The following is a 72,089-nucleotide window of genomic DNA, read 5'->3' on the forward strand; positions in this document are numbered from 1 at the left end:
TAAATTCAACACTTTTCACAATGTATCCGAGCATCTTGTTAGCCTTTTTTATAGCTTCCCCACATTGTCTAGATGAAGACATTTCTGAGTCAACAAAAACTCCTAGGTCTTTTTCATAGATTCCTTCTCCAATTTCAGTATCTCCCATATGATATTTATAATGTACATTTTTATTTCCTGCGTGCAGTACCTTACACTTTTCTCTATTAAATGTAATTTGCCATGTGTCTGCCCAGTTCTGAATATTGTCTAGATCATTTTGAATGACCTTTGCTGCTGCAACAGTGTTTGCCACTCCTCCTACTTTTGTGTCATCTGCAAATTTAACAAGTTTGCTTACTATACCAGAATCTAAATCATTAATGTAGATTAGGAATAGCAGAGGACCTAATACTGATCCCTGTGGTACACTGCTGGTTACCACACTCCATTCTGAGGTTTTTCCTCTAATCAGTACTTTCTGTTTTCTACATGTTAACCACTCCCTAATCCATGCACATGTGTTTCCTTGAATCCCAACTGTGTTCAGTTTGAGAATTAATCTTTTGTGCGGGACTTTGTCAAAAGCTTTCTGGAAATCTAAATAAACCATGTCATATGCTTTGCAATTATCCATTATCGATGCTGCATCCTCAAAAAAATCAAGCAAGTTAGTTAGACACGATCTCCCTTTCCTAAAACCATGTCCAGGTCTCCCAGGACCCTGTTACCATATAGGTAATTTTCCATTTTGGATCTTATTATAGTTTCCATACGTTTGCATATAATAGAAGTCAGGCTTACTGGTCTGTAGTTACCTGGTTCAGTTTTGTTTCCCTTTTTGTGGATCGGTATTACGTTTGCAACTTTCCAGTCTGTCGGTACCCCCCCTGTGTCAAGAGACTGCTGCATGATCTTGGTTAGCGGTTTGTAAACTTCTTTCATTTCTTTGAGTACTACTGGGAGGATCTCATCCGGCCCAGGGGATTTGTTTATTTTAAGAGCTCCTAGTCGCTTTAACACTTCTGCCTCAGTTATGCTAAAGTTATTTAAAACTGGATAGGAACTGGATGACATGTGGGGCATGTTGTCAGTATCTTCCTTTGTAAAAACTTGTGAAAAGTAATCATTTAATATATTTGCTATAAGTAATAGTCATTACTTTTGGGGTTTTAAAAAACACTTCAAATGAGACCATGTTGTGGTCTGAGTTTGCCAGTGGTTCTCTGACCTCTGTTTTAGTTATTCTATCTTCGTTATTTGAAAAGACTAAATCAAGGCATGCCTCCCCTCTAGTCGGTGCCTTGACAAATTGTGTTAGGAAGCAGTCATTTGTCATTACCACCATTTCTATTTCATCCTTAGTGCTACCCACCGGGTTTTCGCATTTTATTTGGGGGAAGTTGAAATCCCCCATTAGTATGGCTTCTCCTTTGCTACAGGCATTTCTAATGTCATTATATAACAGATTATTGTGCTCACCGTCTGAATCTGGCGGTCTATAGCATGCTCCTATTATTATGCCCTTTGAATTTTTGTCCGTTATTCTGACCCATATTGATTCAGTTTTATTTTCTTTGTCCAGGTTTAACACCTGGGCTTCAAGACTGTTTCTTATAGTTTCTATAGCGCTACCCCTCCTCCTCTTCTGTCCTGCCTGTCTTTCCTATACAGTGTATACCCACAAATATTATGTTCGTCCCCATCACTCTCAGACAACTACGTTTCTGTAACACCTATCACATCATAGTTACCTGTTAGTGCAGTAGCTTCAAGTTCTAGAATTTTGTTTCTGATACTTCTAGCATTTAGATAAATACATTTAATGGTTGTCTTACCTGAGTTGTTGTTCTTGTTTTGATGCGGTCTCCCTTCTGTTTTTTTTGTTGATTTCTCCCCCCTTCCTTTCTAGTTTAAATGCTTCAGAACCTGCTCGAGGATCTTTTCTCCAAGTAGACTGGTTCCCTTGTTATTTAAGTGCAGTCCATCCCGTCTATACAGATAGTCCTCGTTGTAGAATGTGGTCCATAGCTAGTTCAATCACGGCTCCTCCAATTCATGACTGAAACCGCTCACCGTACTAGGGCGCTGACTCTAGGTACCGTAACGCCGCCCTCTTCCTGAATGGCTGGCTCCCGACTGTCCCCGGAATGAACTGCCCAACCATTCAGTAGGAAGCCCGCAGCTCCTGTTGTGCAGTGCCCTCACCGGTCAAGAGGGAGATTGTTGATTCGGATTCATTCGCTCTCCGTCACATGGAGCTATATTAAGGGAGTTGCGCTTTGCTCCTCAGTGCTGTAATCTTCCACATTCAATACCTTGTAGGAGGGTCATTTTGGGCAAAGTTTTCCCTGCATGACTGAGGGAAAACTTTGAAGAAGGCCTTGTTAGACAAATGGCATTTCAAATTAGAACACAGTATGAGTTAATATGAAACTGTGGCCGTCTACTACTGGCTCTTCTGTAGTCTACAGTGCAATCCATCTTTTAATCCCTTACCTGCCTCCAGTATTTGCCAGGTAGTATCATTAATTTCCAGCCTTCTGTTGTGCATTTTAAGGTTTAAAATCTAGCCTAATGTGGGGGGGGGGGGCGGCGACAGCAACCATGGAATAAATCTTTCAACAGTAGCGTGCGGCTAGTCTTTTTATCAGTGTACAGTATCTCGGATTCCCAGCCTCTTGGGAGTAAACTGTCCTCTCCACCACCTCATAATGCAATCCAAGCGGCATAAAACACTGATAAATTACGATTAGAAATTACAGTAGGAGCCAGAGACCGGTATTCTCACATATCTCAGTTTGGTTTTCCAGACTTTATTGGGTGTAGCACATTTATCCTGACATAATCCTACCAGTTAAATGGTTAAGTGTTAAAGGCAATAGGACCCCATTGTTTCCAAAAGTTAATTCAGCCTATAGTTTAAAACACCTGCAACTGGGATAAAGTTGAAATCACTTTAAATTCAATACGTTTCCTCTGACAGCAGCGCAATATCAACTTATGAGTTTGATATTCTTGCTGAGACTGTGCTCCACTTGTTCTGATAGAGGATGTTACCCAACAGTGGATTGCAGAAAATAAATATTTAAGCAAAACCAGGGGTTGTGAATAAGCCTTATATACCATCAGGAAAATATTGGAGGTTGGTCATTTGCCAATGGCAGCTATATAAAATATGATACACAGAAGTTATCTTTGACCGTTGTGTAACTTATGGTTGCAGACTGTATTGTAGAATGCAGATACCAGTACCAGCTCCAAGAGATATGAATGAGATGTAGTTTTACTTGGCTCACGGACCTGATGCAGCAAAGAGTGCGCAAGAAAATGCACTCTCAATGTGATTAGAAGTAGCCATAGTCATTAACATATTTGATCATCTGTCTACATAGATTCTGTTGTGGCCTAAACATTTAAATTCTTTGTCATTAACATTGAGTGCAAGATCTACATTCAGTAAAATTGGTGTAGTGTAGTTGCCCCTAACAGGTTTGAATGGGGATGTGGCTTATAATGTTAATGAGAGGCAAAAAAAGTACTGTTTACATCTTTAAGCAGGCCAGGTCTAAATCAACTTTATTCACATGTAACAGGCAATATCAAAATGAGATCCATTTAGAGACTGCTGTCCCACTGTTTAAAAAATACTTCCTAAATGTTGTGGCCAACAAATTACCCAATCTCCCCTCAATTAAAGTAATTTAAACCTGCTTATCAGTAACAGCTGATTATTTCATATCACTGAAACTTCTGCTACTCTAAAGATGTTCTTAATCTGTATGCTACTTAGCCTCCCTCTCCCATGTATGCTTGTCAATAAGTGTCAGGGACATTGCCAAGGACTGCAATCTGATTCAAACAATTCACATGTGCAGGGCAGAATTAAAAACACTTATCTAAACTGTAAAGAAATCAAGTTTAGCGCAAGGTTAACTGGTTTGAGGTTTGTCAAGAATCTATTTATCTTTTAAATATTATTCCTACAAGGATCACCCACCCCACCACCTCCCCAGTGGCTTTTGCTGTACACAACTCATATTTCTAAATCATCTGCAAAGTACCACGTTAACCAATTAGATGATGGAGTGGCTTTGTGATGCAGACCAGTACCCACTGGAGGCTATGACCAGACCACCAACTTCTTTTCACTTGAGCTTAATTCAAACCCAGGCCTCCTTATGTCCTTTCATTTTACAGCAGCTATGAAAAAAATACCTAAAACGATCCAGATACCACCAAGAATTCAGTGTTCTAAATACTTTATATTTTTCTTTGCTTCCATGAGAAATATTAAATTTCCCCAATTAGTTTCTTTCGCATTTACACAGTCATTTTAGTAGATGTGCATGTAAGAAAAGTGAACTGTACAAAACATACAAGGTTAATATTATACAAGGTATATATTATTATATATATATAATATATATATATATATATATATATATATATATATATATATATATATATATATATATATATAAAGCAGAACATGAACTACTGACTATACAAAACAAGTTGGTAGGACATAAGCACTTTATTTAGTAAGCATGGCTCTATTATCAGCATGGAATGATATGAGTTCAAATTCAGCTTCGAGACTCTCTTGTGGGTTCATTCGCCCCTTCAAAGATGAATAGAAGGCAATGTCTAAAACAAAAAACAAAAATCAAGAAAAAGTCCTGAAACAAAAGGCTGCGTCCCTCGGCACGGTGGAATGACATAAAAAAAAGGACCCGTCTAAAGTACTACAACCCTTTATTTGGCCTCATCGTAATTGGTGGCATCGACATTCATACAGAAGAATTAAAAACAAACTAAAATAGATAAATCCATTGAAATCTGCAGACGTAAAAAAGGTGCAAAAGTCCCCCATCCTCCTTCCCCGCAGTTCCCATCTTGCAACACAAGGCTCAGCTCCAGTGGCCTGGCAGCAAGCCTTCTTGGTGCCACTAGAAGTCAGAGTCCAGGAGATGACACGTGTGTGTAGAGTTGTGTTCAGAGTGCCTGTGGGAGCCCTGGGTGAGCAAGAAGTGGGAATGCAGCTGGCAATACCGATGAAGTCCACTGCGGCAGCTATAGCTTCACGGTCCCAGGAGGCAAACTCCTATTACACAGTCTGTAGTACCGTAGGTCGCTGACCAGTTTGTGCACACACTGTGTGAAGGAGGGCAGGTCCTGAGAACAAGAACAGGCATAAGAAGAAAATGTAGTCAGTCAGGGGCAACAGAAGAGGATTTTGTTACTGTACCGATGAGTGCAGCTACATACAGTGCCATGAAAAAGTATTTGCCCCCTGTCTGATTTTCTGCTTTTTTGCATATTTTTGACACAATGTTATCAGATCTTCAACCAAAATCTAATAATAGATAAAAGGGACCCTGAATGAACAAATTACACAAAATTTTGATACTTATTTCATTTATTTATTAAAGAAAGTTATGCAACACCCACCCGTGTGAAAAAGTAATTGCCCCCTTAGACTCAATAACTGGTTACGCCACCTTTAGCAGCAATATCTGTAACCAAACGCTTCCTGTAGTTATTGATCAGTCTCTCACAGCGCCCTGGAGGAATTTTGGCTCACTCTTTCTTGCAGAACTGCTTCAACTCAGTGACATTTGTGGGTTTTCAAGCATAAACTGCTTTTTTCAAGTCCTGCCACAACATCTCAATGGGGTGTAGGTCTGGACTTTGACTAGGCCACTCCAAAACTTTAAATTTGTTCTTCAACCATTCTGATGTAGACTTGCTTGTGTGTTTCGGATCATTGTTTTGCTGCAAGACCCAACTGCGCTTCAGCTTCAGCTCAGTCCCAAACTTCCTCCATTTGGACAATATGGCTCTGACTGTGGTTTGGTGGCGCCCAGAGTCTTAGAAATGGCTTTGTAACCCTTTCCAGACTGATAGGCATCAATAACTTTTTTTCCCAGAGGTCTTCAGGAATTTCTTTTGATCAGGGCATGATGTGCCTCTACAACCTATGTGCTGACAACTTCACTCTGATGGTAAGGGCCAAATTTAGTCGATTTATATTGGGCAGGGCTGGCCCAAATCAGGCCTGATTGTTAACTAAAGTATTCAAACAGCTGACCCTAATTATCTCTTTAATTGGGTTGAGTTAACTAGGGGGGGGGCAATAACTTTTTCACACCTGAAGATTGCACGTTTGATTACCTTGCACACCAAACAAATGAAAGAAGCACCAAACTTTGGTGTCATATTTTTCTCTCAGACTCCCTCTATATACTACTACAACCCACAAAAAGATCTAACCAAATTCAATGTGAAAAATGTGCAAAAATGCAGAAAATCAGACAGGGGGAAAAAACTTTTTCACGGCACTGTAGCTGCAATTTACAAAAACAAGAAAGCTTAATGCCCTGAGGTTTGACAATTGTATTTCCAGTTCTGGTTCATAAAAAAAAATAAAATAAATTGGGGGTTGAGAATGCCAGATATATTAGCCAGACAGTAGCGTTATTCAGTTTTATTTAGCAATAAAAGCAACCTAATAAATTTATTGACAGACGTTTTGACAAAATATTTTTTAAATGTCTTCAAAATCGGAAATAAAAAACAGAACGACAAACATTCACTTGTTTAACAGTCCTGGATGAATGTGTTCAAGCACACATTTAAAAATGTCAATTCACTTTTTTCCCAGTATTTCTAAATATAGTAAAACCTGTACAATCCAGCGTTGCTTGGGAATCTATTGGTTCTGGATTGTACAGGCTATCACACCATTAATTTCAAAAGGGATTTTATCAGAACCAAAAATGCAGAATTCTGGTTTTAAGAAGGGCTGGATTTAATGTATGCTGACTAGCCCAAGCTGTTGAATTTGTAACACTTGATTTTAAAATTGTAGATTTACTGTCAGACATACAGAATAGATTCCAGTATTTCTAAATGTGTTCTACATGGTATGGAGAGCACAACGAAGGCCTTTTCCCAGGAGACTGGCTCCAGGCTGCAGTGGACCCATACCCGGTCCATCTTGAAGTTTCTTCCCAGCACAGTGCGCTGGTTGGAGTCCACCCCCTGGCAGCTGTTGAGGAACTCTGGCAGGAAGGCAGAGTAGAAGCCGTCGAAGTCCACAGAGACCATGTTGTAGACAGCAAGGGCGATGTCGTCCTGCACCAGGTTGTGGCTCTTGTGCACCAACACTTGCAGCAGCACATTGAGGAAGTGGAACAGCATGGTGGTGCAGAACAGCTTCTATGAGAGAGAGAGAGAGAGAGAGAGAGAGAGAGAGAGAGAGAGAGAGAGAGAGAGAGAGAGAGGACACACAGAATATAACTTTAAAAAACTTAGAATATAAGTGTAAACTGTCTTACACCATTTAAACAATCATTCATTTTCAATAACAGTAACAAGTAATTTTGATAGTATGTCACATTTACATGTTGCTTTGGAATGCTTATTAAAACGCAACTTATACGGTTAGTGGTGTATAATGTATCAATATACTAGAAACGATGAAACTGAAACTAAAATGAAATGCATGAAAGCAAGCTATTTTAGGTTAAACGCTTAGAAAATTTCTAATTTGTTTAGGATTAGTAAACAGTTGCTATTGTACAGTTACACCTGCAGTTTAGGTTTTGGGGCGGAGGTCCTAAACTTTCTGGAACTAAAGCATCCATTTAAAATACAAATAAATTGAGAAATGCCACATTTCCAACCTCACGCAGACAAAGCTCCGCTTGGAGAAGCCCCCTCCAACACTCACCTTGTGACAGAGCTTCTGTTTACTATTGAGAGACTCCAGGTAGGAGAGATTCTGTTTGAATATGTGAATGTCTGAATGCAGGAAAGACTGTCCAAAAGCCTGGCGGAGGGATAAAGGACACGAGTTACAATAGAAAACAGCAAAACACTACATGGCATAAAGTTAGTCTAGATATAAACCTTTACATATTAAATGTCCAAAATTATTAGCAGGGATTCCGGTTTTGTGCTGAGAAAATTAAATCTACTATTCAGCACAATTGTTAAAATGGTTTAATAAAACTGTGCAGGATCAAATTACATTACTATAAAACTCCTGTAATGCACATTGCCTGCATCAGATGGTTCTCTTCAGCTATCTGCATACTCCAGATACTACAAGGCCCATTCAAAAATAGATGAATAATCTTTATTAACCCTTTAAGGACTGGGATCGTAAACATGTAACGTGTAAACACGACAAAAAAAGCACTTTGTTTTGATGACTTATAGGGCCGCCGTACTTTGCAGCACATATCATTGGCTAGGGGAGGGACTGACATTCACTTCCTGATATATATTTTATCTTCGTGTGACGTCACTGAGAGGGGCATTTAGAGTCTAAACGGTGGAGAAAGTTTTGGCAGTGCAGAGAGAAAAGACATCACAGCCTGCGTCAGTGAAACTTGGAAAAAAGGTAACTCCAACGTATCTTTTTACAACATTTATAAAACAACAACAAGTGGATATAAGCAGATACTATTTCATAAACTAAATGTATCAAGTACGTTCCCCCCCCCCCCTTATTACTGATATTAATGGAATGAATAACAAATTTTGTCTTGTAATTTGCTCAACAAAATATTCAGTTAGTATTGTAAGGTCCCTCGGAACTTAGAATAACCTGTTTTTATACATGCACCTCCAAGCAGAATACATAATAAAAAACAGTGCATTAAAAAAAAAAAAAAAAAAAAAAAAAAGCAACTGTAATAGGAATGTTATAGAAAATAGGATTGGCTCAGCATGGAAAAGTACTGGCGTCTTGCAGGCCTATAATCTTGCTCGCATAACCTTGTATGCTTTGCTTAAGATAAAGTTTTGCCTACATTGCAGCTGCAGCTGTGAGACAATGGATAATAGGATGAGCCAGATGTGTCTTTTTGCACACACACAAAACAGCCATTCTGTTATTTGCTTGCTTAGCTATATGCCATGTATGCACAGTTATAAATGTTTTCCCTTATATGCTAATATCTGAATCATCATTGGCTAACCCTCTGCCTTGCTGACAGTTTTAAGGTATATAAGAAACTGATCTAACTCTGTATGTTGGAACATTACTTGATGATTATCTAGCACAATGTGTGTTGAGAGTGTTCTCAGTTTGCAAACTTAAGAAATAAAGGTCTGTGTGTTTGGAACTCACAGTCTCTCTTCCTTTATTAGAATTTCCACGAAACAACACGTTTGTATGGTTTCTGAAGTACTTTACAATGAAAAAAAGGACACCATTTCCAAGATGCTACTGTAAAAAATTAGATTTTTAGTGAATTTTTATAGCAAGTGTGTCAAATACAGTCAAAAAATGCCTGGTCTGGGGGAGCATCCCACTGAAAAGTGCTTGGTCCTAAAAAAGTGTTAAGGAGACCTTAAGATGTATGATCCATTTTACCAGAAGGTCCTTGAAAAAGGACAAACAAAACCTATCAAAAAAAACTATAAGTAAGAAATAATACAGCCTGCACACACACACACAAGTGAGAAAGCAAAATATTCCTATCATATTACTATTGAGATGGCACTTAGACAAAAGAAGAGGTCCTAAAAGTAGGGCTACTGATTTTCCGCGATGATGGAATTAGTTATTAGGGACGCAGTTTTGCTCAATTCTGAAGTGTTGTCTTTTTCTCCTTCAGGCAGTTTTTGTTTTTCACTCAACCCAGTTGAGTTAATTGATCATGTGACTTCACCCACGCTTCTCTGCTGAAACCCAACATGGTGGCTGCACCAAAAAAGAAAAAAAAATTTTTTTTTAGCAATAGACAGAGCTAAAACATGTTCTGATGATCTATATGAAGATGGTGGGACACTATTCTACAAGTTTTGCTGTCACTTTGTTGGGGCCTGTGCCTTTGATGACTGACATCCCATTTTACAGGGCTGAACCTTTTCTGCAAAGGTACTGCTCTGAAGCCGAGGCTCTCCCAAAGTAAGCTAAATTAACTATTTAATTGTTTTTTTTTTTTAATTGTATATTTTTGTAATAATGTCGATTGTTTGACGTCTATTTCTTTCCACTCTATCTGCCTTTAATAAAGCTATAACAAGCTCAAAAGATATTCTTCTAGCTATACATGCCTTAAAAAGGAAATTGATCGCTTTACTGTGTAAAGAGGAGGATGTAGTCACTACACTTCGCTTGTTTCATAAAGACATTCTGCCTGGAGACACACCTCTTTTAAACTTTGCAAATAACAAGGCAGAATTAGCAAAGAAACAATTGGGAGGATTAATTATGCATTTATATTAAAAGGGGCACTATTTAAATGACAAATTACATTACAATGTGAACATGTTTGAAGTGGCTTCAGATGCTGTCTTTTCGATTTTAGCAACAACAGTGATTGAAAATCTTGACCATTAACCATTTGCGGTCCAATGTCGGACCATGTCCGACATTACAATTTTCCCTTTCCAGTCCTATGACGGACCCAGTCTGACATAATCAAAAAGACAAAGCATAGGTCTCTAGTCGTTTTTTTCTCTGGAAAAAGGATGAGAAAACCTTTCAATGGCCGAATGAGACCGACAGGAGCCGAATTAAGCCGGGAAAAAAGGGGCGTATCGGATAGCTCCATGTATCACATAGATAACACGGACAACAAACCCAAAGGAGATTTGCAGAGCTTTTTGAGATGTTATAGTAATAAAATAATAATTTGGATCACATTATTGAGGAGTTTGGTGATGAAACGAGTGATCAGGAGAGGATTTATCAGTATGCACGACTATGAAGAGGTATGTGAAAAATTCAACGAACAAGGGGTGGAGCTTGGCTGGAGATATAGTACTGAGTGTGCTTTTGAGATTCAGTGCCTTTTAAACCTGTTTTAATCTGGAAAAAAAAATTAAACAGTGCGTGTAAAATAAACAGAGCGTGTGAAAATAAATTGGACCTGACAGGACTGACAAGCGCTGAATAAATGGACCGCGAAGGGTTAAAAAAAAAATGGTGTAATATTTATTAATTTACTTATATTAGTGATCAATTATTTGTACTGTCAAATCCCAGGTTTAATTATTAATAAGTTCAGAAAAAGCAGATAAAACAGAATTGATCATTTTTGAAAAAAATAATTTGCTATTCCCCAGAACGGAAAATCCGGTCTGTTTCTATGTAGAGTAGATCCCCAGCTGCTCACCTGCATGATGGCAATGAACTGAGCTTCATTCTCCATAGGCTCCTCTGAGACACCCCGCCGCACACTGGCCAACACAGATGACTTGAAGAAGTATCTCCAGTTGAGATGAAGGACCTGGTACAGCAGCTCAAACAGCTCAGCCTTCACATCTGGAGAGGGACGCTGCAGACACACAAACACACACAGCTACTTTAACACACTGTCTGCAGAGTCTGAACATGTGTGGACCCAGGAGAATAACTCAACCTGCTTCAGCCTGTGGCTTCTTAAATACCTAACAATTCTACATTGTTCCTTAACTCCATTTACTATGCCATACTGCCACCCTCCAAGTCCTTCAGCCCTATCCACTAGGCAACACTGCCACATTCCCAGTCCTTCAGCCCTATCCACTAGGCAACACTGCCACCCTCCCAGTCAAGTCCCAACAAATAAGCCACACTGTCACAATCCCTCAGCTACAACCCCTATGCAAAACAGGCTTCTTCCCTTCAGCAATAATCACTATGCCTCCATCCCAAACCCTCAGCTCTAACCACTATGCAAAACAGCCTCCCTCCCTGTCCCTCAGCTCTAACCACCGTGCCATACTGGCTCAGCTCAGACCTGGTGGTTGGGCCTGCTTACCTCAGCCACGATGGGGTAGACCTGCTCCATGCACAGTGAGATGATGCTAGGGAGGAAGGGTTTGAAGGCCTGGCCAGGTTCCTGTACCACCACCTGCAGGATCTTCAGGAACTTCTCCACAACACGACACCCAGCACTGCCCTCGTGGAGGATACTCTCCGACAGCTGTTCTCTGCAGGCAAGAGGGCATCAGACACTCTGCCTGACTCACACACAGACAGGAGCCACTCTGGCCAACTCATACATACAGATAGTCAGGAGCCACTCTGCTAAGGGAACCTAGAGAGTCTCAGAGGACACAACCACAAGGGCAGGTCAGCAACTCTGTCCTCAAACCAGCAGGTTAGGTAAACAATTTTATATTTGTATCAAAAGAGAGGCCCTCACCATTTCATCTGTTTTCACTACCAATCTTCACAATTAGAATGTAACAAAAACTGTACAGAACTCACACACACAAAAGGTACTGTTGTAAAATCTCAAGTCAGGTTTTTACATCACTGATACAAACAAATCTTACTCAGCACAGCTCAAGATTGAGTGTTTGGCTTTATAGAAAGGTACCTGGTAAACAGGTTTAAGAAGGTCTGGATGATTTGTTCTGTAAATGGAACTCCCATTTGAACCCTCAAGCCTTGGAGCAGAGTAAGAAAGAAACTCAGCATCTCATCTGTCACATCTGGAAGAGACAGTCAGTTAGAATATACAAAGGTATTTCAAACGAATATGCCTCTAGGAATTAATTGTCCTAAAAAACTGAACATGCACAGTTTCTTGCTTTTATGGGCTTTAAATAAATGGAACAGTCTCAAACAAAATTCAAGAAACTGCATTACATTTCATTATAGAAAAAGCTCTGCATTATTCCACCTTCCTCAAATTGAAATCCTGCCTACGCCCCTGATTGCAGGTGTGCTGTACCTGGCTGGTGAATGAAGACTAGGAACAGTGCCAGAGAGATCTGCACGGACTCCTGCAGAGACTGGTAGCAGATCTGCCGCGACTTTGTCGACTCTCCAGAGATGCTGTCCACAACATCCTTCAGAACTCGTAGGGTCTGGTGGACAATGGTTTTCACTGCAAGATACACAACAGACATTAGGGAAAAACAATGGCAATCGTCATACTCACTGACTCGGTATTACCTTATCACCACCAGTTGAAAAACTGTAACGGAAGAGAAGGGAAGCACTATTTGAACAAAGGTTGTTATATACACGTCCTCCCAAAAATGTGAGGTATCAGTAACAAGTAGGGATGCCTAGTTTAGTTTACTGCAACTAAATGTTTAGCTGTGCACCAACAGCTGGTTTCACAGACCCCGACTAGCGCTTATTTTGGACTAACTTACCTATGGTAGCATTAGGTTCTCCAAGATTAGTGCCAAATCAAGGTCTGTATAACCAGACAAATGTTTAAACTAAACCTGTTTTTGTTTTGATTTTACTTGTACAGTTTATTTTGGTACATCACTGTTGTATTAGTATGTCAAAGACTGCTCTGGATGTAAATTATGCTTTGTAGCCTGTTGGATGTGTTGCACTGGTCCTTAATCTTTTAAACTGAGGTCGAGTGTATGTCCTAGCACTTTATAGAAAAACAATCTTCGATGGGTAAAGTTAAACTCAGGGTACTGTTCAAATAGATTCCTGTTCTTGTACAGTACCGGCCTTGAATGGTAATTTTGTCAAACCCTGGAGGGTTGTGCTCATGTCTATAAAAATAGTCCCTGCATTGTTTGCTTTCTAGTTTCCATTAGTATATGAAGGGTTTAGGAGAGGGAAAGGCCTTATGAAAACAGAAAATGAAAAATGGAAACTGAACCTGGCAAGTGGTGAGTTTACAGCAAAACAAGCAAGCGGGACATTATTAAGATATACAATATTAAATTATTTACTTGCAATTTATCAATAGGGCTATTTTTTTGAGGATGCATAGTTCTTTAAAAGGTCTGGTCTCTGTGTTGAAGTTGCATCTAGCACTTCACATAGCAGTTTCTAAACAGGTCCGGAAGAGGGCAAAGCACAACAGGAAATAAAGTGCCGTAGGGACTGAGGGTAAAGACCAGAGTATTTTCAGAGTAATTACCTTCAGAAATTTGAAGTAGGCAGATTAAAACGTGTTAATTGCTCAAAACAAAACAATGTGGTTCCCAAGCTTCCCTTGTTTACACAATTGAGTGTAGCAATAACAATCTGGCAGCATTATTTAATCTAGAACCTGCTGAGATCAAACTAAAAAACTAATTTGTCTTGCCTGTCTTTTGTCCTTTTGATATGAATTTAGTACTCACTTTTCATAATTTTCTTAGAATTGGATCATCTCTGCTATGAATTATGGGGTTATGTCTGGTTAAACGTGACAAAGAAATGCATATCCCGGAGGTTTAAGGACAGGTCACGTTTACGTGACAAATCAGTTGCATTTGTTAGTTTTCCAACATATTTTCATTACCAATTTACGGCTTTGGTACAGCAGTAAAATCCATTAGTCCCAGATGAGAAATTCTCTTCCAATATTTTTATCCCCACCCCCCAGTTCTGTAGATAGTGGTTTTAAGTGGAAACTAAGGCAAATTTTAGAGGAATACAATGCATGGTATAAAAACTAGCAAGAAACAACTCAAAGCAATAACTTTACTGCTCCTGCCTGCAACACTATTGTTTGTTGCTGGTATTATAATGATATAACTGTTTCAGAAAATGTGCTTATATATTTGCACTTATTCAGCACTCGAATATCTGACCCTATAAAATGTTGACTTCAGTAACGGTTAGATGCATATGACGCATCTCTGATTATTTCATTTTGGCCTGTTACACTACCGTAGCAGGGGGCGTGACTGAAGGTACAACAGGGGACGTGATGATTATCAAAAGGACTGGGAAAGGAAACGGAGTGTTAAATGTATCGTGAGTGTTAAGTGTTTTGTTTGTTTGTCATTTGTTATACAGCTAAACACTAGCTGGGAATTGTCTCTACAAGCCAGCACCAAACCCGAATTACACTGTACCACTGTCTCACAAACTGTTGTCTTGCACTACCCCTGCACAAAGAGCACTCACTGGTCAGGAGATATGACAGTGTCTGTGTTGGGTGTAATTATAAAGTGTTGTATTATTTCGGGACGAAACCCTTGTTTTGCACAGAGCGATACACATTGCTGTGTAGAGCCTGTACTTATTATTTAAGTGTCGTTGGCACGCAACCCAGACAAATAAAGTAGCTATTGTATCGAGCTTTCACTGGTCTTGTGTGTGTTATTCCTGAGCACTACACTAACTACACCTGCACTCTGCAAACTACTTGTCACAATGACTTTTTGTTTTGAAGATAATTATATGCTGGGATAAATATCCAAAATTAAAAGGCAAAAATAAAATGTCTGTGTCTGCCAGAATTTACATCACTGACAGAAAACTGAAATCTGAATCACAACGTGTTTTGTCTTGCACCTACTCACCATGTTACCAGGAGTCACGTGACAGTTTCTATATTGGCAAGTGGAAAAAGATCTGTCAGGTTGTGGGATTTCTATTTAAAAAATAGCAGACCAACAAAATGCTGTAGTAGTAAAACCTGCAAAAAACTACTCGGTTATCATACTGGTACTACCAATTTGCAGGAACATGTGAAATGGCTGCATGCTGTACTTTACAAAGAACCAGATAATGGCTATAAGAACATCACTGACTTCGCAAAAAAAAAATTAAAAAATAAAAATAAAAACATAACAACATCGCTAACCCAATTTTGCAATGACAAAACAAGCAAGGTAATCCACTTCCTTGTCCAGGCAATATGTCCACTCTGTATTTTTGAAGACCAGCCTTTCATTGAGCTGCCTCGATACTACGAACCAGAGTACAGTGTTATCGCAAAACAATTACTGAAAGGATTAAAAACCCAGCACATCAATAGAAAAAAAAGCATTGACATCCGAAATAGAAAACATGGCTTTTCTTGCTCTAGCAACAGATACCTGGACAAGTGTAGCAAACGAATCATACATCACTGACTTGTGTGTGTGAGGGTGTGTTTGGTGGCCATCTTGGTGAAGTGGCAGCCTGGAACCAAGATGGCCATCATTTCACAGCGACAGGGTTTTGATTGTTTGAGTGATTGTATGAGGGGGTAAAGTCTGTAATGTGGCGAGGTGGTGATTGACTGGATGATTCATTGGTACCACATGGTATAAAAGGAAGAGACATGTTTGTTGTTTGAGAGTGTGTAGGAAAGAGCGAGAAAAGAGGAAGACGACACCGATGGCCATAGCTTGAATGCTATTTTGTTTATTTGAAGAGTTTCTGTTTGTAGTTTATGAAAGTGTTACACAGGCATGGTTTTAGGGATAAATGCGATGGTAGGTGATGAAAACTTACTGTCCTCGAGGCCCACTTGCGTGGCTGCAGGCTGGCGCTGCCCCGCAGCAGGCGGTATTGGCGGGTCAGGGCAGACAGGAGGTTGGCATGGTTGGTGGATCGCGTGTGCCACTGCTGTTCACTCTCTGGGAGGCTGGGCCAGGGTAACAGCAGAATGTTAGAGAGAGCCCTGCAGACCAACATCTGGGCCTGGCAACATAGAAGACACCACACTGAACAAGATTCCAGGTTAAAGGTCGTCACACATCAGATGTCATGCGATTTTTTTATTGGGTGACCAGACACTTTCGCAGCAACATGACCACACACGCAAGAAGCAACAGATCAAAAACTGTCAGTGCAATAAAACTATAAAAAAATTGCTATTGACAAAACTATGATCAAGACTGGTACATACTCGTCAATATGATGTAGTAATTAGGAGTGTCTTCTCTGACAGTATTTCAACACATGTCAATAAATCATACATACCAGTCTTATCCAGTGCCTTCAAAATGGACTCCCATACATTACCTTTCAAATCTGTATCTTTATAATTACGGTTAATGTTTGTCACGGCAAGTATTTATTCCTCTGTCATTTTGAATACAGCTTCACCCTGAATGGATCATGTGCATTGAAGCTGTTCTCTGATTGGTCAATTCCCTAGTTGTCACAAGACAAATCACAAAAAAATAAAAATTGTCGCTCTAGTGCCGCCTGTGGTGTGAAAGATACTTATTAAAAGTATATGTTCTATTCATTTGGTCACATTGCTGCACAGTTTTGCTTGTCACATCGGGTCTGGAGTGTAGCAGCCTTCGGTCCCATTCTTCCAAGCATACTGTGCATTTTACTTCACTGGATACCAAAACTTGTTGGCTTTCCAGATAGTTTACATTCCCTTAAGATATTTTTAAATGCTGGCCCACAAGCCTTTTGAAGCTTTATTGCCAACCTAGAATAAGCAGGCAGGTGGTTTTGAATTTTAAACAGCAAGTTCAACTGTAGCTTAGGAAAGCAGAACTAAAAATGGGAGATGATCTAGTCTTAGACGACTGCATAAGTCAGACAAGGACAAATTCAAATGAGGTAAATCCACTAGCTTTGTACATACGTTAGAAGATCCTCAGTGTAGGCTGCTTACCTCTGGGGGAGCGGTTGAGCAGAGCTGTCTGTGATGAGGTTGAACAAGTTTTGCACTGCGGGCACGGTCACTAGGAACACCGGCTGAACCGTTGTGGAAATGGACACCAGCAAATGGCACGCTGACAGCAACAGCTTCTCCGGCACCTGAAAACAGCACAAGGCACAATCACCTGTGAGTGTTACATCCATCCTTCAGATAAGACGTAAAACTGAGGTCCTATTGTAAGTGACTCTGTAGCAGCAGTTTGATGCATCATTCATCCCTGAGTTTCTTGGATAAAAGCTTTGGATAACAGCATCCGCTAAATTACCAATTTATTATTATTTTTATTATTATTATTGATAATAACAGCAAAATAGGGCATCTGCAAGAATGAGTTTAACCACTAGTTATAATAAGATTATACTGTACTTGTCAACTACTACTTGCGCCATCTTCCTGGAAAATATAAAATCATGTGTCTGTCGTTATGGTGCACACACTGTCCATACATAACATCCATCAGGTTTTTGCAAGTACAGTACTTGTAAATGTGAGTTAAATTCTACTCTGTGTAATTGAGATAGTTTTTCTAAAAAAAAAAAAAAAAAAAAACAAAACACACAAACACACAGTATATAGATAGACAGATTTTATATATAGTGCCTATAGAAAGTCTACACCCCCTTGAACTTTTTTCACATTTTGTTGTGTCAGTGCCTCAGTTTCATGCATTTAAATGATGATTTTTACCCCACTTATCTACACGCCATACTCCACACTGTTAAGGGGAAAAAAGTTTTTATATATTGAGAAAAAAATTATATATTAAATACAAAACTGAAAGATCATAATTGGATAAGTCTACATCCTCCTGAGTTAATACTTGGTGAAGCACCTTTGGCAGCAATTACAGCTGTGAGTCTGCTGGGATAGGTCTCTACCAACTTTGCACACCTAGATTTGGCAATATTTGACCATTCTTTACAAAACTGTTCAAGCTCTGTCAAGTTCCTTGGAGAGCATTGATGGGCAACAATCCTCAAATCATGCCACAAATTTGATTGGATTTAGGGGCTCTGACTGGGCCACGCAAGGACATTTACCTTTTTGTTCCTTAGCCACTCCAGTGTAGCTTTGGCTGTGCTTTGGCCGTTGTCATGCTGAAAGGTGAACTTCCATCCCAGTTTCAGCTTTCTTGAAGAGGGCAGCAGGTTGTTCCTCAAGGACTTCTCTGTACTTTGCTCCATTCATTTCCCCTTCTATCCTGACAAGTGCCCCAGTCCCTGCTGATGAGAAACATCCACATAACATGATGCTGTCACCACCATGCTTCACAGTAGGGATGGTGTTCTTTGGGTGATGCGCTGTGTTGGGTTTGCGCCAAACATAACGCTTTGCATTTAGGCCAAAAAGTTCCATTTTAGTTTCATCAGACCACAAAACTTTTTCCCACATGGCTACAGAATCTCCTGAGTGTATTTTTGTCTACTTCAAACGGAATTCAAGGTGGGCTTTCTTGAGTAATGGCTTCCTTCTTGCCATCGTAAAATACAGGCCAGATTTATGGAGTGCTTGGGATATTGTTGTCACATGCACACTTAGACCAGTCTTGGCCATAAAAGCCTGTAGCTCTTGCAAAGTTGCCATTGACCTCTAGGTAGCCTCAGTCTCCTTGTTTTGTCATCCAGTTTGGAGTGATGGCCTTATCTAGGCAGTCTTGGTGGTGCCATACACCTTTCACTTCTTAATAATTGTCATGACTGTGCTCCAAGGGATATTCAAGGCCTCTGATATTTTTTTATACCAATCCCCTGATCTTTATCCCAGAGTTCTTTTGAAAGCGCCTTGGTGCTCATGGTTGAGTCTTTGCTTTGAAATGCACTACACAGCAGAGGGAACCTACAGGAACCACTGAATTTATCCTGAAATCATGTGAATCACTACAATTTAACGACAGGTAGAGGCCACTTAACTTGGTGTGTGATTTTGAAAGTGATTGGTTACACCTGAGCTAATTAGGATTGCTATTATAAGGAAGGGGTGGGGGGGGTGAACACTAATCCAACAAAGCTATTTCAGTTTTTATATTAAAATTAATTTTCTACAAATTTCTAAAATAGTTTCTTGACTTAGAAGTTGTGGGGTAGGATGTGTAGATAAAGATTATAAAGATATATATATATATATATATATATATATATATATATATATATATATATATATATATATATATATATATATATATATAAATTCCAGGCTATAAGGCAACAAAAGGTGAAAATTTTGAAAGGGGGTGTAGACTTTCTATAGGCACTGCATATATAGGCACTGCATAATAATTAATATATATATATATATATATATATATAGATATAATATACACACCACACACACACACACACACACACACACACACACACACACACACATACACGCACAGTGCCTTGCAAAAGTATTCAGACCCCTGACCAATTCTCTCATATTACTGAAATACAAATGGTACATTGAAATTTCGTTCTGTTTGATATTTTATTTTTAAACACTGAAACTCTGGATCAATTATTGTAAGGTGACATTGGTTTTATGTTGGGAAATATTTTTAAGAAAAATAAAAAACTAAAATATCTTGCTTGCATAAGTATTCAACCCCTGTGCTGTGGAAGCTCCCAGTTTGCACCGATGAAAGAAATTGCCCTAACGAGGACACAATTACCTTACCATTGGCCTCCACCTGTGAACCATTAAAGTTGCTGTCACATTTTCTGGAAAAAACCCCACTGTTGAAGGATCATTGGTAAGGCTGTGAATCTGAAGGAAAATGAAGACAAAGAGCATTCTACAGAAGTCAGAGATAAAGTAATACAAATGCATAGATTAGGGAAAGGGTACAAAATAATATCCAAGTGTTTGGATATCCCAGTGAGCACAGTTGGATCAATAATCAGGAAGTGGAAGCTGCATCACACCACCCAGGCATTGCCAAGCAAAGGCCATCCCTCAAAACTGAGCACTCAAACAAAGTAATGGTGCACCAGTCAACTATATCAGTCTTGAAGCCCAGGTGTTAAACCTGGACAAAGAAAATAAAGCCGAATCAATATGGGTCAGAATAACGGACAAAAATTCAAAAGGCATAATAATAGGAGCATGCTATAGACTGCCAGATTCAGATGGTGAGCAAAATAATCTTGTTATACAATGACATTAGAAATGCGTGTAGCAAAGGAGAAGCCATACTAATGGGGGATTTCAACTTCCCCCATATAAAATGGGAAAACCCGATGGGTAGCACGAAGGATGAAATTGAAATGGTGGAAATGACAAATGACTGCATCCTAACACAATTTGTCACGGCACCGACTAGAGGGGAGGCATGCCTTGATTTAGTCTTTTCAAATAACGAAGACAGAATAACTAAAACAGAGGTCAGAGAACCACTGGCAAACTCAGACCACAACATGGTCTCATTTGAAGTGTTTTTTAAAACCCCAAAAGTAAAGACTAAAGCTAAGGTTTACAATTTTAGAAAAGCAAACTATGAAGGTATGAAACAGAGACTAACAGAAGTAGATTGGAGTAAAATAGAGAAAACACCCACAGAAGGATGGTTGTTCTTCAAAAATGTAGTACTAGAGGTGCAAAACAATTACATCCCTAAAGTAGACAAATCTAAATGTAAAACTAAATTGCCAAAATGGTTTAAGAGATCAATAAAAAAAAAAAAAATCAGCGAAAAAAGGCACTTCATAGAGCATTAAAAAAGGACCAAAAAGAAAGTACGCAGAAAGAGTACACGGAACTGCAAACGCAAGTCAAAAAGGAAGTTAGAAAGGCCAAGAGAGAAATAGAAATGAACATTGCTAAGGGAGCTAAAACCAATTCCAAAATGTTTTTCCAATATTACAACAGCAAGAGAACATTCAAAGAGGAGATTAAATGTTTAAGAGATACAAATGGCAAAATCGTAGATGAAGAAAAAAAATAGCAAATATATTAAATGATTACTTTTCACAAGTTTTTACAAAGGAAGATACTGACAACATGCTCCACATGTCATCCAGTTCCTATCCAGTTTTAAATAACTTTAGCATAACTGAGGCAGAAGTGTTAAAGGGACTAGGAGCTCTTAAAATAAACAAATCCCCTGGGCCGGATGAGATCCTCCCAGTAGTACTCAAAGAAATGAAAGAAGTAATTTACAAACCGCTAACCAAGATCATGCAACAGTCTCTTGACACAGGGGGGGTACCGACAGACTGGAAAATTGCAAACGTAATACTGATCCACAAAAAGGGAAACAAAACTGAACCAGGTAACTACAGACCAGTAAGCCTGACTTCTATTATATGCAAACTTATGGAAACTATAATAAGATCCAAAATGGAAAATTACCTTTATGGTAACAGCGTCCTGGGAGACAGTCAACATGGTTTTAGGAAAGGGAGATCTTGTCTAACTAACTTGCTTGATTTTTTTTGAGGATGCAACATCGATAATGGATAATTGCAAAGCATATGACATGGTTTATTTAGATTTCCAGAAAGCTTTTGACAAAGTCCCGCACAAAAGATTAATTCTCAAACTGAACGCAGTTGGGATTCAAGGAAACACATGTACATGGATTAGGGAGTGGTTAACATGTAGAAAACAGAAAGTACTGATTAGAGGAAAAACCTCAGAATGGAGTGTGGTAACCAGTGGTGTACCACAGGGATCAGTATTAGGTCCTCTGCTATTCCTAATCTACATTAATGATTTAGATTCTGGTATAGTAAGCAAACTTGTTAAATTTGCAGACGACACAAAAGTAGGAGGAGTGGCAAACACTGTTGCAGCAGCAAAGGTCATTCAAAATGATCTAGACAATATTCAGAACTGGGCAGACACATGGCAAATGACATTTAATAGAGAAAAGTGTAAGGTACTGCACGCAGGAAATAAAAATGTACATTATAAATATCATATGGGAGATACTGAAATTGGAGAAGGAATCTTTGAAAAAGACCTAGGAGTTTTTGTTGACTCAGAAATGTCTTCATCTAGACAATGTGGGGAAGCTATAAAAAAGGCTAACAAGATGCTTGGATACATTGTGAAAAGTGTTGAATTTAAATCAAGGGAAGTAATGTTAAAACTGTACAATGCACTAGTAAGACCTCATCTTGAATATTGTGTGCAGTTCTGGTCACCTCGCTATAAAAAAGATATTGCTGCTCTAGAAAGAGTGCAAAGAAGAGCGACCAGAATTATTCCGGGCTTAAAAGGCATGTCATATGCAGACAGGCTAAAAGAATTGAATCTGTTCAGTCTTGAACAAACAAGACTACGTGGCGACCTAATTCAAGCATTCAAAATTCTAAAAGGTATTGACAGTGTCGACCCAAGGGACTTTTTCAGCCTGAAAAAAGAAACAAGGACCAGGGGTCACAAATGGGGATTAGACAACGGGGCATTCAGAACAGAAAATAGGAGAAACTTTTTTACACAGAGAATCGTGAGGGTCTGGAATCAACTCCCCAGTAATGTTGTTGAAGCTGATACCCTGGGATCCTTCAAGAAGCTGCTTGATGAGATTCTGGGATCAATAAGCTACTAACAACCAAACGAGCAAGATGGGCCGAATGGCCTCCTCTCATTTGTAAACTTTCTTATGTTCTTATGTTCTTATATCAAGAGCTCTGCATAACACTGGCCTGTATGGGAGGGTGGCAAGAAAGAAGCCGTTACTCAAAAAGTACTATCTGAAAGCACTTCTGGAATTTGCCAGAAAGCATGAGAGTGACCCAGCTGCGATGTAGGAAAAGGTTTTGTGGTCAGATGAGACCAAGATAGAGCTTTTTGGCCAAAACTCAAAGTGCTATGTGTGGCGCAAACCTAACACTGCCCATGCCTCAAGACACACCATCCTTACAGTATGTAAGGTAAGTATGGTGGTGGCAGAATCATGCTGTGGGGATGCTTCTCATCAGCAGGGACTGGGCATCTTGTTACAATTGAAGGAAGAATGGATGGAGCAAAATACAGGAAAATACTGGAAGAGAATCTGCTTCAGTCCGCTAAAAAACTGAAGCTTGGGAGGAATTTCACCTTTCAGCAGGACAATGATCCCAAGCACAAGGACAAAGCAACACTGGAGTGACTCAAGAACAAAAAGGTGAATGTCCTACAGTGGCCCAGTCCTGATCTCAATCCTATTGAGAATCTGTGGCACTATTTGAAAATTGCGGTCCACAAGCGTTGTCCAACCAACCTGAACAACCTGTAGCAAATCTGCCAAGAATGGGCTCTACCAAATATTAATGTGTGGGGGTTGAATACTTATGCAAGCAAGATATTTCAGAACGAAATTTTAATGTACCATTTGTAATCCAGTAATATGAGAGAATTGGTCAGAGGTCTGAATACTTTTGCAAGGCACTGTAGAGATGCACGCACGCACGCAACCATGAAAGTGTATTTGCCCCTGTCTGATTTTAGGCATTTTTGCATGTTTTTGAAACTGAATGTTATCAGATCTTCAACCAAAATCTAATATTAGATAAAAGGGACCCTGAGTGAACAAAACACAAAATGTTGATACTTATTTCATTTATTTAAGAAAGTTAAGCAACACCCAATGCCCCCCTTTAGACTCAATAACTGTTTAGCCACCTTTAGCAGCGATAACTGCAACCAAACGCTTCCTGCAGTTATTGATTAGTCTCTCACAGCGCCGTGGAGGAATTTTGGCCACTCCTTCATGCAGAACTGCTTCAACTCTGTGACATTTGTGGGTTTTCGAGCACAAACTGCTCGATTTAGGTCCTGCGACAACATCCCAATGGGGTTTCAGTCTGTACTTTGACTAGGCCATTCCAAAACTTTAAATTTGTTGAACCATTCTGACGTAGACTTGCTTGTTTGTTTCGGATCATTGTCTTGCTGCATGGACAGATGGCCTGACATTCTCCTGTAGAATTCTCTGCTACAGAGCAGAATTCATGGTTCCTTCAATGATGGCAAGTCTTCTAGGTCCTGATGCAGCAAAGCATCCCCAAATCATGCGACTACCACCACCATGCTTGACCGCTGGTATGAGGTTCTTACTGTGGAATGCAGTGTTTGGTTTTCGCCAGACATAACGGGGCCCATGTTGGCAAAAAAATTCCACTTTTGACTTATCTGTCCATAGAACATTGTTCCTGAACTCTTGAGGATCATCCAGGTGCTTTTTGGCAAACTTGAGACGAGCATTCATGTTCTTCTTAGTGAGCACTGGTTTCCGCCTTGCTACTCTGCCATGAATCCCATTTTTGCCCAGCGTCTTTCCAATGGTGGAGTCATGAACACTGACCTTAGTCAAGGTGAAAGAGACCTGCCGATCCCTGGATGTTGTTCTAGGGTTCTTTGTGACTTCCTGGACGATTTTATGCCTTGCTCTTGGAAAGATTTTAGCAGGATGGCCACTCCACTACTGTCCCAAACTTCCTCCATTTGGACAATATGGCTCTGACTGTGGTTTGGTGGAGCCCAGAGCCTTAGAAATGGCTTTGTAACCCTTTCCAGACTGATAGGCATCAACACCTTTTTTCCAGAGGTCTTCAGGAATTTCTTTTAATCGTGGCATGATGTGCCTCTACAACCTGTGTGCTGACAACTTCACTCTGATGGTAAGGGCCAAAGTTAGTCAGATTTATATTGGGCAGGGCTGGCCCAAATCAGGCCTGATTGTTAACCAAAGTATTCAAACAGCTGATCCTAATTATCCCTTTAATTGGGTTGAGTTAACTAGGGGGGCAATAACTTTCACACATGAAGATTGCATATTTGATTACCTTGCACACCAAACAAATGAAAGAAGCACCAAACTTTGGTGTCATTTTTACTCTCAGACTCCCGCTATATACTACTACAACCCACAAAAAGATCTGACCAAATTCAATGTGAAAAATGTGCAAAAATGCAGAAAATCAGACAGGGGGCAAAAACTTTTTCACGGCACTGTGCGTATATATATGCGCACAGTGTATATATATATATATATTTTTTTGTCACCGTATTGTCATAACTATAAACACGGAAATGGTGCCCTGTGCCAGGCACAGTAAGCAACTTAGAAAAGTAGCTGCACCTTAGAACCGACGAGGGTTGTGGTGGCATCCATGGTGGAGGTGATTAAAGACACGAATCGCTCCTGGTTCAGTTCTTGCACCTCACTGTAGAACTGGGCCAGCCAGTGAGAGTAGGCTTGCAGGGCTGCCAGGGATTGGGCATGGCTTTAACACAGAGGGGCAGTCACTCTTCACTTCCTACAAACTAGTGCAGTATCCCAAACATATTTCCAAAAATGACACGGTTATGTTAATACCTACATGGAGGGCTAAACTATTTTAAAGTACTTGTTCTCCTGTTCAGTCAGAATATCCTTTATTACCATAAAGAACACTGTAGAAGTTGACTTTTAAGGCCGCCACAAAAATGCCTAAAAAGGGGGGGAGTGACTAATACACGGGTGTGACATATGCGGCAGTGTGTAATATTAAATTACTGTACCAGCGTCACAATGAGATTACTACAGCCACAATGATTATGGCTCACACAAACTTAACTGTTAACAATGTGATTATTTGTTCAAGATCTGCAGCATTTAGGTCATGCTGTAGGTAGAAACACTAAACCACTGTTCTAATTAAAAGTTTTAATTGGCTACTCTCAATACCCTTAGTCATACTGAATGTTAAACATAAGCTTTCAGACTCTTGACCAGCGTTCCCTCTAAAGCTAAAATGGGTGCATTTTTCGCAATAACTGGCAACAACCTACGCACTGAGTTTACTAACTTTCAGTTAATAAAGGGCAACCTTACTGCTCAGCGATATATTGACTGAGTCCTTGAAGCAACAAGAGTCGATTTTCCATCAGGACAACATAAGATCGCACAGTGCTAGGATTACAATTGCACAACTTCAAGAAAACAAAGTCAAGGTTTCCTGATCTGACTCCTGACCTGAGTCCAATTGAATATCTGTGGGACCAAATTGCCAGTGCCATCCACAGGAGACAACCGTGACCAGCCAATCTTCACCAGCTGACTGCAGCTACACAGGTAGAGTGGCCGAACATCCCACAGCAGTCTATCCAGAGGCTGGTCACGTCTACGTGTAAACGCTGCCAGGATTGTGTTAATGCTCAGGGAGGTCATACCTGATACTAACTTTGTAATGTTTTCATTTTGACGGTGTGATGAAACGATTTTTCAATAGTACAATATATCGTGATAAATTGTAACGTTAACATTTTTTAATTATTCGATAATCGTAGAAAACGAATATCGAATAACTAGCATCTGATTACTGGTCCCATCCTACCAGTTTTGAAAATTCTTTGTTAGTTCAGCCCTCTGTGTATTCACTGTGCAAAAAAAAAAAACAAAAAAAAACACGTGCAGCCTTGTATCCAGAGCAGGATGACAGGCTTATATTCCTGGCAAACAGCCTGTAAATAAATTGTGCACATTGAAAAAACAAAAATGACTGCATACAGTTTGTGCTGCTTAGGAGTTTCAAAATGAACTCTTATATAATGAATATTTAACAATATTCAATAACGTTAAAAATAAATAAATAAATGATCAGTGATGTTAAATGTAATTTTGGAGTAAGGATCAGCGGGTATGCAATTTGTGGTAAGTAAATCAATTTTTTTATTATTATTATTATTATTATTATTATTATTATTATTATTATTATTATTATTTTAGGCCAGGATTTCTGCATTGTGCGCTTCACAGATAGTGAAGGTTAGGTGGTACAGTATTAACAAGATGCAATGCATGATGCTGCAGCTGAATTAAAAAAAACATTTTTCGTAAACTCGTATCTAGTTTATATAGTGGTAATCTGTTTGGAATAAATATTTTAGTAACACTCCTGTAGTATGTAAACTTGCTAGGCTTGTTGCGAATGCTGTGTGTTTTTGTTTTTTTTATTATTTATTTTTTTCTTTTGACACTACCAAGGCGTAATTACCCCTCGCATCCAATTGTTGTGCACAAGCTCAAACTTAACTGCAATGATAGTGAAATTATAACGTCACGGGGAGAGGAATGCACCGAAAGTCTATGGTGCAAATCATCAATATTTACTAGAACGATTATATTTGTGCGCCCAATTAATCGCTTGCTATTTTGACACTTAACAGCACTAGTGGGTACTTTGATTACAAAAAAAATATGTAGCGGGGAAATACAGTCCCATAGGATGTACATCCAATCAGCAGAATGTGGCAAAAGCACAACAATGAAAGCAGGAACAACTTCAAAACATGCCCTTCTGTACTTAGCACCTGGTGGAGTTAAAACAACATCACCAGAAAACAAGCAAGGTCACTTTAATAACTTTTTTTTTTTTTTCCCAGTGCGGCACCCTCCCTATACTGTCCTCTGTTCCACCCTCAATTATCAGTATATAATTAAAATACGTCCATTAAATTGTACACATTATAAGCTATTATGTCACCAAAAAAACAGGCTACCTTGGGTAAAGTTGATAACAGTATTGAAATGTGTTTTCTTAAATTATAAATGAAATAATGACAAAAAAGGAATATGCATAAAGAACACCATGTCCATACTGCTCTATTCCATACTCTATACAGGTTGTATGGTACAAAATTCATTCATTTTGCAGACTATTTGAAAAAAAAAAATTGAGAATTGCTAGCAGTATGTGTGTAAAGCAAGTACTTTAAATGTACTGAAAGAAATACAGATGCTTCATATTTTGTAATTATGTACTGTTTCTAAGTACATTTAAATAAATAGCATGTGTAAATAAAGCAGAAAAGTCCCATTTTGACAGACTTAAAGGTATTATTTTTTTGCAACTATTAACGATGTTAATATGAGGACAATTTCATTAAGATTATTTTCCCCCATTCTTGCTAGAATCTTGCTCTTTTTTTAAAGTCTGTAGCTTCCTTGTGTTGCAGAGCATATCCCACAGAGAAAAAAAGACAACTTGTTATTTTTTTTCTGTTTATTCAGTTAAAAAAGTAATTGAAAAACAACCGCTAGACTTTAAAAAAGAGCAAGATTCTAGCAAGAATGAAAAAAAAAAAAAAATGTATGCAGTGCCTATACAAAGTCTACACCCCCTTGAACTTTTTTCACATTTTGTTGCATCAGTGTCTCAGAGTTTCATGCATTTAAATGAGGATTTTCTTCCCCCACTTATCTACACACCATACTCCACACTGTTAAGGGGGGAAAAAAGTTTTTATTGAGAAAATAATTATATATTAAATACAAAATTGAAGGATCATAACTGGATAAGTCTCCACCCCCTCCTGAGTTAATACTTAGTGAAAGCACTTTTGGCAGCAATTACAGCTATGAGTCTGCTGGGATAGGTCTCTACCAACTTTGCACATCTAAATTTGGCAATATTGGACCATTCTTCTTCAAAAAACTGTTCAAGCTCTGTCAAGTTCCCTGGGGAGCGTTGATGGACAGGAATCTTCAAGTCATGCCACAAATTTTCGATTGGATTTAGGGTCGGGGCTCTGACTGGGCCACTCAAGGACATTTACCTTTTTGTTCTTAGCCATGCCAGTGTAGCTTTGGCTGTGTGCTTTGGGTCGTTTGTCATGCTGAAAGGTGAACTTCCGTCCCAGTTTCAGCTTTCTTGCAGAGGGCAGCAGGTTTTCCCTCAAGGACTTCTTGCCACCCTACCATACAGGCCAGATTTGTGGATTGGTTGGGATATTGTTGTCACATGCACACTTAGACCAGTCTTGGCCATAAAAACCTGTAGCTCTTGCAATGTTGCCATTGGCCTCTTGGTAGCCTCTCTGATCAGTCTCCTTCTTGCTCAGTCATCCAGTTTGGAGGGACGGCCTGATCTAGACAGGGTCTTGGTGGTGCCATACACCTTCCACTTCTTAAGCATCTTGACCGTGCTCCAAGGGATATTCAATATTTTTTTATTCCCAACCCCTGATCCGTGCCTTTCAACAACTTTGTCCATGAGTTCATTTGAAAGCGCCTTGGTACTTATGGTTGAGTCTTTGCTTTGAAATGCACTACCCAACAGAGGGAACCTACAGGAACTGATAAATGTATCCTGAGATCATGTGAATCACTACAATTTAACACAGGTGGAGGACACTTAAGTTGGTGTGTGATTTTGAAGGAGATTGGTTACAACTGAGCTAATTTAGAATTGATATTACAACGGGGTGGACACTTATCCAACCAAGGCATTTAAATTTTTATTTTTAATTAATTTTCTATAAATTTCTAGAATTTTTTTTTCACTTGGAAGTTGTGGGGTAGGATGTGTAAATAAAAAAAAAAAACTATTTTAATGAATTTTAATTGCAGGCTAAGACAACAAAAGGTGAAAATTTTGAGAGGGGGCGTAGACTTTCTATAGGCACTGTATATTCAGCCACTGACTCATTGTGTAACTCTGAGCAAGTCACCTCCTTGTGCTCCGTCTTTTGGGTGAGATGTTGTTGTAAGTGACTCTGCAGCTGATGCATAGTTCACACACCCTAGTCTCGTATCTTGTAAGCGCTTTGTGATGATGATCTTGATAAAAATATATTACATATTTCCATACTTTTTCCAGCCCTTTAAGGAAAATGTATATTTTCCATACTTTTTCCAGACCTGGAAAAGGAGTTCTCAAAATCCCACACTTTCTAAACTGCATACAAACCCTGTGTATACATTTAAAATAAGCTCCAGCATGATTTGTTCATGGCTTGAATCACAATCTATTTGGTTAACCACTGCCAGATCGTTCTTGGAATATGTACCAGCGTCAGATCAAGTTCTGCTCATAAACAGAAGGAAGATGGTGTGACTGCAGCTCAGTTGGGTACTCACACATCAACGAGGTCTGGCTTAAGCACAGTTGGCACAGCAGTTTCTAAATTGTACAGACTAATCCGAGAGGCGTAGCACGTCACCTCCACCAGCCTAGTGGAGAAAATTTTTTTAAAAAGAGAACACATTCAGACACCTACAAGAAACAGCATGTACTGTATCACTCATTATTAGGCATCTGCCAAAGAGAATTCTATCAGTTTTTATTTATTTATTTATTTATTTATTTATTTAAAAGCCTTCTTCCAAATTGTTATTTTGTTATACCAAATCATTTTTTTTTTTTAGAAAGAACAACTTGCCTAAATGTATAATTCTGCTATCTGGTGACTACTAGTGGCACTTAAGGGAATGATTCTGACAGCAACTGGCTGAGAGAGAACAATACCAGCTTCTCAGACCTCACTGAGATTAGTCTTTTTCATAAAGAAAGGCCTTCAAGCTGGTCTTGGCAGTTAAAGCATGAAAATGGGAGATAACTTTTTCTGACACTCTTATACCAGGGCCTGGAACCACCTTACTAGGTGGCTTAAAATCCAGGGTAAATAAAACAAAACATGACATATGAGGCTATAATTCTATCTCCGAGTTCCTGCACGGAAATTATATTATTAGTATACACAATTGGGTGTAGCTAATTAAGAGAGAAACAAAATCACCTTTCCACCACACTGAGTGCGTCATTGAAGCGGGCAGCGAACACGTCTGCGATGAAGTATTCTGCCAGCCTCCCCACAGCCTGCAGCAAGGAGCTCAGATCTCGCAGAGAGCAGTGCAGCCGCCGGCAGTCATTCTCTGCAGCGATGTTCAGCCTCCGTGCTGCAGGGAGAGACAAAAACATTTTACTGCTGGGCCCCAACACTGTATTTATAAAGGGATTGGCAATCAATCACTATTGAGGTTTAAAACCAAGTGCAAAACCAGCACCTTTTACATTAGGTTAGGTCATAGCAACAAGGTAGTAAAATGATCAATACTGTATCGATTCCTAGTCAAAGCTTTACTGTATGATGATTCAGATCCATGTCTGTCTGCATATATAGACATGTACTATTTTAGATTAAATTCCCTTTTTATATAGCAAAAAAAAACACCTGGCATTGGGGATTATAAAACTTCCTTAAGATTTATGCCGCACCTGTGCCGGATGTGACAATGAACTGCTGTAGCTCCAGGTACACATCCAGGTTTTCTTGCAGCACAGGGAACTGAAAGAGGAAAGACAGGGATGAGAACCAGGACACAAACATGCTGTAGACTTTGTGATAACAAAGAACTGTCAGATAAATCAATCCTAAAATTGTGTGTTTAAGAATCTCCACCCAGGCTGGTTTGCATGTGAACATCCTTCATCTTGTTTAGCAGCTAGGTATAGGTATACTTCACTTTCATACCTGATTTTCATTAAGTTTATTCTGCTAGTATTCCACCCTTAGGACTTCCAGGAGAATTAGAAAAATAGACAGCAGTGACTTTCAGTAACTTCACACCCACAATTTCCATGTGACAAACACACCTCTCAAGGTTCACTGATATGTACATTTCTTTGCAAATTGTAGTCCTGATTTACTTTTCCATTTAAAAGTTATGTCTACATCCTTGTTTGAATGAAGAAATATATGATTTATATATTTATATGAAATATATTTACCAGTGTGGAGAAGGCATGCGAGGGAAGCAGCTCCATGACCTTGGCCACGACCTCCAGACTCTGCCTCAGATAGTGCTGCCACTCTGTCTGTTGCTGTATAGGCGAAGGGAAATTAAATGAAAAGGAGCCATGAGAAAAACCTGCACAGCGTTGCGGATTTATACTATAAAATGACAGTTTGAGCACAGCACAAACTAAACAAACGCAAATCCTCATCTTGATTGTAGATACTTGGGTTACTCAATTATTAGACTAAACGTACTTTACAAAATGAATGATTCATTTTAGAACTACTAACGAGACATATCGGCACTTATTTTGAGTTTCTCTCTTATTCGCTCCAATAGCTTCTTTACACTCAGAAGCTTGACAGCAGATATTGGCACATATCAGGATTATGCCTTTACCAGGTGAGCCATTGTGGGAACAGTTTAGTGTTTTACTTCATTTAATACTGAAGGCAACTCATGTCTGTTTGAACATCTACCAGTTTGACCACTTAATAACCATTAAGATTCATTGCTAAACTATGCATATTGTCTCTACACATTGGATCGGGGGTCTCATGCTTACATCATCATCCAGTGTCTCGTCATCCAGCTCCTCCAGCTGGGCCTGGTTGTAGCGGAACTGGATCCGGTTCAGCACCTCCCTGAGCAACAGCACCAGTGCATCCTTGTACCTGGGGGGCAGACACGGCACAGTAAAGGCTCTCCTTCGAATGGAGTAGCCTCTCCAATATCACCCCAAAAATATCATCAGTAGCAAGAATGCTCATAAGGGATGGTTATAGTGAACAAGCAGGATCAAGTGTCATCACAAACAATTCTCTAGATAAGAGAAACTATTCAATAACATTGTCCACTTTGGCAGCATTACTGAACAGGAATTTTTATTTTTCATATGGGGCAGTAGTTGGCGCAAATACGTTATTTGCAACCAGATCCTCGTTATTTAAGGACAATGTACAGCATGAACAAAGGTCCAGCTACAAGAAATTACTAGGAATGCTCCACCCAAATAGAGAATGCAGAACATTGCATTACATATCAAGCTTTTAAATGAAAAATACCGTGGTTAACTCGGTGTCTTGCTGCAAGACTACAGAGGACCTGTATAAGGAAGTGGCTGGGCACTTAGCTTGTAAAGACTCAGAATGCAGGAAGTGATAAGCGCAGTCACCAAAGAGAAGGGTGAGCTGCAGTGTTTATGGAGTCTCTGCCACCCCCCCCCCCCCCCCCCCCCCCGTTCTGCCCACAGTGTATCTAATTCTTACACAGCAGACTGAGGCCATGTGGCAGTGGTTAGAGCTTGTCATAGAAAGGAAACCCAAAATGCAAAGCAAAAATAAAGAATAATTATTACTTTGAAATGGACCAATACATTTTGTTGTATTTGTATATCATCTTGAATATTGTGTGCAGTTCTGGTCACCTCGCTATAAAAAAAAGATATTGCTGCTCTAGAAAGAGTGCAAAGAAGAGCAACCAGAATTATTCCGGGCTTAAAAGGCATGTCATATGCAGACAGGCTAAAAGAATTGAATCTGTTCAGTCTTGAACAAAGAAGACTACGTGGCGACCTAATTCAAGCATTCAAAATTCTAAAAGGTATTGACAGTGTCGACCCAAGGGACTTTTTCAGCCTGAAAAAAGAAACAAGGACCAGGGGTCACAAATGGAGTTTAGAAAAAGGGGCATTCAGAACAGAAAATAGGAGACACTTTTTTACACAGAGAATTGTGAGGGTCTGGAATCAATCCCCAGTAATGTTGTTGAAGCTGACAACCCTGGGATCCTTCAAGAAGCTGCTTGATGAGATTTTGGGATCATAAGCTACTAACAACCAAACGAGCAAATGGGCCGAATGGCCTCCTCTCGTTTGCTTTCTTATGTTCTTATGTTCTTATGTCTCTTTTGGTATTGGAAAACTGGCATTCTGGGACGCACCAGGCTTCAAGAAAGTGATGTGTATATTAAAACAGGTCATATATTTTCCTCATTTGAGAATCTTACCTATTTAAGACTGTGTCTCTGTCTGCCAACCGGCTCTTGATTTTAGTGGTCAGGTAGTCCAGGAAAATGGTCCAGATATCCAGGCAGGAGAAATAGCCTTCATGAGTGGGCTGCAAATACACAGCACAGCTGTATAGAAAAGGGCACTAAAATATCCCCTACCAATTTGTGATCACAAAGTCAATTCAGAATTGTGGAATTTTTTTCAAAGGTCAGGAATTTTGAAAGCCAATGTTGGTGACCCAGTTTAACAAAGGGCCACCCAGTAGCCATACCTGGTGAAAAGTGTATTTTAACAGAAGTGCCAAAAACTCCACGACTGGGAATTGTGAGTTCAACTCAATCCGTCTCAAATGGACACTCACAAAGAGAAGCAGGAAGTCTGTGAACTTCTCCATGTAGCTGCAGAGCAAAACATAGCAAGAGAAAAAAAGGAACAGATCAGAAACATACAAAAAAAAAGACACTTAGAATATTAATGAAAAAACAAGCTTAAATGCTTTTCTTTTTCAAACAAAGCTCTGTAATTGTGTACTTTAAAAACAATATGAACCAAGTTTACTCATTTCTGCTTAGCGGAACCAACTACGCTATGTAGGATAATTTGTGCCAAAATTAATAAATAAATAAATAAATAAATAAATAAATAAATAAAACAAAATAAATAAGTATTTCTCATTAGCGTCAACCACACTGAAAGGACGGGACAATACCGTTGGTGCGTTTGATTATCTACTAGCAGGTCTGCCAGATTTGAGTTGGCGTAGAATCGAGAAGCAGTAGTATTAATTTATCCACAATGGTGTTGATTGTGCAGCTTATACGTCTATGAAAGCACAATCTAATAAAAACAACCACTGTAGGTCTATACATGTGATTGACAGAATATGTGTAACTTAAGTCCAATTAAAAACAGTTAAGGAGAGCCTGGATTGTTTTTTCCACTGCAGAGACGAACTGTGCTACTGACGCACACGCAATGAAAGGCAGTTGTTATTAACTACTGTAATTAATTAATCAACTAAGTTTGCCAAAAGATGCACTAACAAATTGTGTTAAAAAATGAATAGACTAACGGTACAGCTGTATCTGGTATCGCTACATTTTGTAGATATATTTAGGCATTTCTTTATAAACCACAAATTTTACTGATTATATTTCAATTACTTCTGTCGAAGGGGAAAATTAGGGTTTGAAAAATATGATTTGCCAAGGAATCCCATTTAAGGATAGTTTGTTTTTTCTAGGAGTTTGTTTGGGTGCTAAAAAAAATAAATAAAAAGCTGTGCGAGTGTAACGAGAGTCGTAGTTATATGTATGGTGCAGCTGTACAGTATTTTGCTTGACTATTTTTGTAAATAAGTTCAGAATGGTTTTATTTTTGCTTTTTTTTTCTTTATTATTAATATAATAAAGGTCAAGGATGAGACAATTCTGTGTTTTTGTGTGTGCGAGTTAAGTGTACTGTACCTGTGGTTTATGTCCATTTACTTCAAATTGTCAGAAATTCAGGCATAAACTTTCTCATTTCTGACACGCGACTGCAGATCTTCCTGAACACTTCTATCTGTCCACAGAGAAACTAGAACCTACACTTCCTCAGCATCCCAAGGCTGACCTTGAACTGCAGCCCAGGCAGCCAAGCCAGCCCCACTTTCATTTAAATTTCACCTCAATGAGTTACAGATGACAGACTATTGCTGGAAACAGGAGCAGGACTTGGAAGACGTACTTCCACTTGGTTCCCGTTCCAGAAAGTCCTCAGCTTCTCTTAGCAGTTGTGGAATTGGTTTAGATATTTTTGAGAATATTATTACTGCTGCTGCTTCTTGATTCTATGCTAACTCAAGCTTGGTAGACCAGCTAGTAGGTAATCGAGTGCACCAATGGTATTGTCCTGCCCTTCCAGTGTGATTGATGCTAATGAAAAATACTAGAGTGAAATGATTGTGCCAAAATGAAAAATGAAATAAAATATTTATTTCTATTTCTATTTATTTATTTATTCACAAATTATCCTCCATACTACCCTGCACGTTCTGGGAAAATTAAAACTATGGCAGCAGTAATGGCGATTCCCGGAAGAATTAAATTTGGTATGGAACTGTTTTGGATTTTAGCCAGATGACAATGGCAACCTGGTTGAAGGCGGACAGCCAAAATGTATAAAGTGTTTTAAAGAAGTAAAAAACAAGGGATTGAAACATCTTTCAGAGACCCCACCTCTTTGCCACAGTTTTCTTTATTTTACTGTAGTTTCTTCAGTTTTTAGTTAAAGTGAATCCCCAGTGCGTATTACTTATAAAATAAAAAAGGCACAGCAAAGAGAACACATAAAACAGGAGTTCACCGATGCTTGTTTATTTCGTCATTAGTGCACTTGATACAAGCTCAAAAAAATACTTTGCAGACATGTGTCATTAAAACTACCGCATATCAAATGTTAGCAATGTTTTTATATTCTTTGGATTTTGTGTTAGTCCATATTTTATGTGCATGTAATGTGACAGCTGTGAAAATCTTGTTTTGAATTGCATGCATGAGCGGTGGAAAGACCAGAATGAATAGACTTCATTGCCAGCATATCAGTTTCCCTACAGATAACAGGATCAATGTGACGCTTCACCTGCAGAGGAAAGCACGGGACCTTTAGAAGCTTCCGAGTCACACTGCAAAAGTCCACCAATGCAGATGGCTGCAGGTTCAGCATGAATGCAATAAAAAGCACCTTACAGTTTACTATAGTAGCCAGAGTGGTTGTCTTTTGTTTAATTTACTTTCTTTGCAAGATTGTTAACAAACAAACAAATAAGCATGACAGAATTTTGTTCTAATAGTGTAAACGGAAGGCATCTACACAAGTTTTAGAAATGTAGCATTAAATATAATGGTTTACTTTGAATTTTTCACTACTGAATTGCGTATGTTGGCAGCGTTTTTAGTACTGTCAGAAGCAATTCTTCGTATAAACAATTTTATCTAAACTTTTAATTAAATTATTTGGAAGTGGCGATTTTCAAAATATCTAACACTATACAATTGTAAAATGACCGCAAAATGTTTAAAATGAAGGAATACTACTGTGTAGATGAATCAGGCTCTTCTAGTTTAGCATTTATACTTTGTGTTTACTTTCTAAAAGATGTATACAGTAATTTATGGATGTGTTATGCTGAACTAAGAAATGTTATAAACAAGGAGGTTGCCCATTTGACCCATCTTGCTCATTTGGTTGTTTATTGATCCAAGCAAGAACCTCAAGACATTTCTTGGAAGTAACTGTGTAAATCAGCTTCCACAACAGTGTTCTTCATTCCTTGCTCACACTTTTGGAGCACTTCTAAAAGATACCCCTGTACGTAAAACATCTGGCCTAGTTCTAAAAAGTCTGCTTCAAGGACAGTTTTTCTGTGTCATTTTGTTACAGTACCTTGCAAAAGTATTCAGACCCTTCCTATGATGTCCCATTTTGTGAAATGCACATTTTTCTTTAAACTTAATATTTTATTCAAAACTTGAATGCTCAAACTGAAGACTTCTAAGAGTAAGATCATTTACAGTAAATATCAGCAAAAACTAAAGAGAAAAAAATGGAATATGTTGATTGCATAAGTTTTCAGACCTGTCAACTCAATATTTGGTGGAAGCACCTTTGGTAGCAATTACAGCAGCAAGTGTTTTAGCCTAAGTCTCTACCAACTTTGCACACCGGCTTGGTGCAATTTGTGCCTTCTTCTTGGCAGACTTGCTCAAGCTCTCTCAAGTTGCTTGGGGATCGCTTATGGACAGCAGTTTTCAAGTCTTTCCATAGATTCTCAATAGGATTCAAGTCAGGACTGAATGGGCCACTCAAGAACATTCACTTTCTTATTCTTAAGCCACTCCAGTGTAGCTTTGGGCTTGTACTTTGGATCATTGTCCTGCTGAAAGGTGAATTTTCACCCCAGTTAAGTCTTTAACAGACTGAAACAGGTTTTGCTCTAGTATTTGCCTGAACTTTGCTCCATCTATTTTCCTTCAATCCTAACAAGCTTTCCAGTCCCTGCTGAGGAGAAGCATCCCCATAGCATGATGCTGCCACCACCATGCTTGACTGTAGGGATGGTGTTGACTGGGAGATGTGCTGTGTTGGGTCTGAACCAAACGTAATGCTTGGCATTTAAACCAAAAAGTTCAAATTTTGTCTGGTCTGACCACAACACCTTTTGCCACATTTTTGCAGGATCACTCAGGTGCTTTGTTGCAAACTTCATGCAAGCTTTGAGATGGCTTATTTTTAGTAACAGATTCCTTTTTGCCACCCTGCCATACAGGCTACTTTTGTGAAGTGTTCTGGATATTGTTGACTGATCTCTCCCATCTAAGCCACTGAACTCTGTAGCTCTTTCAAAGTTGTCAGTAGCTTCACAGTGGCATGCCTCACCAGTTAGCTCCTTGCCCGGCTGCTCAGTTTGTAGGGACGGGCTGATCTAGGCAGTGTCTGGGTGGAATAATGCACCTTCCATTTCTTGATGATTGAGTAGACTGTGCTTACAAGGATATTCAGAGACAGATATTTTTTTGTACCCTTCTCCTGATCTATGCTTTTCAATGACTTTATCCCTGACTTGCTTTGAAAGGTCCTTGGTCTTCATGGTTGAACCTTTGCTTGAAATTCACTATCTGACCAAGGAACCTCCCAGAGATGGGTGTTTTTATTCTTAAATCATGAGAACACTAATATTGCACACAAACAAAGGCCATTCAACTAATTGTGTGGCTCGTTAAGGTCATTTTGTGCACCTGAATTAAATTTAGGTTTGCCACAGCAAACGGTTTGAATACTTATGCAATCATGACTTTTCTATTTATTTCATATTAATTATACATTTATTTCTTTCTTTTTGTTTTTGCTTTGAATGTGTTGAGTAGGTTGTGTATATAACACATATTAATTCCTACTTCAAAGTGTCATGACTGCAAGCTTTAAAGCAACAAAATGTGAAAACTGAGGGTCTAAATGCTTTTGCAAGGCACTGTATATATAAGAATTAAAGAGATTCCTTGTAATTGAAGTATTTTAAGCTGTCAAATGCCACAGTTCTTGTTTTATATGTAAGAAATAAAGAAATTGGTGTATTTTACATTAAGTGTTGCTCTTTCTTACCAGTTTTATTAGAATTTTATAGTCAGTGTCAATGACTTTTGAATGCACTGGAACTTGTTTTCAGCTGGAAAAAAAATAAAATTGTATTCTATTATAAGTGCTGGGACGAACACAGGATTTTCATTTTGGGATATCACTCAATTTAAATATTTGTTTGTTTTCATAAAGTAATAAAAGCCATTAGATTGCTCAGAACGCAGGCAGAGACAGCATCGGGGGCCTGGCCTGTGTGTGTGTGCCTGTATTTTTACAGCAATACATTACAATATGTAACGTTAAAAGCAGAAAAATATCTGTGCATTAACTACAAAACAAAAGGATGCCAAATAGCAGTTCAAGTTAAACGCTTTGTTTATTCCAAAAATAAATAGTACATAATGTTTATTTTATATATGTGTGTGTGTGTATATATCTATATATCTATATAATATATATATATGTATATATATATATATATATATATATATATATATATATATATATATATATATATATATATATATATATATATATATACACACACATACATACATACACACACATACACACACACGCGCACAAATCACTACACAGCATTTCCAGCAAGTTGGGCACTGTTTAAGTAAGGCATTTCAGAATGATGCGTTTGCCTTTTTTTGTCCTATGAGATTCTGACTAGCTCTAATTTTTGATCCAGGTGGCTTTCCAGAGATCACTAAGGGTGCGAACATATCTATTTTGTTTACTTTTTGCTGTCAAACTTTTAAAGGGAGGCTCAAGAGCTTCTGTTTTACAGTGCCGTGAAAAAGAATTTGCGCCCTGTGATTTTCGCATTTTTCCACATTTTTCACATTGAATTTGGTCAGATCTTTTTGTGGGTTGTAGTAGTATATAGCAGGAGTCTGAGAGTAAAAATGACACCAAAGTTTGGTGCTTCTTTCATTTGTTTAGTGTGCAAGGTAATCAAGTATGCAATCTTCAGGTATGAAAAAGTTATTGCCCCCCCCCCAGTTAACTCAACCCAATTAAAGGGATAATTAGGGTCAGCTGTTTGAATACTTTGGTTAATAAATCAAGCCTGATTTGTGCCAGCTGGGTCATGCACCAAGACAATGATAAACAAAAAAAAACCAAGCAAGTCTACATCAGAATGGTTGAAGAACAAGAAATTTAAAGTTTTGAAATGTATCCGAATGCACGTCAAAAAATATTCGTTTCAATATGTGGATATTTGTTCTCTCACTAATATATATTCATAATGAGCGATTATCACTTTTACAAGTCGATTCAATTATTAATTCGATATTTGAAAATAATCACGATTAGCGATTATTCTAATAACATCATTCTTGTGGGTAAAAAGCCACAAAAAGGTTCCTGATTAAATGATTTTTTTTTTTTTTTTTTAATTTCTGAATAAAAAAAATTCAACAGCGCTTTCAAACCTACAAAACATACAGTATGCATTGTATTGAAGTCACTACTAAAGCAGCATAATCAATACATAAACAATACCACTACAGAAACCATTTTTAAATAAAGAAAAGCACATAATCGTACAACTGCCTTAAATCTTCTCTTAAGCTCTTTTGAATACGCAGACAGGCTAAAAGAATTCAATCTATTCAGGTCTTGAACAAAGAGGACTACACAGCGACCTGATTCAAACATTCCACATTCTAAAAGGTATTTATACTGAACAAAAATATAAACGCAACATGTAAAACTTTGCTCCCATGTTTTATGAGCTGAAATAAAAGATCCCAGAAATTTTCCATATGCACAAAAAGCTTATTTCTCTCAAATAGTGTGCACAAATTTGTTTACATCCCTGTTAGTGAGCATTTTTCCTTTGCCAAGATAATCCATCCACCTGACAGGTGTGGCATATCAAGCTGCTGATAAACAGCATGATCATTACACAGGTGCACCTTGTACTGGGGACAATAAAAGCCCACTCTAAAATGTGCAGTTTTGTCACACAACACAATGTCACAAATGTCTCAAGTTTTGAGGGAGTGTGCAATGGGCCTGCTGTCTGCAGGAATGTCCACCAGAGCTGTTGCCAGAGAATTGAACGTTCATTTCTCTACCATAAGCCGCCGCCAACGTCGTTTTAGAGAATTTGGCAGTGCGGCCAACCAGCCTCACAACCGCAGACCACGTGTAACCACGCCAGCCCAGGACCTCCACATCCGGCTGCTTCACCTGCGTGATCGTCTGAGACCAGCCACTCGGACAGCTGATGAAACTGTGGGTTTGCACAACCGAAGAATTTCTGCACAAACTGTCAGAAACTGACTCAGGGAAGCTCATCTGAGTACTCGTCGTCCTCACCAGGGTCTTGACCTGACTGCAGTTTGGCGTCGTAACTGACTTTAGCGGGCAAATGCTCACCTTCGATGGCCACTGGCATGCTGGAGAAGTTTGCTTTTTACAGATGAATCCCGGTTTCAACTGTACCGGGCAGATGGCAGACAGCGTGTATGGCGTCATGTAGGCGAGTGGTTTGCTGATGTCAACGCTGTGAACAAAGTGCCCCATGGTGGCGGTGGGGTTATGGTATGGGCAGGCATAAGCTACGGACAACGAGCACAATTGCATTTTATCGATGGCTGTTTGAATGCACAGAGATACGTGACAAGATACTGAGGCCCACTGTCATGCCATTCATCCGCCACGATTACCTCATGTTTCAGCATGATAATGCACGGCCCCATGTCGCAAGGATCTGTACACAATTCCTGGAAGCTGAAAATGTCCCAGTTCTTCCATGGCCTGCATACTCCCCCCAGACATATCACCCACTGAGCATGTTTGGGATGCTCTGGATCGACATGTACGACAGCATGTTCCAGTTCCCGCCAATATCCAGCAACTTCGCACAGCCATTGAAGAGGAGTGAGACAACATTCCACAGGCCACAATCAACAGCCTGATCAACTCTATATGAAGATGTGTCGCGCTGCATGAGACAAACGGTGGTCACACCAGATACTGACTGGTTTTCTGATCCACGCCCCTACTTTTTTTTTTTTTTTTTTTTTTTTAAGGTATCTGTGACCAACAGATGCATATCTGTATTCCCAGTCATGTGAAATCCATAGATTAGGGCCTAATGAATTTATTTCAATTGACTGATTTCCTTATATGAACTGTAACTCAGTAAAATCTTTGAAATTGTTGCATGTTGCGTTTATATTTTTGTTCAGTGTACAATGTCAACCCAAGGGACTTTTTCGACCTGAAAAAAGAAACTTGGACCAGGGGTCACAAACAGAGATTAGACAAAAGGGGCATTCAGAACAGAAAATAAGAGGGAATTTTTTACACAGAGAATCGTGAGGGTCTGGAACCAACTCCCCAGTAATGTTACTGAAGCTGACACCCTTGGATCCTTCAAGAAGCTGCTTGATGAGATTCTGAGATCAATAAGCTACTAACAACCAAACGAGCAAGATGGGCCAAATAGCCTCCTCTCGTTTGTAAACTTTCTTATGTGAACAACTGCTGGACTCGGTCCTTTTACACAGAGGAAACAAAGTACACAAGGTAACCGGACTCGGAAATAAGCATTTCTTACAAAAACTGTCTTTGGGAACTATGTTAGGGTTACCAGACATCCCATGAAAACTGGGATTGTCACGGTTTCAGCCAAAGTCGGAATTAAACAAACAGGGCCAGCTATTTTTCGATTTAAAATATATATATATCTAATATATATATATATATATATATATATATATATATAACATTATACATACATATGATACATATATACATACATACACACACACACACATATATATATATATATATATATATATATTTTTTTTTTTTTTAAATTGCAAAAGTGCATCAGTGTGCTACAAGTTAAAATCAGAGTAGTGTATTAGATTGTGTTGGTGCCATTCAAAAATAAAATAAACAATTATATGGAGTATTTGTTTCATTATTCTGATTGTGTATACCCCATGCCATATTTTTAAATGGTAATAGCTGATCTATTTAAATCCAGATTTTTGTACATGTTTTGACTAGATGACAATATAAAAAAAATAAAAATAAAAAAAAAAGTTATGATCTGCAATAAATCTCCCTGATGTTTGATTTTTAAACTATTACTGTGTTGTTATATACGCTACTGTTATTTTAGTTAACGGCTTCAGAATTGCTACGAGTCAGTGGTCAGACCCCAAAATGCAAGCCAAACGGGACAAAACTCAAAACAGTAAAATATATTAATCAATCCCCTGATTTATTTTTTCTAATTACTTTGTTTAATGCCGACATTAGGAGAACCATGCAGAATTGCATAAGCTGCATTTTGCATTCATCTGGTTCACACACCATATAAAAACGAGCCGAGTGCACCTGTAACTACATTGTGAACACAAACGAACTCGGTCCTGAAAAAAATGGAAAATTGAGCTTGCATCCAAACAAACTCGGTCCCTTTGCTCACAGATAAGTATCAACAGCAAGCACATTGATACATTGCTCGAACATGCGCAGGAGATACTCTTCAAAATCCAGAGGCACACAGTTCTTGGATGCAGGTCATGGCGAGCATGCCCAGCCTCGCCCCGCCGGATAGCTGGGTGCCGCCCAGCTTGCCCTTCTCCCCTCGCACATCGCAACCAAAGCGGGCAAAGTGGAAGATGGTGTCCAGCAAGGAGGGTGTGATGCTGTTGGACAGGGGGATCCAGCTGAAGAGGTGAGCCAAGCTCTCCAGGACCAGGGAGCAGAGGTGCTCGCTCTCAGAGTTCAGAATTGGGATGGGCCGGGACAGCAGCTTGGAGAGGTACGGGTTTTGCAGTAGGCTGCTCAACAGATCTCCTACAGGGCAAAAAGAGAGAAACACCTTATCGCATGTGGATTTATCATTTGATCACCAGCATTCTTTAAAGTCATGCCCATAAAGCACCACTGAATTTAATTGAACTGAATATACAAAAGTTGTTGCGTTAAAAGATCAATGTATGCAAGACATATTAGTATTAGAATTAATTAAACTGATAAACTGCAGCACCAATATTTTAAATTACTAGGTAACAAATATCTACGGCATACTGCAGTGATCCCAATGTGTTAATGTATGCAGAGAATCACGCAACTGCTGGTGGGTATGAGTATCCAGTTCAGACAAACAGAACTGAAACTAAAAACAAAAAAACAGAGAGGTCCTAGTATGTTTCACTGTGTTGTAACAATATTATTTTTTCTTAGTATGGATAAAAGAATTATGCTATTAGTGTATGTAACTATGAACTGTAAATGAGCTGTAAAATTTGACGATAATCTTTACACTCAAGGACCATACCACTTTCTCCAGAGGTGGGGGAGGGAGGGGGCGTGGCTGCCGTTACACTGTGTTTATCCCAGATCGACTCCAGAATTCCTGCAGAATAACACAATTTTGTAAAAAATGGAAAAAAAATAAGTTAGTTTTAATTTATTTTATTGCAAACTAAAACACTCCACCATAAAATTTGCAAAAAAAAAAAAAAACTAACATACAAAGTGTGAACAGAGCCAGAAATGGAATTAAGAGAAGTGATCCACTGGCTTACAATTAAAATATTTTGGTTGTTTTATCCTCTCGTTTTCAAAAATAAAATACACGTAATAGAACATGTATAGATTTTTTTGTGCCGTAGGTTACATCACTGGGGCACAGGCAGTTATTTGGCATCAGGCAATAGTGGTATCTCCCAATACAGAATGTGGTATTTGAAATATCTACATATCACAAAGTCATAGTTTCACTCACCTGTAAGCAGGCCCAGGACAGTGGGCACCTGCTCCAGCAGCAGTTTGCGCAGCTCCTGTTTGCGCGCCACGCTCAGGTCCTCCCGCGGGCAAGCCAGTTCCTCCGAAGTGGTCTTGAGCATGATCAGACCAAGCGGGGCCATGGCAGGTGACTGGATCAGCTGGGGAGCACAAACAAGCAGATGTCACAAAGCTATCCTCAAAACCTTTCCATGGAAAGTCGGGACAGGGAAGGGTAATGTCAACGTGGCACTGAGAAATATTTAATTTTTATTGTAAAAGCCACAGCTTAAAATCAGACCAGCAGTTTACAGGTTAAGGGTCCCAGTTCTAAGATTTGACTACATACTAACATTCAGATCTTTGGACCCATTTGAGTTCAGAACCATAGATCAGATGGCAGTTTGTCAGATGGCTTCAGAGCTGCTGCATCTATTATTATTATTTTAGTAATTTAGCAGATACTTTTATCCAAAGCGACTTAGAGACTAGGGGGTGAACTATGCATTAAACTGCTGCAGAGTCACTTACAATAGGACCTCAGACCTCCAAAGGACTGAGCACAAGGAGGTTAAGTGACTTGCTCAGGTTCACACACAGTGAATCAATGGCTGAGCTGGGACTGAACCCAGAACCCCTCCTGGTAACAAGCCCCTTTCTTTAACCACTGGATCACCAAGCCTCCCATATACAAGCGTATGTTTTCGAAGACGTGAAACAGAGGCCCCATTATAGTGCTGAAGTACAGATTTGAAGTGCAATGCATTTAGCTGTTGCCACCTCTATGTTACCTAGATATCTACTGTTCAAAAGCAGAGCAATGACAAGTAAGGATTCCTGAAAAAACAGGTTGCAAGCATTCAGACAAACTTTAAGGCCCTTTCAAGACTTGTAGTGCTTTACGGACAACAGACATGCTCTGACCTTGGTGCTTAGATACTACAGCTATCTTTCAGGTGTAGTTTGTGCACAGTGCTACAGATAGACACAAGGTGGGGTACTGCGTCAGTGAGCTGTTACCCAATGCATGACCTTCAGTGACAATCTATTCTTTACTATCCTTTTTACCAGTTGAGAGAAGCTGTTAACCCATTTTCGTATTTAAAAGATTTGTTTCCAAACAGAGAATATCTACCAGTCTTCAGTATAGCTGTAGACAACATTTCTTAGCAAAACACTCTGGTACAACTCTAAACACTAAGGCCACGTCTAAACAACTAGGAGTCAAAAAAAGCACCAGATCTTAATAGGACAGGGTGGCCATGGGTCAGCTCAACACTGAAATATTACTTCACACTTCCTTTTTAAAATGGGGAACAACAAGGGGTTACTGCTGAGCTTCTGCCTGCTGCAGTAACAAGATGCACCCATTAAACAGAGGTGAAAGAATTAACTGCAAATCCTATTCTAACCACAGTGATTCAATCAGGGGTGGCCAAAATGGGCTCTTCCACTTCACGTCTTTGTTCTAAATTGATTAATTGAACAAATAAAACCTCCAACCAAACCTTTAAGTCGCTAATTATATCATTTGACCTGTTAAACTTAGAATGGAATTGGAATGACCCTCCAGGACTGTGATTGGACACCCCTGGACTGATGCTAAGTTTTGTATGAACAGCTGCAGCACAATTTTCTTTAAGTTTTTCCAGTCTCGTTGTTATTGTCTTATGGGTCGGCACAGTATTGCGATAACCTTCCATTGATTTCAAAACTGCTGCATTCACGATTCACACACACTGTCCTCATAAGGGATAACACCCTGTTCTGCCAAATCTATTGCAAATGTTGTTAGGGATGTTTGCTTTTTATTGCCATGAGTAGCTCCATCCACAATAATTCAGAATGTTTTCATTTCAAACTGTGAAGCATTGAACTTGTGTTTTTGTGGTACGGCAATTTTGTTTGGCATAATTATTTACATACCACGGTTCGCTCGTCCGGTTCCTCAAAATACTTCCAAAACGTGGCTTCCTTTGTTTAGAGATGCCATTTTAAAAATAGAACAAACTCAGAAAAAACGCTTAACGTTATTACCCCGCCGTGGAATTCATACCAAACCACACCTACTACAGGCATAAACACACACAGTGCACCAATGAAGCGACAGATTGACCGAGAATAAAACCCGCCCCAGTGTCAATCTTTTTGTTGCACCAATTAGAAAAACTAATTGGAGGCAATTGCCAAACCCCTTCTTTTTTATAAAATCCTTCTTTACTGTCTCATATGCAACGGACTACTAATGATAAATTACTAAAATTAATGCATAAAAACATGTGTTTGTGACATTTGTCACGTGACCCGTTACATGTCTAGCATATTAAACGTATTAAACATATTATTATTTAACAACTTTACTTTATACGTTTAAAATGTGACATTAACTTTTATACCACTTGCTGCCAAACACTGTGTATAACTTCTACCTATACTGTACAGTAGAAAATGTAGCCTACCCAATGTCAACTACAACTATTGTTAAATTCTTATTTTAAGCTTCAGTCAAAACGTGAATTTGTTACTTCACAGCTAAATAATCAATTTCTGCTTACAATGCTGCCAAATACACCCACAACCAATGCAGATTAACCAATTCTATGCTGCCTAACGTACGTATTCTACAATTATTCTACAATTTCTAAAATATTTTTTCACTTGGAAGTTGTGGGGTAGGATGTGTATAGATAAATGGGGGGGGGGGGGGGGGGGGGGGGGGGGGGGGGGAATTGTAATGCATTTTAATTCCAGGCTATAAGGCAACAAAAGATGAACATTTTGCAAGGGGGTGTACACTATAGGCACTGTACATGGGAGGCGTGGATAGGTCAGTCCAGATGCTGGGGCTGTACAATGCTGCAAGGAAAACCATGGCATGGTATAAGAAGCTTGGCATGTACATAAGAAACATAACGACATAAGAAAGTTTACAAACGAGAGGAGGCCATTCGGCCCATCTTGCTCGTTTGGTTGTTAGTAGCTTATTGATCCCAAAATCTCATCAAGCAGCTTCTTGAAGGATCCCAGGGTGTCCAGCTTCAACAACATTACTGGGGAGTTGATTCCAGACCCTCACAATTCTCTGTGTAAAAAAGTGTCTCCTATTTTCTGTTCTGAATGCCCCTTTTTCTAAACTCCATTTGTGACCCCTGGTCCTTGCTTTTTTCAGGCAAAAAGTCCCTTGCGTCGACACTGTCAATACCTTTTAGAATTTTTTGAATGCTTGAATTAGGTCGCCACGTAGTCTTCTTTGTTCAAGACTGAATAGATTCAATTCTTTTAGCCTGTCTGCATATGACATGTCTTTTAAACCTGGAATAATTCTGGTCGCTCTTCTTTGCACTCTTTCTAGAGCAGCAATATCTTTTTTTTAGCGAGGTGACCAGAAATGAATATTCAAGATGAGGTCTTACAATGGCATTGTACAGTTTTAACATTACTTCCCTTGATTTAAATTCAACACTTTTCACAATGTATCCGAGTATCTTGTTAGCCTTTTTTTATAGCTTCCCCACATTGCCTAGATTGAAGACATTTCTGAGTCAACAAAAACTCCTAGGTCTTTTTCATAGATTCCTTCTCCAATTTCAATATCTCCCATATGATATTTATAATGTACATTTTTATTTCCTGCGTGCAGTACCTTACACTTTTCTCTATTAAATGTCATTTGCCATGTGTCTGCCAAGATTTGAATCTTGTCTAGATCATTTTGAATGACCTTTGCTGCTGCAACAGTGTTTGCCACTCCTCCTACTTTTGTGTCGTCTGCAAATTTAACAAGTTTGCTTACTATACCAGAATCTAAATCATTAATGTAGATTAGGAATAGCAGAGGACCTAATACTGATCCCTGTGGTACACCGCTGGTTACCACACTCCATTCTGAGGTTTTTCCTTCTAATCAGTACTTTCTGTTTTCTACAAGTTAACCACTCCCTACCATGTACATGTGTTTCCTTGAATCCCAACTGCGTTCAGTTTGAGAATTAATCTTTTGTGCGGGACTTTGTCAAAAGCTTTCTGGAAATCTAAATAAACCATTCATATGCTTTGCAATTATCCATTATCGATGTTGCATCCTCAAAAAAAAAAATCAAGCAAGTTAGTTAGGCACGATCTCCCTTTCCTAAAACCATATTGACTGTCTCCCAGGACCCTGTTACCATATAGGTAATTTTCCATTTTGGATCTTATTATAGTTTCCATAAGTTTGCATACAATAGAAGTCAGGCTTACTGGTCTGTAGTTACCTGGTTCAGTTTTGTTTCCCTTTTTTGCATCGGTATTACGTTTGCAATTTTCCCATCTGTCGGTACCACCCCTGTGAAAGAGACTTATGATCTTGGTTAGCGGTTTGTAAATTTCCTTTCTTTTCTTTGAACTACTGGGAGGATCTAATCCGGCCCAGGGGATTTGTTTATTTTGCAGAGCTCCTAGTCCCTTTAACACCTCTGCCTCGGTTATGCTAAAGTTATTTAAAACTGGATAGGAACTGGATGACATGTGGGGGGGGCCATGTTGTCAGTATCTTCCTTTGTAAAAAAAAATTGTGAAAAGTAATCATTTAATATATTTGCTATTTTTTTTTCTTCCTCTATGATTTTGCCATTTGTATCTCTTAAACATTTAATCTCCTCTTTGAATGTTCTCTTGCTGTTGTAATATTGGAAAAACATTTTGGAATTGGTTTTAGCTCCCTTAGCAATGTTCATTTCTATTTCTCTCTTGGCCTTTCTAACTTCTTTTTTGACTTGCATTTGCAGTTCTGTGTACTCTTTCTGCATACTTTCTTTTTGGTCCTTTTTAAACGCTCTGTAAAGTGCCTTTTTTCGCTGAATATTTTTTTTAATTGATCTATTAAACCATTTTGGCAATTTAGTTTTACATTTAGATTTGTCTAATTTAGGGATGTAATTGTTTTGCGCCTCTAGTACACGTTTTTGAAGAACAACCATGTGGGTGTTTTCTCTATTTTACTCCAATCTACTTCTGGATGCCTTCATAGTTTGCTTTTCTAAAATTGTAAACCTTAGATTTAGTCATTACTTTTGGTGTTTTAAAAAAAACATTTCAAATGAGACGATGTTGTGGTTTGAGTTTGCCAGTGGTTCTCTGACCTCTGTTTTAGTTATTCTATCTTCGTTTATTTGAAAAGACTAAATCAAGGCATGCATCCCCTCTAGTGGGTGCCTTCACAAATTGTGTTAGGCAGCAGTCATTTGTCATTTCCACCATTTCTATTTCATCCTTCGTGCTACCCACCGGGTTTTCCCATTTTATTTGGGGGAAGTTGAAATCCCCCATTAGTACTTCTCCTTTGCTAGAGATGCATTTCTAATGTCATTGTATAACAGATTATTGTGCTCACCGTCTGAATCTGGCGGTCTATAGCATGCTCCTATTATTATGCCTTTTGAATTTTTGTCTGTTATTCTGACCCATATTGATTCGGTTTTATTTTCTTTGTCCAGGTTTAACACCTGGGCTTCAAGACTGTTTCTTATGTATAGAGCTACCCCTCCTCCTCTTCTGTCCTGCCTGTCTTTCCTATACAGTGTATACCCACAAATATTATATTCGTCCCCATCACTCTCAGATTGACCACGTTTCTGTAACACCTATCACATCATAGTTACCTGTTAGTGCAGTAGCTTCAAGTTCTAGAATTTTGTTTCTGATACTTCTAGCATTTAGATAAATACATTTAATGGTTGTCTTACCTGAGTTGTTGTTCTTGTTTTGATGCGGTCTCCCTTCTGTTTTTTTGTTGATTTCTCCCCCCTTCCTTTCTAGTTTAAATGCTTCCGAACCTGCTCTAGGATCTTTTCTCCAAGTAGACTAGTTCCCTTGTTATTTAAATGCAGTCCATCCCGTCTATACAGATAGTCCTTGTTGTAGAATGTGGTCCAATGATCAAGATAGGTGAAGCCTTCCTGTGTGCACCACGTCTTCAGCCATTCGTTTTGATTAATTATTTCCAGCTGTCCATATGGTCCTTTGCAAGTGGCGGGTAGTATACCAGAAAATACCACAGTTTTGGTTTTCTCTTTTAATTTCCTTCCTAACTCTTTGAATTTGTTTTGCAGGGATTTTGGTCTGTCCTTCCAATGTTGTTTGTACCGATGTGGACGACTACTACCCGGGTCGTCTCCTGTTCGTTCTAGGAGCCTGTCCACTTTCTCAGTGATGTGCTTGACAGAGGCTTCCGGAAGGCAGCACACTGTTGTACCAAACTGCGAACTGAACTTGCTGTGTTTCTCAATATGGAGTCCCCAACTCATGACCTCCCTTCTTTTTGCTGTCACCACTGTCAATGGGGTCCTGGACCTTTCATTCTCTTGTTGTTGGTTCTGCTCATCAAAATTCTGAAGTGACTCAAATCTGTTGGTTGTTTTGATTTCTGGTGGTTGTGTTTGACGAAGTTTCTTTTTTTCCCCTGCTTCTGCCTACCTGAACCCAGCTGTTCTGACCTTCTATCTCCCTGGTGGCTTTCAGTCTGTTAGGGGTGATGCAGACTTCCATGAATTGTGGGTGTGCCAGTTCCTCAAGATCCTGTTGCTGTCTCACTTTTTCCAGCTTCATTTCTAGCATACTTACTAGTTTATGCAAGTCCTGGATCGCGCAGCACTTTACGCACACTTGGTTTAGCTCCGCTGGGTTTTCTCGGAACATCAAGCAGGTTTCACAGATTACTGGCTTGAAGACCATGTTAGGGTTTTTTTTTTTTTTTAAGTTTTGTTTCTTCTGCAGTGTCAACCTGCTTTCAAACTGCTTCGAAACTGCTCTGTACTTTTCCACGCCTACTACTTCGCCCACTCGCTGTCGCTGGGAAGACTGCCTCGTTTAACTGCGTTGTTCTCCTGTGCTATCGGCTCCTCCCCTCTCCCGTGTCTCAAAACGGCGCTGAATTTGAATCAGCTGCTCCGAGTTTCAGCTTGTTTGTTATCAGAAAAACACACGCGGCTGTGCTGTTGTGTGTTTCCCCAATGTCCTCTGTTTTCCGATTAAAGCAATTCAAGATGCAATTTCTCCTTTCTGCTTCGAAACTGCTCTGTACTTTTTCCACGCTGTACTTCTCCCACTCGCTGTCGCTTCCACTCGCTGTCGCTGGGAAGACTGCCAGATCTCATTGTGCAATCCCTATGCAGTCTACCCAAGTACAGCACCAGAGCTTCAGCTCACAATTCAGATCTATATGACCTCCAGTCTTTTGTTCGATACATAAGGAGTACCAGAGACTGAAAGATCAGAAAAACCGTGGCAAGGCTTCGTGAACAGATTTTATTTGAATGCTGCCACAGTGCGGGAGGAAAGCCTATCCTCAAAAAAGGTGTCACGTATGTTCCTGCAAGGGCATACGGAGGGATACAGGTTACTACTGTCGACACTGTCCCCCTCAGTCAGACCTCTGTTTGGAGAAGTGTTTTGAAAAGTAACTCTGTTCATAAAAAAACCTTCAAAACAAACCAAAGTAACCAAAGTTAGTGATGCGGCAATATTACCTGCGGCTCCAGAAGGTCACAAACCATTGAAGGGAGATGTTATTTTACCTATTTCTAAATTCCTTAGTTTGTGCAGATTCAGAATCCCATTCCTTGGTGGCATACTTGGCACCAGTATTTTAGGGACTAAGGATGATGTAGGTATAATACAATTTATGGAAAAGTTGCATGTTGCATACAATAGCTGTATTTTTGTGGTCACATGACTAAAGTGTCACCAATGAAAAGTACACTGACAAAAAAAAAAAAATGTAGTTTGCCTGGGTTATCTTAAATGGGACTGTGGCAGGCTGGCGAGTGGATAGAGGCCCAGAGACAGTCTGTAGTTAAAAATTTTTTTTATTATAAATAAACACAAAAATGAAAGGGCACAAGGGCCAAAATAAAAGGGATTTAAACACAAATAAAGCAAGACAAAAAGCAAAACTAACAAAAATAACAAACAATTTCCAGGCTGGGCAATGCCTTCACTGGATTCAAACTGTCAAACATTCAAACAAAATACCAACCTGCTTCCTTAGCTCCCTCTTCCTAAATGAGAAGCAGAGGCCTCCTTTTATGTCAGGTGGCTGGGCGCCGATTGATCGTTAATTAACCTAATCAACCCCAGCCACCTGAACATAATAAACCCAGGCAGGTAGGGGAAATTAACCCCATCCCTGCCAATTTAAAAAGGGCAGAGCTTTGCTCTGCCACACACCTCCCCCCCATGTACAACGTACACCGGCCGCAATCGGCCAACTCCCCCCTTCCCCCCTCCCCCCAAGAGTCCAATTATGTCCCTTGGGTGGGCTGTTATGGTGAGTGGTGGTGGGCAGGGTTGATGTCGGAGCCCCCAACCCTTCTTTAGTTGAGGGGGCCCCGGATCTCCAAGGTAGTACGGCGACGTCGGCCCGGCTCCCCCTGGTGGCAGAGGCGGCGACGGCGGCCCGGCTCCCTCTGGTGGCGGCAGACCCTCGGCAACCCTAGAAAACAAAAAGGAGACACTAGCAGTCCCAAGCGATGCGGAGCAGCAGGCAACCCCAGGCGATGCAAATGAGTCATCCCTGAGTGGAGCGGGCGTGGCATCCCTGGGCGATGCAAGGCAGGCATCTTTGGACGGTGCAAGGCAGGCATCCTTGGGCCATAGCTCCTCCCTCTCTGGCTCTAGGAGCGACGGCGGCTCCTCCTCCCTCTCTGGCTCTGGGAGCGACGGCGGCTCCTCCTCCTCCCTCTCTGGCTCTGGGGAAGGCGGCTCACCCCTCTCTGGCTCACAGGAAGGCGGCTCACCCCTCTCTATTGGAGTGACTGGGGCATCTCCCATGTCTACCGCCAGGTAATTAACCACCATGAGGGCAACCTCTGGGAAGGACGCCGGGTGGTGTTGTTCCTCCGACTGTTCCCACCTCTCCCCATCTCAACGCCACAGCGTGTTGATCACTATGGGAAGATCGTGGACGAGGTCTGCCTCAGGGTGCATCAACCAGTCCCAGATCTCCTGGGACGGGGGTGAAGGTGGTGGTGCTGGAGGTAGTAGGGTGGCCCCTGATGCCCGGGGTGAATACTGCACCTCTTCCTGGGCCTGGTTGTAGGGGCATCCTGCCCAGTTGTGGCCGTCCTCCTCACACCGGCCACACCAGTGTGCCGGTGGCACATCTGGGAAGGACAGCCAACGATGGTCCTCCTTCCCACACCAGGAACACCAGGGGAAGAGGCTGGCCGGGTCCTCCAGTGGTGGCTGCAGCAGCTTACATTTCTTCAGCTGCTGCTTTTCCTGCCTTTGCCACTGTCTGCTCTTCTTTCCCATAATCCAAAAAAAAATAATACTGCTCTGAGCCTCTAGCCACTTCTGACAACATATGTGGCAGGCTGGCGAGTGGATAGAGGCCCAGAGACAGTCTGTAGTTAAAAAAAAAATTTTTTTATTATAAATAAACACAAAAATGAAAGGGCACAAGGGCCAAAATAAAGGGATTTAAACACAAATAAAGCAAGACAAAAAGCAAAAATAACAATTTCCAGGCTGGGCAATGCCTTCACTGGATTCAAACTTTCAAACATACAAACATACAAACAAAATACCAACCTGCTTCCTCACCTCCCTCTTCCTAAATGAGGAAGCAGAGGCCTCCTTTTATGTCAGGTGGCTGGGCGCAGATTTATCGTTAATTAACCTAATCAACCCCAGCCACCTGAACATAATAAACCCAGGCAGGCAGGGGAAATTAACCCCATCCCTGCAAATTTAAAAAGGGAAGAGCTTTGCTCTGCCACAGGGACATATGGTAATTTCAGTGTAAAACTCAAAATCTCAAAATTCTTGTAGCACTGAACATCAAAAGAACTTCAGCAGACAAGGGTTTGATCGACAAAAGTTAGAAAAGGTTATTTTGAAGCACATTGTGTTTTATTATTAACTTAAACCACCAATGTTATTTAGGATTCAACCTAAAGTTTTTTTTTTTTTAAACAAGCATCAAAATAACATTCTACTCACAGTTCATTGTTAGATTTAATGCAGCATCAACTCTGTTCTGCTGCACACAACTCGCTATCGTATTGTTGTCTTCAGATATTTAAAAAAAAAATCCAACACACTACTCTTGATACATATTTATTGCAGGTTGATCGCACATTACACAATACTACAAGGAAAATTACTGTCTCAGTGTTCTTGCGTCATTAGTAACCGTACCTAACCAAACATTAAATTCTGTGTTGGAAGAAATTCAAACATGAATATCGGTGTACATTAAAAATCGGCTAAAATAACAAAAACTGCCGATAGCCGATTGTGATTTTTTTCCTTATAAAAATTGGCACCATGCCACTAGGCTACCAATTATCGGTGCACCCCTAATTTAAAATACAATAGTGTATTTGATATGGGCACTGTTGAACACAGTAGTTTCCCCTGTTCCATCCATAGTTTTTCTTCAAAACAGTTTGGCTTTGATGACTTGAGGCTTGTAGTCCTCAGCCCCTCTGTGACTGAGCACTACAGCCCTGGGACACCCCCTTCGCTTCCAGCATCAAAGTTTAAGTGGAGAACAAATATGTTGTCATGGAAACAATGACTATGCAGAAACCTTAGGGCTATTCTAGCTGTATTGAACAGTATACTATCATGGGCACGGTGCAGAAACCTGCCTGTCTAGTTGTGAGAAAATACAATGAGTTCTGGTTATAAATCTCCCTCTCGACCTGTGAGTGCCAAGGTCGGGAAGTCGGTCAGCCTGGATGGAAGCGAGACACTGTTGTAGGAACATAATGACCCAGAAGGTAAACGAGGTAGCAGCTGCAAGCTATTGAGGCAGCTGAAATAGTTTACCAAGGGATCTTGCGGAGTAGCAAAAAAGGGGTCAGAGAAACGCTAATCTTTTACTTCACTTGGGGTTTTGCGTTTTGAAACTGGAAGGACCGAGAGAGCTGCATTAGTGACTGTCGGAAAAATAGAGAATATTCGTGAGTGTTGTGTTTGTTTGTCTGTCAGTAACTGTCTGTGTCTGTTAAACCACCAGACAGCTAACACGTATCCAAGCTGTCACCTTGGGCCAGCACAAGCCGGATCTGCACTGCACTAATACAGTCACGAAATAACACTGTATCACTCGCCACGAGCACGACCACACGCACCCAGGACTGGTGACCGTGTGCCGTATTATTGTTTGGGACTGTAACCCTGTTGTGTTCTCCGTGCAATACACATTGTTGTGTATTGCCAGGGTTTATTATTTGGTCGCCAGACCTGGATTACAATTAAAAAACACTTTTCCACTGGATTACAATTGTTTGCGATTCCTTTTGCACCGCATCACCTCTACACCTGTTTATAATCACCGGTCAAATTGCCACACTAGTCTATCAAATATTTGACTTGTTTTTTCTTTTTGCATCTTCCTCTTAAATTAGGGTAAAACATTTTGTTTACTTTAATGTCCTTATGTAGGGATATAGTGGACACACAACACATATCAGTTTTACATTCATTTTGAGAACCACTTGACTGTGACAAAACTCTGTAGGGAGCTTCACAAATGATCGATCATAGAGTCTATTATAACATCAGGGTATAGGAAGACTGTCCTTGTTTGTGTTATTTAATTTTTTTTATACAGCTGGGTTCACAAACCGCTATTAGAATAAACCTTACACTAATCTAGAACACATCAAAACACAGTCTAAAAAACAGGTTTAAGCTTTGGGAATAGGACTCAGAGTTGCCAATGCTGTTGCTTGGTTAGCATTTGTTTAAAAAGCAGGTTGTGCCTATATATTTATAACCAGACTATCACCAGCCTCACTGGTATTACAAGCTTGCTGTGGCCTGTAACTGAGACCAGTTCGATTCAATGGTGGTGTTGGCTTTCGAGGAATTTGAGAAAAAGTTTCACCCCCCCCACCCCCACCACCCGCTGCGCGCAACCTCCCCCTGGGAACATGGCAGTGAAGATTGAGTTCCTACCTCAAATACTGTCAGACTGTACATCATGACATACTCATTCTGAGTGTTGGATAGGAAGTAAAGGCAGTACCTCCATGCACCCGTCTACTGGGCAAAGTTATTCAACAGTTCCTCTGCCATGGGGAAAGACAAAGGAGTCAGACTTATAGCCTCAGTCATCAATTCACATGGCAATTTAGCATGGAGTAACATTTACCATTTTTATTTATCATATCTAATTAACCACAGTACTTTGTGGTTTCTTATAGGGTTTCCTTATAAAGTACAGTGGTGTGTCAAGACACTAAACATGAAGATTAAAATCTATGCAATCTACATTTTTGTTGCAAAGTGTTTAGGAAGAGACTCACCAATCTCCCTCTTGCGCTCATTGGAAGTGCAGCTGTGAAAGAATTCGGTCATGAGACTTCCTCCGACTCCTGTGGAAACAAGACAGTTACTGGATGGACTACAATATACCCATTACAGAACTGTATTACCTGACCAATACACAGGGAAAGAAACTGGACACAAGCCATTCTAGGTGGACCCTTTGAGGATCAGCATACATATAAAAACACTTATTGGACCACTAAATATTTTTAAACAGATACTGTACTTGGTATGTCAATAGTTAAATGTACACAGTGTAAGGTTATTTACTTTCCATGCACACAGATGTTGTACATATCTAATCTCGTTTACATTAATGTTGTAGTGTATCATACAAAGTAACAGCACTCTAATGAAGGGCTTTTCTGATTGGTTACAAAAATTCCCCACATGTTTTAAGTATAAACTTGTTTAATCTTTGGGGAAATTAAATCCAACATCCATGCAATGTGCACATTTCAAACAATACCATCAGTGTTAATATGAAAGCACAGGTTTTTTTTTTTTTTTAAATCATTAATAAATTGTATTTATTCTCTATGTGGTTGCTGTCGATAGCAGATTAAAATAAATTAATATTTCACACAAGCTACTATACCAGACAGATAAAATGAAGATACATAGATAGGATCCTCCTTCCTAAAGTGAAAGGTCAGATCACATCACCCTCTCCACGACGATATTCCAGTTTTTTACCCTTCCTAACGTTTGGTACTAGGCCAATTTAAACTCCCTTCATTTGCCGTTCGGCACTTCTGTTAAAGCTTTGGTCAAAAGTCGTCCCATTTGCAATTTCTCTCTCATATTTATTTCCTGAAAAAAAATAAAACCACCAAGAGTTGTAAAACAAACTAAGCACAGAGTGGTGACAGGGCTCTCAAAAGCATTTCCCCTATTGAGGGTCCAGGACTCAACTTAAAAAAAAAAAAAAAACCTGATGGTCGCAGAGGAATTCTTGGGAGTCCCAACAAAGTACAAAGTAGGGTTACCAGATTACAAAAGCCAGGATTTTTTTCTTTCGTTTGCCGTAGCAGCTCTGGAGCAGTTAAAACAAGTTTGAAATAGCAGGTGAATTTATTGCAGATCACAATAAATCGTTGTATTCTTTCTATTGCCATCTGACCAAAACATGTTAAAATGTACAAAAATTATCAGCTATTCCCATTTAAACACGTGACAAGCCTTCTCATTTCCAGCCAGCGGCCTGCTAAATTGCTGTATTGTGTCTTGAGGCAATGGCACTGTTAGGTTTGCGCCACACATAGCGCTTTGAGTTTTGGCCAAAAAGCTCTATCTTGGTCTCAACTGACCACAAAACCTTTTCCCACATCGCAGCTGGGTCACTCTCATGCTTTCTGGCAAACTCCAGACGTGCTTTCAAATGGTACTTTTTGAGTAACTGCTTCTTTTTTGCCACCCTCCCATACAGGCCAGTGTTATGCAGAGCTCTTGATATGGTTGACTGGTGAACCATTACTCCGCTCCCAGCCACTGAATTCTGTAGCTCCTTCAAAGTGATAGTAGGCCTCTCTGTGGCTTCTCTCACAAGTCTCCTTCTTGTTTGAGCGCTGAGTTTTGAGGTACGGCCTTTTCTTGGCAGTGCCTGGGTAGTGTGATGCAGCTTTCACTTCCTGATTATTGATCCAACTGTGCTCACTGGGACATCCAAACACTTGGATATTATTTTGTACCCTTTCCCTAATCTATGCAATTTGTATTACTTTATCTCTAACTTTTGTAGAATGCTCTTTGGTCTCAATTTTCCTTCAGATTCACAGCCTTACCAATGATCCTTCAACAGTTGGGGTTTTTTCCAGAAAATGTGACAGCAACTTTAATGGTTCACAGGTGGAGGCCAATGGTAAGGTAATTGTGTCCTCGTTAGGGCAATTTCTTTCATCGGTGCAAACTGGGAGCTTCCACAGCACAGGGGTTGAATACTTATGCAAGCAGGATATTTCAGTTTTTTATTTTTCTTAAAAATATTTCCCAACATAAAACCAATGTCACCTTACAATAATTGATTCAGAGTTTCAGTGTTTAAAAATAAAATATCAAAAAGAACGAAATTTCAGTGTACCATTTGTAATTCGGTAATATGAGAGAATTGGTCAGGGGTCTGAATACTTTTGCAAGGTACTCTGTGTGTGTGTGTGTGTGTGTGTGTGTATGTTATATATATATATATATATATATATATATATATATATATATATATATATATATATATATATATATACACACACACACACACACACACACAAACAAAAAACCTTTGTTTGTTAGATCCTCTTTTACGCAAAAGTTTACGAAATGCAGTGACTATATGTAAGCATTGTAAAACAATTCAGGAAACTATATTCGCAATGCGCAAGTAATGAATAGGACTGATTATTTTATTTCTATGTGCTTTGTTTTGCTGATTCAGGTCTATTAAAATATCAATAGGAGCTACAAGATGTATTGGTCAGATCTTTTGCTGCATTAATCATTTGCTGCATGTTGGAAAACATGGATCGAGAATTGATTAGCAGTTTGCTACGCATGTGGACTGGAGGAGCTATACTGGTGTTCTTTTCTGAAAAGAGACTAATACTGCAGATAGCAGACTGTTCGGTTCAAATTGCATGTACTGCTAACCACTGATAGAGACGTTGCGTCTACATGCTCTTGCTCAACATTGACTGCAAGCTAACAAGATAACAATGCTGTGGACTAGAAGGGGACAGGCTCTAAAGACTTCAGAGAGATCGAAAGAGATAATGCCACTGGGATCAAAGGGGGTCCCAAAAAGATAACAAAAGGCAGATGTATGGACCTTTTGCCTCCAGGAGTGTGAAGAATGCACTGAGTTCAGAGGTTGTCACACTAGACTACACACACAGACACACAAACACACACACACTAAATTAACAGAATAATGTGTTGTACCTTGGCCATTGGTTAAGTGTCAGAGAAAGGGAAGGTGGACCATCTACACAGATGGGTATTTAATGTCATGCAAACATTGTAATGATGAGTATTCTGTTTGTCCTGTACCTGGGACCAGACTCCCTGCATATTTCAATAAACCTAACAACTGATTGAAGAAAAGGACTCTGTGCATTTTCTTGAATCTACTTAATCACCATCATTTTTTTTAAGTTACTTCACTGCAAAACTGGTTAAGTAATATTATTGACAGTTTACACACAAAATGCAGATAAAACGTACACCAACACAAATTAAAATTACAATTAATACAATTGTACATTTCTTCTTTCCTTTGTGATGGTTGCCGTTAACGCGCAGTACAAAAAAAAAAAACACACCAGTTTGCAGGCACCATCTTATTCAATTTTGCACGCTGCTGAAAGATCAGTGGCGGGCACTGCATGTCTTAAAATGCACTCGATTGGCTATTGCTCGGTAACAGGTTGCTTCTCTTAACTCAGGGGTTTTCAACCTTTTTTTTTATTTTTTAAACTGAACCTCTTCTGTCGGGGGGGGGTTCAGCTAAAGTACCCTTTACATTTTTCCCTCAATGAATGGTATTACAGCTACAATAAAAAAGCAGAATAATCTGGTTAGCACATTTCTAATTTCTCCCGTTTATTTAATATATAATTTTACACAACAGTCTGGGACTGGCAAATTGCTGACAGAAAACCAAACAGTAGGCTTCATTCTGAAAACTTGGATGCAAATAATTTAAAAAGGTAGTATTTAGGAATCTTTCACTTTCTAATGGGAAAAGTCATTATAAATAATACAAAATAGTCTGCAATGTAAATGTTTGTCATGTTACTATTTACTTCCCACCTCAGCATAATTGTGCAGACCGTTTAAAACGTTTACAATATAAAAACATTAACCTTAAAAAATTAAAAAAAAAAAAAAAAAAAAAAAACTACAATTAACTAAAAATGATCCAAAGTGGCTCTGTATAACTATGTTGCTTTGCACATTAACACTTGTATTTTTCCTTCGTTGTTCTATTGCAAGTAAAAAATGTATCAAAACACACCACACACATTCAACCAGCCGCTATTGCTGTTAATAAAATGCACCTGCCGTAATAAACAAAAAACGACAAAGTATGATGACTATATGTTTACCAGAGTATTTACACTTCTAAAAAAGGAGAAACACTGTGTTTCACCTGGCCCTGTTCCTCGTAGCTGGTTTAACTAATTCAGGCTAATCAGAAGTTCGCAAGATTCGATTAACCCGATAGTTGAAGTCAGGCTATCTCCGTTCCTCACGGCGAATACAGGCTAAAAGTGTCTCGTTAACTCGATTCCGACTTAAGAAATCTGGGTAATTGCGCGTGCTCGTGCTACCTCAAAAGGGAGAATTGCAGAGCTCTGAAACAATTATCTTCATGAAAGATGACATTGAAAGAGAGAGCACCTTTTTTCAGCCTGACTGAGCAAGAGCTTATAATGGACATTTTTGAAGAATATAAAAGCATTATCACAACTAAATGCAACACTGCTGCTGCCACCAAGTCCAGAGAGGAAGAATGGAACAAAACTGCAGATGAACTAAATGCGTAAGTTTTTTATTTATTTATATTTTTTAATTTGTGGAGCACCGCACACGCGAGAATGATGTCGCAGGATCTGGCACAGATCATCTGAGAATAACTGAGGTCAAGTCATGGATGATGTACAGTATTATCCAAAGTCTGACACGATTACACCGTGTAACAATTTTTTAGAAGCGAGTAGTTTTTCGAGATTTACGATTATACTGTATTTACAGTATAATCGTAAATCTCGAAAAACTACTCGCTCCTAAATCTTTTGTAGTCATTTTTGTATTACTTTAGTATAAATACATGTTAATTTGGATTCATATGTTGTTTTTTTCTGACTTTATGTGAACGAAAAGACACACATTTGCCCGTTTTCCCATTGGAAATTGTGATATTTTGAAATATCACTGTCCTGGTCACAAAAGCAAAGTTTGTGGGGAATAATAGCCATTTTCTATACTTTTGAGGCATAAGCAATTAGGAAATAACACTTACTACCCAGGAACAAAAATTGTGTTGCATAGTGTTATTTGTTGGATTATCTGCATCAGTTGCTGAATGTAGCTCATTTTTAATTTCATGTAAGTGATAACGTCATAAGTACCTGTACAATAATGCTGTGAAAGGATTTCCTGTTCACAAAATCCACCTCAGTTGGTCCCGAGGGTGCCTTGATGGGACTCTGACTGCAGTCCACAGCACCAATGACGTTGGGGAACTCTGCATAATAATGTAGCCTGTGACTGCACAGAAGCCCTCTTTGATGGCGTTTCCCTTGTATGTCCCGCAAATGTGATGAGCACATTGAACTCTTTAGCGAGGTAGACCCTTCGGACTGCACTGCATGCAGCAGCTTTGCCAATATTTTCAGCATCGCAAATTGAGTATAGGAATGCGCCACTAGCAAAAAAAAGGGCAGCCCTATGAATATAGTCTGTGTTACTGTCAACGCAAGGCTGCGCCGGGTGGTATGGGCAATGTACAGCTCAAGTAGATTTATTAGGTAAACGATCCCTTTCCAACCAACTCTTTCCCTATGAAAAGCTAATCTAATTAAAATTGTTCCTTGATCTATGGGCTCTCTAAAGAAGGCCGTTGCCATTTTAGAGGGGTGTGTCAAGTGCTTTCATTGGGTAGAAGTACGAGTTTTTATACACAGATCCGGCTAACTAAGTTTGCCTGCGCTTGAGCAGGTTTAAAATTAGGGATGTGTTGCTATGGTAACTTAGTCGGCTAGACTTTAAGCTTGCTTTGAGGAACGGAAAAAACAGACTTGTGTCACGTTATCCTGAGAGTTATCTGGCTACGAGGAACAGGGTCTGATACAACAAGTTGAAAACAGCAAAGATCATGAGCAGCACAGACCGCTCTCTAGGCATAATCGCCAGACACCTGCTTCACCTATACAGCAGAGTGGAAATCCACGCAATTGAAACCGCGCATGCGTACAGGTGGAAAAAGTGATAGATTGTGTCACCCCCCCCCCCCCCCCCCCCCCCCCCCTTAGCCGTTCACTTTGAGTTGTTAAACAAAGATTAAATAAAGTATACATAGTGGTTTACAGAATATATAATACCGTTAAAAAACTAATAGGATGCCGTCTAAACTGAAAGATGAAGAGGGTATTCAGTTTCAATGGTCACATCCTTACTCCCTATCGTTCCAGACTGAGCCCAGAAAATGTTCATATTTTGGTGTTTCTCCACAGTAATTTGAAATAAAAAGCAGAATTATTTTGCTGAGCCTGTGTGAGCTGGAGTGAACACTACTTCCACTTACGTAATGTCTGACAGAACTGAAGTACCAGTGTGTTGTATTTGTTTTAAAGCTTTAAATTAAGTTATTTTTCTTGTTAAAAAAATACTTGACTTGAGTGTACTTTAAATAGCCATTTAAAAACGGATTACAAAAAAATGACGCAATACCCCAGTACGACGATAACTGTGGTTAATTTGACGGTTATCATACCGTAAAAATTTGATACCGTGACATCCCTACTCCTGACTTCTATCATATGCAAACTTATGGAAGCTATAATAAGAGCCAAAATGGAAAATTACCTATATGGTAACAGGGTACTGGGAGACAGTCAACATGGTTTTAGGAAAGGGAGATCGTGCCTAACTAACTTGCTTGATTTTTTTGAGGATGCAACATCGATAATGGATAATTGCAAAGCATATGACATGGTTTATTTAGATTTCCAGAAAGCTTTTGACAAAGTCCCGCACAAAAGATTAATTCTCAAACTGAACGCAGTTGGGATTCAAGGAAACACATGTACATGGATTAGGGAGTGGTTAACATGTAGAAAACAGAAAGTACTTATTAGAGGAAAAACCTCAGAATGGAGTGTGGTAACCAGCGGTGTACCACAGGGATCAGTATTAGGTCCTCTGCTATTCCTAATCTACATTAATGATTTAGATTCTGGTATAGTAAGCAAACTTGTTAAATTTGCAGACGACACAAAAGTAGGAGGAGTGGCAAACACTGTTGCAGCAGCAAAGGTCATTCAAAATGATCTAGACAAGATTCAGAACTGGGCAGATACATGGCAAATGACATTTAATAGAGAAAAGTGTAAGGTACTGCACGCAGGAAATAAAAATGTACATTATAAATATCATATGGGAGATATTGAAATTGGAGAAGGAATCTATGAAAAAGACCTAGGAGTTTTTGTTGACTCAGAAATGTCTTCATCTAGGCAATGTGGGGAAGCTATAAAAAAGGCTAACAAGATGCTCGGATACATTGTGAAAAGTGTTGAATTTAAATCAAGGGAAGTAATGTTAAAACTGTACAATGCACTTGTAAGACCTCATCTTGAATATTGTGTGCAGTTCTGGTCACCTCGCTATAAAAAAGATATTGCTGCTCTAGAAAGAGTGCAAAGAAGAGCGACCAGAATTATTCCGGGCTTAAAAGGCATGTCATATGCAGACAGGCTAAAAGAATTGAATCTGTTCAGTCTTGAACAAAGAAGACTACGTGGCGACCTAATTCAAGCATTCAAAATTCTAAAAGGTATTGACAGTGTCGACGCAAGGGACTTTTTCAGCCTGAAAAAAGAAACAAGGACCAGGGGTCACAAATGGAGTTTAGAAAAAGGGGCATTCAGAACAGAAAATAGGAGGCACTTTTTTACACAGAGAATTGTGAGGGTCTGGAATCAACTCCCCAGTAATGTTGTTGAAGCTGACACCCTGGGATCCTTCAAGAAGCTGCTTGATGAGATTTTGGGATCAATAAGCTACTAACAACCAAACGAGCAAGATGGGCCGAATGGCCTCCTCTCGTTTGTAAACTTTCTTATGTTCTTATGTTCTTACACATGTAACTTTTACTTGCTCTTTAAATCTCGTCTCCTAAAAATCATTACAAAAATTTTAAAAATCTAAAACGAAGTTACATTTATTTTGAATTTTGGGTCCCTAGTAAGGCACATATTTAGGCCCAGGACATGCAGGTAGACCCTGCAAAAAACAGAAATTCATTCATCTTAGACCTGCAGAATGGAACAGGAACGATATTAGCAAGTCTCAACACAGAAGCCCTCTCATTAAGGTTACTGTGCATTTCAAAAGGCTGTGGGGTCATATTAAATATTATAATTGGAGAAGTCTCCACTCCCCTGCGTTAATACTTTGTGGAAGCATGTTTGACATCAATTACAGTTGTGAGTCTGTTGGGATAGGTCTCTACCAACTTTACACACCTAGATTTGGCAATATTTAACCATTCTTCTTTATAAAACTGTTCAAGCTCTGTAAAGTTCCTTGGGGAGCATAGTGGACAGCAATCTTCCAAGTCATGCCACAAATTTTCGATTGGATTTAGGTCAGGGCTGTGACTGGGCCACTCAAGGACATTTACCTTTTTGTTCCTTAGCCACTCCAGTGTAGTTTTGGCTTCGTGCTTTCGGTCATTGTCATGCTGAAAGTTGAACTTCCCAGTCCCAGTTTCAGCTTTCTTGCAGAGGGCAGCAGGTCTTCCTCAGGGACTTTGCTCCATTCATTTTCCCTTCTATCCTGACAAGTGCCCCAGTCCCTGCCGATGAGAAACATCCCCATAACATGATGCTGCCACCACCATGCTTCACAGTAGGAATGGTGTTCTTTGGGTGATGCGCTGTGTTGGGTTTGTGCCAAACGTAAAGCTTTGCATTTAGGGCAAAAAGTTCCATTTTAGTTTAGTCAGACCACAAAACCTTTGGCCACATGGCTACAGAACTTCCCAAGTGTTTTTTTGCATACTTCAAAATGGGATTCAAGGTGGGCTTTCTTGGATAATGGCTTCCTTCTTTCCACCCTACCGTACAGGCTACATTTGTGGAGTGCTTGGGATATTGTTGTCACATGCACACTTTGACTGGTCTTGGCCATAAAAGTATGTAGCTCTTGGAAGCCTCTCTGATCAGTCTCCTTCTTGTTTGGTCATCTAGTTTGGAGGGACGGCCTGATCTAGGCAGGGTCTTGGTGGTACCATACACCTTCCACTTCTTAATAACCGTCTTGACCGTGCTCCAAGGGATATTCAAGGCCTTTGATATTTTTTTATACCCATCCCCTGATCTGTGCCTTTCAAAAACTTTGTCCCGGAGTTCTTTCGAAAGCGCCTTGGTGCTCATGGTTGAGTCTTTGCTTTGAAATACAGCAGAGGGAACCTACAGGAACTGTTGAATTATCCTGAAATCATGTGATGCACTACAATTTATCACAGGCGGAGGCCACTTAACTTGCGTGCGTGATTTTGAAGGCGATTGGTTACACCTGTTTTTATAGTCATAATTTAAACTAATAATTTTTTGAAGAAAATAAACGAGCAGGAGTTACATAATTGATCCTTTTGAAGCAATATAACGAGAGTACGACCATGAATGTCTCAACGAAAACTCTTTTAGTAAGCCATCTAAACAAACCTTTGCTGAAAGAATTTTGAAACTTTACATTGCCGTAGAGACTCTACTAATCGAAGGTTTAGGGCTTCCAAGCCAAGGCTGGGAAGCCTATTATTAAAGGTTTTTTTTTTTCTTCCCAAAACTTTAAACTGCTGCTTCGAAGCTGTGTGACTGATCAGATTCTGAATTGGCAGGTAACAAGCTGGATACATTGGCTGTCAGACGCTGAAAATTTTGCTGCTGCGTCCTTGCAATTGGCGCCGTGACGCATTTTTCGATAAAACCTTTCGAAATCTTCTTCTTGGGAACCGGTGAAGCGATTGATCTGAAACTTGGTATATATCATCCGCATCCAAACCAAACTTTGGTATATATCATCCGCATCCAACCACAACAACAACCATACGACACACCACACACAGCACACACACACACACACACACACACACACACACACACACACACACACACAGTACCAGACAAAAGTTTGAGTACACCTGCTTGAAACCAGGTTTTTCATGATTATCTATGCTTTTAACTGTATAAACTTGTCTATAAACACTTAATATTTAATTGTACGATACGTGTACTTACATAAGGTGATAATCATAAGTGAACTGCTTTCAAAAATCTAATTTTTAAATGAAAATGTAAATCTTGCCAATTTCAATGAAATGGTCACCCAAAGCAAGGGGATTTCAGTCTGAAGCCCGAGTCAGTTAAAAGTCTGAAATGCGTATCACACGATGTAAAAGTATATTTGTTAGATGTTCTCCAAGTTAACTAGCATGTCACCTAATTAACCTTTTGTCACCAATTATTATTAACAGGTGAGGGTCCAAAATTACTATAAATATAGGTAGCATAGGCACAAGTTTGTCATTGTTGAATGTACGGGAGCAAAGAAATGGCAAAATCCGCTCAGTTAAGCAAAGAAAAAAGACAGTCTGCAATTACTTTAAGAAATGAAGGTCAATCTTTAAGACAAATCGCAAAAACTTTGCAAGTGTCTGTAACTGCTGTGGCCAAGACACCATACCATCATCAAACGATTTGACGAAACTGGCACTTATGAGGACCGAACAAGGTCAGGCAGGCCAAGGGTGACCTCAGAATTCTAAAACCAAAGGAGACGTTTACATCCAAGAAGGCAGGAGGGGGGCGTTTTAGCTAAAAAGGGGGGTGTTGTGTTTTCTTATTTAAAATTAAGGAAATATTTCAAAATGTTGATTGACTACTGTAGCAGGGGAGATCTGTGCTGACTCTGCTGGCGTGTTCACAGTACTGCAGGAAGAGGGCGGCAGTCATCCAACAACCACCTGTGAGCCATGGCAGTGACATGGGGAGGTGGGAACGTGGGTGTGTGGACTTTCCCCCTCTCTGAATGGCTGAGAGGCAAGTCTTGGGAGATTGCTAGCCCTATAAAAAAAATGCTCTGCTGTTTCCTCAGGTCTGCCCTTTTAAATGCGCCGAGAGTATGGAAGCGCTGGTCCATGACCGAGAACCAGTCGGAGAGAATTATTGTTTCGAAGCACCTGCAAGGGCGCCGGTATTGTGTACCCTCGCTTGGTATGCCCGTGGTTCTGTTTACCATCGTTGGTAAATCAGACCACGGACCTACAGCGCCATCTGCGGGCTAAAAAGAAATAAGGCACCCTGCAAAAATAAAACTGGGCACCTGTGTGGTGTTTTCAAGTACACCTGTCTGTCTCCTGGTCAGTGAATTACCCACAACCCTTCCACACATGGTGTCAGCAGTGGGATTCACTGGCATTGCCTCAAGCAGTGCATCCACAGAAGGAGCAGACGGGCAATGGATGCTACACAGTTTGCTGAGATGATGGACCTCCTGCACCAGACGCTCACCGCAGCAGTGCAGGGGGCGTCTAGACCAGCAGCTCCAGACCCCCAGTTACAACGCCCCACAAAAATGACGGCCGAGGATCGACCCGATGCCTATTTAGAGGTGTTTGAGGCCATGGCGACCTCGGCCGGGTGGGATCCAGCCCAGTGGGCTAGTTACCTGCTTCCTCAGCTCACGGGAGAGGCGCAAGCAGCAGCGAGAACGCTGTCCCCGGATCGGATGATGGATTACCCCACGCTGAAAACCGTCATCCTTAGTCGCGTGGGGGCCACACCGGAGGGGTATCGGAAGAAATTCCAGGAGGAGCAGTTTGCGGCAGGGGAGCACACAGAGCCATTGCCCACCATCTGAAGGTTTACGCCCTGGGTTGGTTGAACCCGGATCTGAACACCAAAGCCAGGGTGGTGGAGATGATCGTGGTGGAGCGCTTCCTGGAGTGTCTAGCCCCGGGACCTCGGCTGTGGGTCCAGACACAGGCATCAGATACGCTGGACCAGGCGGTCGAACTCGCCGAGCAGTACCAGGCAGCGGAGCCAACGCCTGCGAAACTGCCCGGGAGGAGTGCGGCTACTGGATCGTCCCCTCAACTGGCCCCGGAGAGGGCGAAGGGACTGGGGGAAGGGGTAGTCCAGGATTTGGTCAGGGGGTGTCGGCGGGAGCTCCCGGCCCGGGAACTGGGGCAGGGTGGGGATACCCACGGGCTGCTACAGTGTCGGACCGGAGTCTCGAGCGAACGCCTTATTGGCAAGCCCCTTTTATGGCTCCAGTGTTTCCCCTTTTGCCAAAACTTCAGGGAGAGAAACTAGCCCACCGAGGTGTTGGACGTGCAGGGAGGTGGGCCACCTCATCCGGGACTGCCCCGTGATGGAGTGTGACCTCAGTCGACCAGGTAGTTCAATTACCTCAGTCACTTCAGCACCCGGGTTTTGTTATTCCTGTGACAGTAGATGGTACAAAAACCCAGGCTCTCCTGGACTCAGGGTGTGGTCAGTCTCTAGTACAGGAGAGCCTAATCTCACCGGGGCATAAACGCATATTGGGACAGGTGCATATTAAATGTATTCATGGGGATGTCCGCTCTTATCCAAAGATCAATGTGTGTATGACTACTGGCCAGCAGGTGATGCAGGTGCAGGTAGGATTATGTCCTCGATTGCCGGTACCAGTAGTTCTGGGACGGGACTGTGAGCAGTTTAAAGATTGGTTGGCTGCCCTGACAGCCCTGTCCTCTTTATTGGCTAAGAAAGAGGAATTGGAGAGATCTTTCCCTTTCATGATCCAGAATGGTTTTGCCATAAATTTAGACCCCGTAAAACTAAACGGGAGCTCCGGATCGCTAAGAATGAGGGCTGGCAATGGAAGGAGTCGGAGAAGTTTCAGGTGGGGGCGGTTGGTGAAGAGTCCGGGGGGGAGGTCACGGAGCCAGAGCAGGGGTCTGGCTCGGCTGCCTCTGCTCGGGACCGACCTGACCCTGAGTTGGAAGCCATGGGAGCTGATTTCTTAGCTCGCTCCCGTGACTTCCGACTCGAGCAAGGGCGTGACGACATGCTGGGCAGGCTCTTTGACAAAGCAGCGGTGGTTAATGGTTGGATGGTAGAGCCCAGACGTGCCACCACGTACCCCCACTTTGAAATTAATCGAGACCTGCTGTACCGTGTTGATAAATTACCCCAGACCGGTGAAGTGCGTCATCAGTTGCTCATTCCTCAGCCCTTTAAGGAGGATTTGTTGCAGCTGGCTCACGCTATTCCTCTGTCTGGTCATTTGGGAAGGGATAAAACTAAAGCAAGGCTTGTGTCACGGTTCTTCTGGCTGGGGCTGGATGGCGATGTCAAGCGGTTTTGTGAGCGTTGTGGGGAATGTCAAAAGGCCAGCCCTACAGCCGTTCCACGAGCCCCACTGGTGCCTTTGCCCGTACTGCAAGCTCCGTTTGAGCGTATTGGGATGGACATAGTTGGGCCACTAGAAAGGAGCGCGGCAGGATACACCCACCTACTTGTCATTCAGGATTACGCTACGCTACGCATTATCCAGAGGCTATTCCCCTCCAATCTATGTCCGCCAAGTCTGTTGCCATCAAGCTTGTTAAGGTTTTCTCCCGGGTGGGGATTCCCAAGGAGATACTAACCGATCAAGGCACCAATTTTATGTCCCGGCTAATCCGCGGAAAATGTAAGCTTTTGGGAATTAAGACCATTAGGACCTCGGTGTTTCATCCTCAAACCAACGGTTTGGTGGAACGCTTTAATAAGACCCTTAAGAACATGTTGCGCAGGTTTATTCGTAGTGATGTGCGTTACTCGGACCAGTTAATTCCTCCCCTTCTCTTTGCGATGAGAGGTTCCTCAGGCTTCCAATGTGGGAGGAGCAGCAGGACAATTCGACCAATACCGTCCGGTATGTGTTGGACCTGCACAAGTGTCCTGAGTCTGTTGGGAAATGGGTGCATGACAATTTGCAGCAGGCACAGCACAGACAGGAGACACAATATAACCGAGGAGCCCGGTTGCGCACATTTCAGCCGGGGGATAAGGTACTTCTCTTATTACCCAGTTCTGAGTCAAAACTCTTGGCTAAGTGGCAAGAACCCTTTGAGGTTACACGCCAGGTTGGGAAGGTGGACTATGAGATCTGCCAGCTGGAGCGACGGACAGAGAAACACATTTACCATATCAATCTCTTAAAGAGAGGCGTTGTTAGTCAATGTTGCATAAGAACATAAGAACATAAGAAAGTTTACAAACGAGAGGAGGCCATTCGGCCCATCTTGCTCGTTTGGTTGTTAGTAGCTTATTGATCCCAAAATCTCATCAAGCAGCTTCTTGAAGGATCCCAGGGTGTCAGCTTCAACAACATTACTGGGGAGTTGATTCCAGACCCTCACAATTCTCTGTGTAAAAAAGTGTCTCCTATTTTCTGTTCTGAATGCCCCTTTTTCTAATCTCCATTTGTGACCCCTGGTCCTTGTTTCTTTTTTCAGGCTGAAAAAGTCCCTTGGGTCGACACTGTCAATACCTTTTAGAATTTTGAATGCTTGAATTAGGTCGCCACGTAGTCTTCTTTGTTCAAGACTGAACAGATTCAATTCTTTTAGCCTGTCTGCATATGACATGCCTTTTAAGCCCGGAATAATTCTGGTCGCTCTTCTTTGCACTCTTTCTAGAGCAGCAATATCTTTTTTATAGCGAGGTGACCAGAACTGCACACAATATTCAAGATGAGGTCTTACAAGTGCATTGTACAGTTTTAACATTACTTCCCTTGATTTAAATTCAACACTTTTCACAATGTATCCGAGCATCTTGTTAGCCTTTTTTATAGCTTCCCCACATTGTCTAGATGAAGACATTTCTGAGTCAACAAAAACTCCTAGGTCTTTTTCATAGATTCCTTCTCCAATTTCAATATCTCCCATATGATATTTATAATGTACATTTTTATTTCCTGCGTGCAGTACCTTACACTTTTCTCTATTAAATGTCATTTGCCATGTATCTGCCCAGTTCTGAATCTTGTCTAGATCATTTTGAATGACCTTTGCTGCTGCAACAGTGTTTGCCACTCCTCCTACTTTTGTGTCGTCTGCAAATTTAACAAGTTTGCTTACTATACCAGAATCTAAATCATTAATGTAGATTAGGAATAGCAGAGGACCTAATACTGATCCCTGTGGTACACCGCTGGTTACCACACTCCATTCTGAGGTTTTTCCTCTAATCAGTACTTTCTGTTTTCTACATGTTAACCACTCCCTAATCCATGTACATGTGTTTCCTTGAATCCCAACTGCGTTCAGTTTGAGAATTAA

General features: G+C 40.2%; 1 pseudogene; it reads right to left on the minus strand.

The window, feature by feature from the left end:
• Positions 1–5,055: 5,055 nt before the first annotated feature.
• Positions 5,056–57,083, minus strand: LOC121331184 (annotated as a pseudogene).
• Positions 57,084–72,089: the final 15,006 nt, after the last annotated feature.

This window comes from Polyodon spathula, chromosome 18 (genome assembly GCF_017654505.1).
Source record: "Polyodon spathula isolate WHYD16114869_AA chromosome 18, ASM1765450v1, whole genome shotgun sequence".
NCBI classification, from domain to species: domain Eukaryota; kingdom Metazoa; phylum Chordata; class Actinopteri; order Acipenseriformes; family Polyodontidae; genus Polyodon; species Polyodon spathula.